Below are 72089 nucleotides of genomic sequence, written 5' to 3'. Positions count from 1 at the left end.
CGTAATCTGTATGTGGCATGTTCACACAGAAAATGGAGAGCATATGGCTGAAATCCTATTAATGACGCCATAATGACTTGACCATACATGAGGCAAACCCATGACGTTGATATAGCATCAGATGACGATCTGGATACAAATCTTTCCGGGCCAGGACGTGTTCGATACCGACTGGTACCTTGGCTACTGTTATAATAGAACAAACCAAATCTGAAAATGACTGTAAATAGTTACATGTTCATCTTCTGCTGCAAGTTTTAAATGACTGTTACTGTCTAAAAGTTCACAAACCCTACCAAGGATCCAATGTTTTGCACAAGTTTCACAAGTTTCCTTAAAGAACTGTGAATCATGAACTGTGCATGATCAAGACTTTGCTTGTAAATAGTTTGCACCTTCTTAAAGGTGCTTCCTACTGGTTTTACAAATGAAGCTTTTAAAGACAAGAGACTGCTTCTAACATTGTGAGAACTGCTTTGTTTTCCAGAGACCTGAAGAAAAACCCTTCTGGCCTGGCAGGATTCCAGGCCTGGATACATGCCTTGTAGCCCGCCCAAGACAACGTTGAGGGTTAATGACAGGTCCCTCGCTTCGTTGCTGCTGTTTTAGAGTTAATGATTGACTTGAGCATTATTGCACTACCTCATTGAAAGACTTGAATACTGTTTGAACCCCTAAAGGGAATGTTTACTTGTTGCACCTTGCCAGTTAGAATTGTATGATGCAAGATAGACGGTTAATGTATTAGAGTTAATATGGTAAATATTAATAAAATTGAGAGTTGAAGTTAAATAGTATTATATGAAAGAAATAGATGATGCACATTTGATAAAATGGAGAAAATAAAGTAACCCGCGGGGGTTGGACGAAGACTTTGCACTTAAGAGACAGTATACCCTTGAGGGTCATAGCACTTCATAGCTAGTTAGTTGTTGCACTGTTTTATTAAATTGCTCTTAAAAGTAGGCCTACAATGTAAATATGTTTTGCAACATTCAAGTGTCCTCACCTCCCATAAAGGGAAGCACCAGTTCATATTAACTTGTTTTATAGCATGTTAAAAATTGTATGTCTTTTTGCTAACATGTATTGTTCTTCGGGGGGGGGGGAGGGTCGGGGGAGGTAGTGCGGCGCTCCAGGGTCCTGGTCATCACAGTGGTATTGCTTTCCTCTCAGGGAGAGTGATGCTACGTTTAGAGGCAAGGAAGGATAACTGCATCCAGGTATCACAAATATGCAACACATTCATACTCCAGGCCACCAAGGGGAGCTTTTGATCCTATTTACTAGGTGACTCCCCATATATATGTAACTGGTAGTCTGTAGGGAAAGTTAGTTAGTTCCAGACAGTAGTCTCAGGAGGACAGAGGGTCCACGGAGCTGTGCATGCCCACAGAGCTGCAGCTCCCAGAAAGAGACATTTGAAGGCTGAATTGTTTGCAGCGAGCATGCAAGAGAGGAAGTACAGGAGAGGATATCAGAAGGGGACCAGCACTGAGCAGGCTGCCTCCTTCTGAGGAGCAGAGACCGGTAGCCGGAACACCAAGGTCGTAAGGACCTCTTTGGCTTACATCAGAGACCGACAGGACAGCTGAACTCTACGTTACCTGTCCGACCTAACACCCAGGAAGCACGGTGACTACCTTAGAGGCTGGGGCATGCTAGAGTCCCTATAAACCGCCTCAAGTCACCAGTCATACGGGTATGTCCTATCCAATCCGGGGGACAGAGAAAGATAACATCTGTGAGTACCTTATGAGAAGCTTAGCAGTAAGGGACTACACTACTACGGCATAAGAGGAAAGGCTTTTATTCTCCACCTGGACAAGGGGAATCTAGACTTGCCTCTAAACCAGCCGGACTCTGCCTGCCCTGTGGTCTGGTGCTCTGGACTGTGGATGCTGAAGTCTTCAGTAAAGGTAAAGAGACTGCAAACCTGTGTCCTCGTTCTTCTCTACGCCACTCTCCGTTCACCATCTACAAACCGGGAAGCCCTGGGGATACAGTTCACCTGTGGGAAGGTATAACATCTAGCTGCCATAACATCACCTCAGCGGACCCCTTAAAACAGCGTTGGTCACCCTGACCGAATACCACAGGTGGCGTCATGAACATAAACTTTATCCCTTTAAAGACCTTTCCCTTTTATACGGACGTCCCATGGCCACAGACCGGGTCAGCCACAGTGACATTCCCCCTGTGAACCGCAGGACCCGGTACCGAGTACCCCACAGCCTTGACGGAGCTCTCCATGTGCACGCAGCCTTAGTCCTGTCCTGTGCCCCCCACTCATTATAAATCCTGAACGTGTGCACACAGCCTTAGTCCTGTCCTGTGCCCCCCACTCATTATAAATCCTGAACGTGTGCACACAGCCTTAGTGCTGTCCTGCGCCCACCACTCATTATAAATCCTGAATGTGTGCACATAGCCTTAGTCCTGTCCTGTGCCCCCCCAATCATTATAAATCCTGACCGTGTGCACACAGCCTTAGTCCTGTCCTGTGCCCCCACTCATTATAAATCCTGAACGTGTGCACTCAGCCTTAGTCCTGTCCTGTGCCCCCACTCATTATAATTCCTGAACGTGTGCACACAGCCTTAGTCCTGTCCTGTGCCCCCACTCATTATAATTCCTGAACGTGTGCACACAGCCTTAGTCCTGTCCTGTGCCCCCACTCATTATAAATCCTAAATGTGTGCACACAGCCTTAGTCCTGTCCTGTGCCCCCCACTCATTATAAATCCTGAACGTGTGCACACAGCCTTAGTCTTGTCCTGTGTCCCCCCCACTCATAAGTCCTGAACATGTGCACACAGCCTTAGTCCTGTCCTGTGCCCCCACTCATAATTCTTGAACGTGTGCACACAGCCTTAGTCCTGTCCTGTTCCCCCACTCATAAATTCTGAACGTGTGCACACAGCCTTAGTCCTGTCCTGTGCCCTCACTCATTATAAGTCCTGAATGTGTGCACACAGCCTTAGTCCTGTCCTGTGTCCCCCCACTCATAAGTCCTGAACGTGTGCACACAGCCTTAGTCCTGTCCTGTGCCCCCACTCATTATAAGTCCTGAATGTGTGCACACAGCCTTAGTCCTGTCCTGTACCCTCCACTCATAAGTCCTGAACGTGTGCCCTCCCACTCATTACAAGTCCTTGATAGCATCATAATGAATTAGGGGGTAGAATACGCTATCAGGTACTGAGCATCCTCCGCCACCTCCCAGTTCATGACAAGTCCCTGACAGCATCTTCTCCCACCTTTCAGTTCATTATAAGGGGTCCTATGCCCCTTACCACCTTCTCTTCCACTCACCAATAAATTTTAAGTCCCCATTAGCATCACACATCCTTCTTTATTAATTCAAAACACTCTTTTTCGGTGATTCCTTGGCATCTCCGTTCATACTGCACCCACACACTCAAATGATACACCATTTGAAAGGTAAACTTGCCCCCTTCAGCAAGAAAATAGCAAAACAAACCACACATCCACGATATGATCACAAAATACATTTTAAACATTAATTTTCATAAAACTGCAGTAGCGAAAAATGACCTGCAGGTGGCACCACACTACCCCAAAACATAATACCACAAAGCTGAAGCGAACTCCTTGCCCAGCCAATTTCAGGCAGGTACATATGAAATATTTGCTACATATGTGGAATTAGAATAAAAGTAAAACTTTACCTGTTTTAAGACTTCAGCTTTAAAACTGAAGATATAAATGAATGCAGCCTAAAAGGGACCGGACAGATTCTGAACCATCAGATTTTCCTTATTATTGGACAGTCATTGAAAAGTCTATCTTCCTTCTAAGGTTGCAGCTTATTGGTGACCTGGAGTCACCTCCAGTTCCAAGTAAAAAACTGCATCATTGACATATCTCAGACTGTACATTGTTTCCTGATGGGAGAGATTGGAGGAAACATCTTTGCAAAAATTGAAAAAATAAATCCAACCGTAGGGAAAAAGAGGTAAAAATAATCTGCAGATATCACTTTTTTTTAAAAGGATATTCCCAATTATTATACAATGGTGTAAATACGCTCAGTTATGGGGTCAATTCTCCTTCATCATTTTTACTGTGAAAGTGGCACTGCAGTACAGGGAGCTGCTCCGTTCACATACATAGGGCTGTGTTGCACTTCCTTATGCTGCAGATAGATGGCAGTGCTGCTGTGGAGGGGAAAAATGCTGCCCTGTAATTTTGCAAGATCCTCACACTCAGACCCCTTCTGATCAGTAAGTAAAATACCATTATGTTTAATGTTGGGAGATCTCCTTTAGGCTGGAGTCACACACAACGTGTATATATATATATACCTGTATATATATATATATATATAGAGAGCAATACAAAAAAAGGAAAAAAACCACCGCACCGCTGCTATCTAGTTAGATTCTAAAAATGCAACAACCCAAACTGATCAGAGAGCCAAATACCTTACGGGGTGCAGCTTCCAAAGTGCAACATAATAGTCCAACAAAAGAAAAAATGAAGTGCACTTACCCGTATATGCTGGTCACAATACTTTATTCGGACATGGTACAAAAAGTGCAGGGAGGGATGTGAAAAAAGCGGACAACGATCGTTTCGTGCCTCAGCACTTCAACGGGTCCAAATCCTGGTCAACCCTAGTGCTAACAAATACCGTAATCTGTATGTGGCATGTTCACACAGAAAATGGAGAGCATATGGCTGAAAGCCTATTAATGACGCCATAATGACTTGACCATACATGAGGCAAACCCATGACGTTGATATAGCATCAGATGACGATCTGGATACAAATCTTTCCGGGCCAGGACGTGTTCGATACCGACTGGTACCTTGGCTACTGTTATAATAGAACAAACCAAATCTGAAAATGACTGTAAATAGTTACATGTTCATCTTCTGCTGCAAGTTTTAAATGACTGTTACTGTCTAAAAGTTCACAAACCCTACCAAGGATCCAATGTTTTGCACAAGTTTCACAAGTTTCCTTAAAGAACTGTGAATCATGAACTGTGCATGATCAAGACTTTGCTTGTAAATAGTTTGCACCTTCTTAAAGGTGCTTCCTATTGGTTTTACAAATGAAGCTTTTAAAGACAAGTGACTGCTTCTAACATTGTGAGAACTGTTTTGTTTTCCAGAGACCTGAAGAAAAACCCTTCTGGCCTGGCAGGATTCCAGGCCTGGATACATGCCTTGTAGCCCGCCCAAGACAACGTTGAGGGTTAATGACAGGTCCCTCGCTTCGTTGCTGCTGTTTTAGAGTTAATGATTGACTTGAGCATTATTGCACTACCTCATTGAAAGACTTGAATACTGTTTGAACCCCTAAAGGGAATGTTTACTTGTTGCACCTTGCCAGTTAGAATTGTATGATGCAAGATAGACGGTTAATGTATTAGAGTTAATATGGTAAATATTAATAAAATTGAGAGTTGAAGTTAAATAGTATTATATGAAAGAAATAGATGATGCACATTTGATAAAATGGAGAAAATAAAGTAACCCGCGGGGGTTGGACGAAGACTTTGCACTTAAGAGACAGTATACCCTTGAGGGTCATAGCACTTCATAGCTAGTTAGTTGTTGCACTGTTTTATTAAATTGCTCTTAAAAGTAGGCCTACAATGTAAATATGTTTTGCAACATTCAAGTGTCCTCACCTCCCATAAAGGGAAGCACCAGTTCATATTAACTTGTTTTATAGCATGTTAAAAATTGTATGTCTTTTTGCTAACATGTATTGTTCTTCGGGGGGGGGGAGGGTCGGGGGAGGTAGTGCGGCGCTCCAGGGTCCTGGTCATCACAGTGGTATTGCTTTCCTCTCAGGGAGAGTGATGCTACGTTTAGAGGCAAGGAAGGATAACTGCATCCAGGTATCACAAATATGCAACACATTCATACTCCAGGCCACCAAGGGGAGCTTTTGATCCTATTTACTAGGTGACTCCCCATATATATGTAACTGGTAGTCTGTAGGGAAAGTTAGTTAGTTCCAGACAGTAGTCTCAGGAGGACAGAGGGTCCACGGAGCTGTGCATGCCCACAGAGCTGCAGCTCCCAGAAAGAGACATTTGAAGGCTGAATTGTTTGCAGCGAACATGCAAGAGAGGCAGTACAGGAATGGATATCAGAAGGGGACCAGCACTGAGCAGGCTGCCTCCTTCTGAGGAGCAGAGACCGGTAGCCGGAACACCAAGGTCGTAAGGACCTCTTTGGCTTACATCAGAGACCGACAGGACAGCTGAACTCTACGTTACCTGTCCGACCTAACACCCAGGAAGCACGGTGACTACCTTAGAGGCTGGGGCATGCTAGAGTCCCTATAAACCGCCTCAAGTCACCAGTCATACGGGTATGTCCTATCCAATCCGGGGGACAGAGAAAGATAACATCTGTGAGTACCTTATGAGAAGCTTAGCAGTAAGGGACTACACTACTACGGCACTAGAGGAAAGGCTTTTATTCTCCACCTGGACAAGGGGAATCTAGACTTGCCTCTAAACCAGCCGGACTCTGCCTGCCCTGTGGTCTGGTGCTCTGGACTGTGGATGCTGAAGTCTTCAGTAAAGGTAAAGAGACTGCAAACCTGTGTCCTCGTTCTTCTCTACGCCACTCTCCATTCACCATCTACAAACCGGGAAGCCCTGGGGATACAGTTCACCTGTGGGAAGGTATACCATCTAGCTGCCATAACATCACCTCAGCGGACCCCTTAAAACAGCGTTGGTCACCCTGACCGAATACCACAGGTGGCGTGATGAACATAAACTTTATCCCTTTAAAGACCTTTCCCTTTTATACGGACGTCCCATGGCCACAGACCGGGTCAGCCACAGTGACATTCCCCCTGTGAACCGCAGGACCCGGTACCGAGTACCCCACAGCCTTGACGGAGCTCTCCATGTGCACGCAGCCTTAGTCCTGTCCTGTGCCCCCCACTCATTATAAGTCCTGAACGTGTGCACACAGCCTTAGTCCTGTCCTGTGCCCCCCACTCATTATAAATCCTGAACGTGTGCACACAGCCTTAGTGCTGTCCTGCGCCCACCACTCATTATAAATCCTGAATGTGTGCACATAGCCTTAGTCCTGTCCTGTGCCCCCCCAATCATTATAAATCCTGACTGTGTGCACACAGCCTTAGTCCTGTCCTGTGCCCCCACTCATTATAAATCCTGAACGTGTGCACACAGCCTTAGTCCTGTCCTGTGCCCCCACTCATTATAATTCCTGAACGTGTGCACACAGCCTTAGTCCTGTCCTGTGCCCCCACTCATTATAAATCCTAAATGTGTGCACACAGCCTTAGTCCTGTCCTGTGCCCCCCACTCATTATAAATCCTGAACGTGTGCACACAGCCTTAGTCTTGTCCTGTGTCCCCCCCACTCATAAGTCCTGAACATGTGCACACAGCCTTAGTCCTGTCCTGTGCCCCCACTCATAATTCTTGAACGTGTGCACACAGCCTTAGTCCTGTCCTGTTCCCCCACTCATAAATTCTGAACGTGTGCACACAGCCTTAGTCCTGTCCTGTGCCCTCACTCATTATAAGTCCTGAATGTGTGCACACAGCCTTAGTCCTGTCCTGTGTCCCCCCACTCATAAGTCCTGAACGTGTGCACACAGCCTTAGTCCTGTCCTGTGCCCCCACTCATTATAAGTCCTGAATGTGTGCACACAGCCTTAGTCCTGTCCTGTACCCTCCACTCATAAGTCCTGAACGTGTGCCCTCCCACTCATTACAAGTCCTTGATAGCATCATAATGAATTAGGGGGTAGAATACGCTATCAGGTACTGAGCATCCTCCGCCACCTCCCAGTTCATGACAAGTCCCTGACAGCATCTTCTCCCACCTTTCAGTTCATTATAAGGGGTCCTATGCCCCTTACCACCTTCTCTTCCACTCACCAATAAATTTTAAGTCCCCATTAGCATCACACATCCTTCTTTATTAATTCAAAACACTCTTTTTCGGTGATTCCTTGGCATCTCCGTTCATACTGCACCCACACACTCAAATGATACACCATTTGAAAGGTAAACTTGCCCCCTTCAGCAAGAAAATAGCAAAACAAACCACACATCCACGATATGATCACAAAATACATTTTAAACATTAATTTTCATAAAACTGCAGTAGCGAAAAATGACCTGCAGGTGGCACCACACTACCCCAAAACATAATACCACAAAGCTGAAGCGAACTCCTTGCCCAGCCAATTTCAGGCAGGTACATATGAAATATTTGCTACATATGTGGAATTAGAATAAAAGTAAAACTTTACATGTTTTAAGACTTCAGCTTTAAAACTGAAGATATAAATGAATGCAGCCTAAAAGGGACCGGACAGATTCTGAACCATCAGATCTCCTTATTATTGGACAGTCATTGAAAAGTCTATCTTCCTTCTAAGGTTGCAGCTTATTGGTGACCTGGAGTCACCTCCAGTTCCAAGTAAAAAACTGCATCATTGACATATCTCAGACTGCACATTGTTTCCTGATGGGAGAGATTGGAGGAAACATCTTTGCAAAAATTGAAAAAATAAATCCAACCGTAGGGAAAAAGAGGTAAAAATAATCTGCAGATATCACTTTTTTTTAAAAGGATATTCCCAATTATTATACAATGGTGTAAATACGCTGTTATGGGGTCAATTCTCCTTCATCATTTTTACTGTGAAAGTGGCACTGCAGTACAGGGAGCTGCTCCGTTCACATACATAGGGCTGTGTTGCACTTCCTTATGCTGCAGATAGATGGCAGTGCTGCTGTGGAGGGGGAAAATGCTGCCCTGTAATTTTGCAAGATCCTCACACTCAGACCCCTTCTGATCAGTAAGTAAAATACCATTATGTTTAATGTTGGGAGATCTCCTTTAGGCTGGAGTCACACACAACGTGTATATATATATATATATATATATATATATATATATATATAGAGCAATACAAAAAAAGAAAAAAAACCACCGCACCGCTGCTATCTAGTTAGATTCTAAAAATGCAACAACCCAAACTGATCAGAGAGCCAAATACCTTACGGGGTGCAGCTTCCAAAGTGCAACATAATAGTCCAACAAAAGAAAAAAATGAAGTGCACTTACCCGTATATGCTGGTCACAATACTTTATTCGGACATGGTACAAAAAGTGCAGGGAGGGATGTGAAAAAAGCGGACAACGATCGTTTCGTGCCTCAGCACTTCAACGGGTCCAAATCCTGGTCAACCCTAGTGCTAACAAATACCGTAATCTGTATGTGGCATGTTCACACAGAAAATGGAGAGCATATGGCTGAAAGTCTATTAATGACGCCATAATGACTTGACCATACATGAGGCAAACCCATGACGTTGATATAGCATCAGATGACGATCTGGATACAAATCTTTCCGGGCCAGGACGTGTTCGATACCGACTGGTACCTTGGCTACTGTTATAATAGAACAAACCAAATCTGAAAATGACTGTAAATAGTTACATGTTCATCTTCTGCTGCAAGTTTTAAATGACTGTTACTGTCTAAAAGTTCACAAACCCTACCAGGGATCCAATGTTTTGCACAAGTTTCACAAGTTTCCTTAAAGAACTGTGAATCATGAACTGTGCATGATCAAGACTTTGCTTGTAAATAGTTTGCACCTTCTTAAAGGTGCTTCCTACTGGTTTTACAAATGAAGCTTTTAAAGACAAGAGACTGCTTCTAACATTGTGAGAACTGCTTTGTTTTCCAGAGACCTGAAGAAAAACCCTTCTGGCCTGGCAGGATTCCAGGCCTGGATACATGCCTTGTAGCCCGCCCAAGACAACGTTGAGGGTTAATGACAGGTCCCTCGCTTCGTTGCTGCTGTTTTAGAGTTAATGATTGACTTGAGCATTTTTGCACTACCTTATTGAAAGACTTGAATACTGTTTGAACCCCTAAAGGGAATGTTTACTTGTTGCACCTTGCCAGTTAGAATTGTATGATGCAAGATAGACGGTTATTGTATTAGAGTTAATATGGTAAATATTAATAAAATTGAGAGTTGAAGTTAAATAGTATTATATGAAAGAAATAGATGATGCACATTTGATAAAATGGAGAAAATAAAGTAACCCGTGGGGGTTGGACGAAGACTTTGCACTTAAGAGACAGTATACCCCTGAGGGTCATAGCACTTCATAGCTAGTTAGTTGTTGCTGCACTGTTTTATTAAATTGCTCTTAAAAGTAGGCCTACAATGTAAATATGTTTTGCAACATTCAAGTGTCCTCACCTCCCATAAAGGGAAGCACCAGTTCATATTAACTTGTTTTATAGCATGTTAAAAATTGTATGTCTTTTTGCTAACATGTATTGTTCTTCGGGGGGGAGGGTCGGGGGAGGTAGTGCGGCGCTCCAGGGTCCTGGTCATCACAGTGGTATTGCTTTCCTCTCAGGGAGAGTGATGCTACGTTTAGAGGCAAGGAAGGATAACTGCATCCAGGTATCACAAATATGCAACACATTCATACTCCAGGCCACCAAGGGGAGCTTTTGATCCTATTTACTAGGTGACTCCCCATATATATGTAACTGGTAGTCTGTAGGGAAAGTTAGTTAGTTCCAGACAGTAGTCTCAGGAGGACAGAGGGTCCACGGAGCTGTGCATGCCCACAGAGCTGCAGCTCCCAGAAAGAGACATTTGAAGGCTGAATTGTTTGCAGCGAGCATGCAAGAGAGGAAGTACAGGAGAGGATATCAGAAGGGGACCAGCACTAAGCAGACTGCCTCCTTCTGAGGAGCAGAGACCGGTAGCCGGAACACCAAGGTCTTAAGGACCTCTTTGGCTTACATCAGAGACCGACAGGACAGCTGAACTCTACGTTACCTGTCCGACCTAACACCCAGGAAGCACGGTGACTACCTTAGAGGCTGGGGCATGCTAGAGTCCCTATAAACCGCCTCAAGTCACCAGTCATACGGGTATGTCCTATCCAATCCGGGGGACAGAGAAAGATAACATCTGTGAGTACCTTATGAGAAGCTTAGCAGTAAGGGACTACACTACTACGGCACTAGAGGAAAGGCTTTTATTCTCCACCTGGACAAGGGGAATCTAGACTTGCCTCTAAACCAGCCGGACTCTGCCTGCCCTGTGGTCTGGTGCTCTGGACTGTGGATGCTGAAGTCTTCAGTAAAGGTAAAGAGACTGCAAACCTGTGTCCTCGTTCTTCTCTACGCCACTCTCCATTCACCATCTACAAACCGGGAAGCCCTGGGGATACAGTTCACCTGTGGGAAGGTATACCATCCAGCTGCCATAACATCACCTCAGCGGACCCCTTAAAACAGCGTTGGTCACCCTGACCGAATACCACAGGTGGCGTCATGAACATAAACTTTATCCCTTTAAAGATCTTTCCCATGGCCACAGACCGGGTCAGCCACAGTGACATTCCCCCTGTGAACCGCAGGACCCGGTACCGAGTACCCCACAGCCTTGACGGAGCTCTCCATGTGCACACAGCCTTAGTCCTGTCCTGTGCCCCCCACTCATTATAAATTCTGAACGTGTGCACACAGTCTTAGTCCTGTCCTGTGCCCCCCACTCATTATAAATCCTGAACGTGTGCACACAGCCTTAGTGCTGTCCTGCGCCCACCACTCATTATAAATCCTGAATGTGTGCACATAGCCTTAGTCATGTCCTGTGCCCCCCCAATCATTATAAATCCTGACCGTGTGCACACAGCCTTAGTCCTGTCCTGTGCCCCCACTCATTATAAATCCTGAACGTGTGCACACAGCCTTAGTCCTGTCCTGTGCCCCCACTCATTATAATTCCTGAACGTGTGCACACAGCCTTAGTCCTGTCCTGTGCCCCCACTCATTATAAATCCTGAATGTGTGCACACAGCCTTAGTCCTGTCCTGTGCCCCCCACTCATTATAAATCCTGAACGTGTGCACACAGCCTTAGTCTTGTCCTGTGTCCCCCCCACTCATAATTCCTGAACGTGTGCACACAGCCTTAGTCCTGTCCTGTGCCCCCACTCATAAATCCTGAACGTGTGCACACAGCCTTAGTCCTGTCCTGTGCCCTCACTCATTATAAGTCCTGAATGTGTGCACACAGCCTTAGTCCTGTCCTGTGCCCTCACTCATTATAAGTCCTGAATGTGTGCACACAGCCTTAGTCCTGTCCTGTGTCCCCCCACTCATAAGTCCTGAACGTGTGCACACAGCCTTAGTCCTGTCCTGTGCCCCCACTCATTATAAGTCCTGAATGTGTGCACACAGCCTTAGTCCTGTCCTGTACCCTCCACTCATAAGTCCTGAACGTGTGCCCTCCCACTCATTACAAGTCCTTGATAGCATCATAATGAATTAGGGGGTAGAATACGCTATCAGGTACTGAGCATCCTCCGCCACCTCCCAGTTCATGACAAGTCCCTGACAGCATCTTCTCCCACCTTTCAGTTCATTATAAGGGGTCCTATGCCCCTTACCACCTTCTCTTCCACTCACCAATAAATTTTAAGTCCCCATTAGCATCACACATCCTTCTTTATTAATTCAAAACACTCTTTTTCGGTGATTCCTTGGCATCTCCGTTCATACTGCACCCACACACTCAAATGATACACCATTTGAAAGGTAAACTTGCCCCCTTCAGCAAGAAAATAGCAAAACAAACCACACATCCACGATATGATCACAAAATACATTTTAAACATTAATTTTCATAAAACTGCAGTAGCGAAAAATGACCTGCAGGTGGCACCACACTACCCCAAAACATAATACCACAAAGCTGAAGCGAACTCCTTGCCCAGCCAATTTCAGGCAGGTACATATGAAATATTTGCTACATATGTGGAATTAGAATAAAAGTAAAACTTTACCTGTTTTAAGACTTCAGCTTTAAAACTGAAGATATAAATGAATGCAGCCTAAAAGGGACCGGACAGATTCTGAACCATCAGATTTTCCTTATTATTGGACAGTCATTGAAAAGTCTATCTTCCTTCTAAGGTTGCAGCTTATTGGTGACCTGGAGTCACCTCCAGTTCCAAGTAAAAAACTGCATCATTGACATATCTCAGACTGTACATTGTTTCCTGATGGGAGAGATTGGAGGAAACATCTTTGCAAAAATTGAAAAAATAAATCCAACCGTAGGGAAAAAGAGGTAAAAATAATCTGCAGATATCACTTTTTTTTTAAAAGAATATTCCCAATTATTATACAATGGTGTAAATACGCTCAGTTATGGGGTCAATTCTCCTTCATCATTTTTACTGTGAAAGTGGCACTGCAGTACAGGGAGCTGCTCCGTTCACATACATAGGGCTGTGTTGCACTTCCTTATGCTGCAGATAGATGGCAGTGCTGCTGTGGAGGGGAAAAATGCTGCCCTGTAATTTTGCAAGATCCTCACACTCAGACCCCTTCTGATCAGTAAGTAAAATACCATTATGTTTAATGTTGGGAGATCTCCTATAGGCTGGAGTCACACACAACGTGTATATATATATATATATATATATATATATATATATATATATATATATACATATATATATATATACATATATATAGAGAGAGAGAGAGAGAGCAATACAAAAAAAAAAAAGAAAAAAAACCACCGCACCGCTGCTATCTAGTTAGATTCTAAAAATGCAACAACCCAAACTGATCAGAGAGCCAAATACCTTACGGGGTGCAGCTTCCAAAGTGCAACATAATAGTCCAACAAAAGAAAAAATGAAGTGCACTTACCCGTATATGCTGGTCACAATACTTTATTCGGACATGGTACAAAAAGTGCAGGGAGGAATGTGAAAAAAGCGGACAACGATCGTTTCGTGCCTCAGCACTTCAACGGGTCCAAATCCTGGTTTGGACCCGTTGAAGTGCTGAGGCACGAAACGATCGTTGTCCGCTTTTTTCACATCCCTCCCTGCAAGTTTTGTACCATGTCCGAATAAAGTATTGTGACCAGCATATACGGGTAAGTGCACTTCATTTTTTCCTTTTTTTCTTTTGTTGATATATATATATTAGCTATTGAACCCGTTCTTCACCCGGGTGGCGAGCATTTGTAGTGGTAAAAGGTTCTACATTCTGGTATGTGCTGCTTCCATCCTGTGTCCTAACTTTATGTGCTGCTACCATCTTGCACCTCTATCCTGTCATATGCTGCTATTATCCTGCGCCCATTTCCTGTCATGTGCAGCCCCTAGGCTGTGCTCTTGTCCTGTTTTATGCATCTGCATGTTGTCATTCTGTCATGTGTTGCTGCTATCCTGCGCCATCATCCTGTCATATGCTGCTCCCATCCCGCGCTCCCATCCTGTCATGTGTTGCTCCCAACCTGCGCCCCCTTCTGTCATGTGCTGCTCCCATCCTGCGCCCCCATTCTGTCATGTGCTCCCATCAGGTGCCCCGTTCTGTCATGTGCTGCTCCCATCCTGTGCCCAGGTTCTGTCATGTGCTCCCATCCTGCACCCCCGTTCTGTCATGTGCTGCTCCCATCCTGTCATGTGCTCCTCCCATCCTACGCCCCCGTTCTGACATGTGCTCCCATCCTGCGCCGTCGTTCTGTCATGTGCTGCTCCCATCCTGTGCCCCCATTGTGTCATGTGTTGCTCCCATCCTGCGCTCCCATCCTGTCATGTGTTGCTCCCATCCTGCGCCCCTATTCTGTCATGTGCTGCTCCCATCCTGCGCCCCCGTTCTGTCATGTGCTCTCATCCTGTGCCCCCGTTCTGTCATGTGTTGCTCCCATTAGGCGCCCCGTTCTGTCATGTACTGCTCCCATCCTGCGCCACCATTCTGTCATGTACTCTCATCCTGCGCTCCCATTCTGTCATGTGCTCCCATCCTGCACCCCCGTTCTGTCATGTGCTGCTCCCATCCTGTCATGTGCTGCTCCCATCCTACGCCCCCGTTTTGACATGTGCTCCCATCCTGCGCCATCGTTCTGTCATGTGCTGCTCCCATCCTGTGCCCCCATTGTGTCATGTGTTGCTCCCATCCTGCGCTCCCATCCTGTCATGTGTTGCTCCCATCCTGCGCCCCTATTCTGTCATGTGCTCCCATCCTGCACCCCCGTTCTGTCATGTGCTTCTCCCATCCTGTCATGTGCTGCTCCTATCCTGCGCCCCCATCCTGTCATGTGTTGCTCCCATCCTGCGCACCCATTCTGTTATGTGCTCCCATCAGGCGCCCCGTTCTGTCATGTGCTGCTCCCATCCTGCGCCCCCATTCTGTCATGTGCTCTTATCCTGCGCCCCCGTTCTGTCATGTGCTCCCATCAGGCGCCCCGTTCTGTCATGTGCTGCTCCCATCCTGCGCCCCCATTCTGTCATGTACTCTCATCCTGCGCTCCCATTCTGTCATGTGCTCCCATCCTGCACCCCCGTTCTGTCATGTGCTGCTCCCATCCTGTCATGTGCTGCTCCCATCCTGTGCCCCCATCCTGTCATGTGGTGCTCCCTTCCTGCTCCCCCATTCTGTCATGTGCTGCTCCAGTCCTGCGCCCCGTTCTGTCATGTGCTGCTCCCATCCTGCACCCCCATCCTGTCATGTGCTGCTCCCATCCTGCGCCGCCATTCTGTCAGGTGCTCCTCCCATCCTGCACCCCCGTTCTGTCATGTGCTCCCATCCTGCGCCCCATTCTGTCATGTGCTCCCATCCTGCGCCCCTATTCTGTAATGTGCTGCTTGCAACTAATGCCCTGTAGGCTGCTCTGTAAAGGTTGATGGCCCCCATAAGATGCTCCATAGTGTTATATGCGCAGTATGCTGCTGCGCTAAAAAAAGACATACTCACCAATCATCTCTGGGCACGAGTGCCGCAGTGTCTCTTCACGAAAATGGCGCCAGAAAGCACGGACTGCGCAGGCGCTGATTGCCGTAGAGTCTCTTCAAGAAAATGGCGCCGGAAAGCGCAGATTCCAGGAGCAGTAGGACATTCAGCGGAATCAGGGAGCGTGGGGACACTGTGGCGGTGGACTTCATCATTAGGTGAGATCATGACGCCGACATCGGTACCAGTGCAGTCAGTGCTTTCCGGTGCCAGTTTTTCTTTAAGACGGACACTGTGGCTATAATATAACGTGGGAGCAGCTGCGCAGGCACTTGCTCAGTATATAAAGTGGTGGGACAGTGACGCTCCCAGTGTTATATTATAGATATATAATCAGTGAGACACATACCTCTTTGTGTTCATCATCTCATTACATACATTTACATTTATACAAAAAAACCCTGTTTGGGAGAGAAGAACAGACAAATCGCGGCGCCCTAAGTGCGTAAACACAATATTATAGTCTTTAAAGGGTGCACAATTTTATGCACTCACCTGATAAAAGACTAAAATGGCTTTAGATCGTGTATCCTCCAAATTCCCTCTGAGATATTTTTCAATATACAGGGCTTGCAGCTTGCCTCGGGTGGATCCAAGTGAGAGAGCCAGAGTAAGGCTCACACAGGATGAGTAGTTCAAGAAAAGCACATCCAGCCCATGAATGGCAGCGCTTCCCAGGACTCACATTCAAAGATGATATTTCATATTTTTTTATTTCATAACTTAAAATAGAAGAGATATTCATGGGCTGGATGTGCTTTTCTTGAAATACATTTACATTTGACCAGCTTAATTTTCCTGAAATTGCCTGCACCCCCGACACCCAATGTACGAAAGTTTCGCGCGGGCCAACTAAATATATATCTACACACACACACGGTGGAACAAAAGTAGGTGGACAGAAAATAACATTTACCGTATATAATTGAGTATAAGCCGAGATTTTCAACCCATTTTTTTAGGCTGAAAGTTCCCCTCTCGGCTTATACTCGAGTCATTGTCGGCGGGGGGAGGGGAGCGGCGGCTGTCATATACTCACCTGCTCATTAAAGTAATGAATATGGACTCCACTCCGATAGGGGTGGAGTCGCATATTCATTACTGTAATGAGCGGTACCAGTGACCGCTGAACACAGGAAGAGCTGCGGGCGTCCGGAGACCATCGGACATGCAGGGACCGCATTGGGAGCAGATGAGTATAATGGGGGAGGGTGACATTTCATATTCACCTTTCCACCGCCGGGCGCCGCTCCGTCTTCTGCCTGTGACTGTTCAGGTCAGAGGGCGTGATGACGTGTTAGTGTGCGCGCTGCCCTCTGCCTGAACAGTCACTGCTGAAGAGCAGCGGGCAGCGATGAGAGGTATGTCATTTTTTTTATTGCAGCAGCATTACATGTGGCACATTTTTATATGGAGCATCTTATGGGGCCATAATGAACTTTAATGCAGCATTATATGGGGCATATTTTAATATGGAGCATCTTATGGCGCCATCATGAACTGTATGGAGCATTATATGGGGCTCCTGATTCAATATGGATATTCAAAAACACTTAACCTACTGATGTCTCAATTAATTTTACTTTTATTGGTATCTATTTTTACTTTTGACATTTACTGGTAGCTGCTGCATTTTCCACCCTAGGCTTATACTCAAGTCATTAAATTTTCCCAGTTTTTTTGTGGCAAAATGAGGGTCTCAGCTTATACTCGGGTCGGCGTATACTCGAGTATATACGGTAGTTTGAGGTCTGGGATCTGCCAATATGTGGCTGGTTTTCTGACTGTTTCGGATAACATGATACATGATTTTAGTTTTTTTTTTTGTCTAGTCTCGCTTGAATATAGGTCAATATTAAATAGTCTTCCGATGAGTCGCTTTGGTGAGGACGATGAAAACCGTAGAAATGAGAGGTTTGGAGAGTGAGTGTGTATACGTCACCTCACCCTATGTACTGAATTGTGGGGTACATGTTTATTTTTATCCTTTTGTCAGCAAACATGAGGAATGACAAGAGACAACCTGTTTAAGAAGATTTCATTTTGGTTACAAGTATTCCAAGTTTATGAACATAAAAAAGTCTACTCCCCTATGTGACATCTGTCATGTTTATTAACAGTTGATTTACAAGTAAAATATTTCCCACATTAAGAAAATGAAAAAGACTTCTCTGTGTGACAGCTCTGATGTCTAACAAGAAGTGCTTTCTGGTTAAAACATTTCCCACATTCTGAACAGGAAAAAGGCTTCTCCCCTGTGTGAGTTCTATTGTGTCTAACAAGATGCTCTTTATAGGTAAAATATTTCCCACATTGTGAATATGAAAAAGGCTTCTCTCCTGTGTGAGTTATTTGGTGTGTAACAAGATTCCCTTTATGGTTAAAACATTTCCCACATTCTGATCAGGAAAAAGGCTTCTTGCCCATGTGAGTTCTATGATGATTAACCAAATCTGATTTCTTGTTAAAACATTTCCTACATTCTGAACATGAAAAAGGCTTCTCCCCTGTGTGAGTTCTGTGGTGACTAACAAGATTCCCTCTATAGTTAAAACATTTCCCACATTCTGAACATGAAAAAGGCTTCTCCCCTGTGTGAGTTCTATGGTGAATAACAAGCAGTGATTTATGTGCAAAACATTTCCCACATTCTGAACAGGAAAAAGGCTTCTCCCCTGTGTGAGTTCTCTGGTGACTAACAAGATTCACTCTATAGTTAAAACATTTCCCACATTCTGAACAGGAAAAAGGCTTCTCCACTGTATGAGTTCTAAGGTGTTTAACCACATCTGATTTCAGGTTAAAATATTTCCCACATTCTGAACATGAAAAAGGCTTCTCCCCTGTGTGAGTCCTCTGGTGATTAACAAGACTCCCTTTAAGGCTAAAACATTTCCCACAATCTGAACATGAAAAAGGCTTCTCCCCTGTGTGAGTCATCTGGTGAGTAACAAGATTCCCTTTAAGGCTAAAACATTTCCCACATTCTGAACATGAAAAAGGCTTCTCCCCTGTGTGAGTTCTCTGGTGCCTAACAAGATTCCGTTTCTGGTTAAAACATTTCCCACATTCTGAACATGAAAAAGTCTTCTCCCCTGTGTGAGTTCTCTGGTGATTAACAAGATGCCATTTCTTTGTAAAACATTTCCCACATTCTGAACATGAAAAGGACTTCTTTGCTTTAGGAGCTGTTTGCTTTTTAATGCCTCTTTTGTGACTTTGATTCTTCTTAGTAGTCAGTAATGAATCAGAAGATGGGACCTGTTTCATAGGATCAGATGATAGATCTTTGCTGTGAATGGATGATGATCTATCTGGAGTAACAGCAATCACTTCAGTTGTATCTTGTAGGATCTCAAGATCATCAGATTTTAAAATTGAAGATGTCAGCTGTCCCTCTGATCTCCTGGTACAGTCATCTGCTAAGATACAAAACAATTTTTTTTAAATAAAATGTCCTCGAGCTTTATATTTTTGAACATTTCTACTTAAACTGTCCATAAAAATGGCAAGCTACGTAAAAAAACTTTAATTATTTACCAAGACAATGACAGTTCACAGTCTAATAGAAAACCTTGTTGGATGAACCAGTAGTGCGTGGTGTTCAATTGTTTGTTCATTCTGCCTCCCAAATATAGAATAAAAAGAAACCAATCAATGCTATGTAGACAACAATAATACCAATTCTCATCTCACAAAAAACAAGTCACCACTCAGGTCCATCATCTGTCAATGGAAAAACAGAGGTTCCCACACTATTAGTGGCTCAAAGGCTGATGAAAAGCAACAGAGTTTCTATAAACCAATCCAGCAAAATCCGCTCTCACTTCTGAGTCTTGCAGTGTGCTCAAACATATAGGATCCCTGTATTTAGCAATATTATATAGTGAGAAGAATCCACTTAATTTGTGGTGTGTGTCTCCTGGAGCACAATCTGGGCACTATGTGCTGGGTAATAAAATGGCAAATGTCTAATTTGACTGTGGAGTCAAAATATTCACACCTCCTACACATGTGGTCAAAATTGTTGGTATCCCTCATTTAATGACAGAAAAACCCACAATGGTCACAGAAATAACTTGAATCTGACAAAAGTAATAAATCAAAAATGTATGAAAATGAACAAATGAAAGTCAAACATTGCTTTTCATCCATGCTTCCACAGAATAAAAAAAAAACAACTCATGAAATAGGTCTGGAAAGAAATGATGGGACCCTTAACTGCTTTGTGACCGCCAACGGTAGATAAACGTAGGCGCTAGCAGGGCTTTGTGCAGCGCCGACGTTTGTCTACGGTCGGTGGTTTTGTGATCATCAGGACCCCACGTACCTTATAACGAGGGGATTCTGGTGCACAACGCATCCTGTGACCCCCGACCTCATCGAGACCTGATTGGTTCAGGTCCTGATGATGTCAGCATCACACCAGCCAATGAGCCAAATCACTAGGAAAGTGTATGGTAGCAACAAGCTTTCCCGGGCGATCTGCCTCATAAAAACGCCGTTTCTCCTCAGATCTCCTGTCAGTGAGAGATTAGAGGACAAACAGTGTTACAAGTGCTGCTGGCAACAGCTGTGTCAGTCAGTGATTTTGTTAAAAAGAAGAAGAAAAAACAGATAAAGCAGGATAGGGTTAGTGCTATAGTTAGGGTTAGTGTTGGGGCTAAAGTTAGGGTTACTGTTAGGCTAAAGTTAGGGTTAGGATTTATTCTAAAGTTAGGGATAGGCTAAAGAATTAGGCTTTTCTCATTTATCTCGCCAATAATTTGGTCACGTCAGAGTTTTCTATTAGCTTGCTAGAGCATATTTTCCTACAAACAAATTTATATACGTCCCAATTTATCAGTCAGAATCCATGATCCTATCATGCTAGGTCAATTTTATGGACACCAACTAATGTCCTAGAAATGAAAACATTTTTAGGACTTACATTCGCTATGGGGCTTGTTAAAAAAACAAGCATTCGGTCCTATTGGTCCAACCGCCCTGTTCAAGCCACCCCAATGTTTTCTGCAGTTCTTCCTAGGACCCGTTATGAAATGCTCATGTGATTTTGGCGTTTTAACAACAATAGTCAATGCCTGCCCAGAAATGCCCCAGGACATGACAGAAAATTCAAAATCAGACCCATCATCGAAGACTTGACAGAAAAGTACTTAAAGCTCTACACCCCAACAGAAAACATTTCCATTGATGAGTCCCTTGTAAAATTCAAAATAAGACTGCACCTCAAGCAATTTATTCCTTCTAAGAGGGCAAGGTTCGGAATAAAGCTCTCTAAAATGTGCGACAGTTCAACCGGATACACATCAGCTTTTCACATTTATGAAGGAAAGATAGCCAACTAAACGCACCAGGATGCCTTACTTATCTGGGGACATCTGGAAAAATCGTTTGGAGCGGATAACTACATTTTTACAAAAAGGCTACAAACTGTATGCTGACAACTACTACACCAGCATTCCCCCATTTAAAAGTCTGGTTGAACGTAACATGGGGGCTTGTGGGACCATTCGCAAAAACTGTCAGGGGTTTCCACAATTATTGGTCAATGCAAAGATCCGAAAGGGGCAGTCAGGGGCTTTACGCAATGGAGAACTGCTTGCCCTTAAGTATAAGGATAAACAAAGATATTTTTATCCGGAGCTTGATCCACACAGATGCCACCAGGGCCACTGCAGACCAACAGGGATCCACTACTCCAAAACCTGTGTCTGTCATTGACTACAACAAATATATGGGGGGTGTGGACCTTGCAGATCACGTTCTACAGCCATACCAGGTATCAAGAAAATCATACACCTGGTATAAAAAGTTAGTCATTTGTTTGTTTCATGTGGCCACATATAATTCTTTTGTGTTATACAAAAAAGCCGGAAATGCAGATACTTTCCTTGATTACCAGGAAAAGGTCATTGAAAATCTTGTTTTTGGAAATTTTGTCCCCGCCAATCCTTTATAATCTGAAGATGTCAGAAGACTCACTGAGGGACATTTTATTGTACTCATTCTAGCAACTGAAACAAGAAAGAACCCCCAGAGAAGATGTCGTGTATGTTCCAAGAGAGGAATGATGCATGATACCCGCTATTATTGCCCACAATTGCCGGCCTTAAGGTACCGTCACATTCCGGTAAACAGGGTAAACCAGGAATGGGCCGCAGGGCCGCGCTTAGTAACCCGATGTTTACCCTGGTTACCAGCGTAAACGTAAAAAAAAAAAAACACTACATACTTACATTTCGGTATCCTCTCCGGCGCTCTGCTTCTCTGCACTAAGCGCCGGCCGGAAAGCAGAGCACAGCGGTGACGTCACCGCTGTGCTTTCCGGCTGGCGCTTACACAGTGCAGAGAAGCAGAGCGCCGGGGGACAGAGAACGGAATGTAAGTATGTAATGTTTGTTTTTTTTACGTTTACGCTGATAACCAGGGTAAACATCGGGTTACTAAGCGCGGCCCTGCACTTAGTAACCCTATGTTTACCCTGGTTACCAGTGAAGACATCGCTGAATTGGCGTCACACACGCCAATTCAGCGATGTCTGTGGGCGGTCCAGCGACAAAATAAAGTTCTGGACTTTCTGCTCCGACCAACGATGTCACAGCAGGATCCTGATCGCTGCTGTGTGTCAAACTGAATGATATCGCTAGCCAGGACGCTGCAACGTCACGGATCGCTAGCGATATCGTTCAGTGTGAAGGTACCTTTATGCCTCCATGACTGATTTATAATCTTCCACTCAGAACCACATTTTTAAACGGTTTTGACATTCAAGCATTTGGTTTATTTAGTGACAGACACATCTGAGTAGAGCTGATAACAATTTCCGGGGGTAGGTGGGGGGATGTCTCCAGAGACACAAGCTGGGCACAATATATTAGGCACTACAATGACATTTTTTCTCTAAAACTTCCACTATGTGTTTCTGGAAATCATCCGTATAGTGAAAATGGTCACTATATCCATAGATGAATTCCCAGAGGGGTGTCATTTTCAAAATGGGGTCACTTCAGGAGGGATTCTGTGCAAAGTGCCATAACAGCAAAATCCCCCCTGAAGTGACCCCATTTTGGAAATGATACCCCTCTGGGAATTCAAAATGACACCCCTCTGCGAATTCATCTATGGGTGTAGTGACCATTTACCTATCTACCTATTTTCCAATGTAAAATTTGGGGTTAAACAACATTTTAGTGGTAAAAATGTAATTAATTTTTCTTCACTGCCCAATGGTATAATTTTCTATGGAACAGCTGTGGTGTCAGTATGCTCACTGCACCACTAGAAGAATTCATTCAGGGAAGTATTTTGTAAAATGCAGTCACTTTTGGGGGCTTATGCTGTTCTGGCACCTCAGGGGCTCTGACAATGTGACATGTCACCCGCAAACAATTCCAGCAAAATCTGCTTCCCAATATGGCGCCCCTTCCCTTCCGAGCTCTGCCATGTGCCCAAACAGTGGTTTACCCCCGCACATGGGATGTCGGCATAATCAGGGCAAATTGCACAACTTTCGGGGTCCAATTTCTGCTATTACCCTTTGAAAAATAATTAGGGTGAAAAGATCATTTTTTTGTGCAAAAAGTATGATTTTTTATTTTCACAGCTCTATGTAATTAACTTCTGTGAAGCCCTTGAGGGTTAAAAAAGCCCACCACACATCTACATAAGTTGCTTGGGGGGGTCTAGTTTCCAAAATGGGGTCACTTGTTGGGGGTTTCCACTGTTTAGACAAGGGCTAGCCAAACGTGACATGTCAACCGCTAATTATTTCAGCAAAATCTGCTCTCCAATATGGCGCTCCTTCCCTTCCGAGCTCTGTCATGCACCCAAACAGTAGTATTCCCCCACATACGGGGTATCGGTGTGCTCAGGAGAAATTGGAAAGCAAAAGGTATTGTCCATTTTCTCCTGTAAAACTTGCGAAAGTAAAAAAATTAGGTCTAAATGACAATTTTTGTGTAAGAAAAGTACATTTTTATTTTTTCCTTCCACATTCCATTCATTCCTGTGAAGCACCTGAAGGGTTAATAAACTTCCTGAATGTGGTTTTGAACACCTTGAGGGATGCAGGTTTTAGAATGGTGTCACTTTTGGGTATTTTCTGTCATATTGACCCCCCAAACTGTCTTCAAATGTGACGTCCCTAAAAAATGGTTTTGTAAATTTTGTTGTAAAAATGAGAAATGGCTGGTCAACTTTTAACCTTTATAACTTCCTAACAAAAAATGTGTTTCCAAAATTGTGCTGATGTAAAGTAGACATGTGAGAAATGTTATTTATTAACTATTTTGTGTGATATGACTGATTTAAGAGCACAAAAATACAAATTTTGAAGATTGCTAAATTTTCAAATTTTTCGCCAAATTTCCATTTTTTTAACAAATAAACACAATTTATATCAGAGAAATTTTACCACTATCATAAAGAAAAATATGTCAAAAGAAAACATTCTCAGAATCACCAGGATTCGTTGAAGCGTTTTAGAGTTATAACCTCATAAATAAACACTGGCCAGAATTGAAAAAATTGGCCCGGTCACGAAGGCAAAAACAGGTTCTTTCGCGAAAGGGTTAATATTTTGTTGCACAACCTTTTGAGGCAATCACTTCAATCAAACGATTCCTGGAACTGTCAATGAGACTTCTGCACCTCTCGACAGGTATTTTGGCCGCACTTCAAGAGCAAACTGCTCCAGTTGTCTTCTGTCTGAAGTTTGCCTTTTCCAGACGGCATGTTTCAGCTCTTTCCAAAGATGCTCAATAGGATTTAGGTCAGGGCTCATAGAAGGCCACTTCAGAATAGTCCAATGTTTCCCTCTTCGCCATTCTTGGGTGTTTTTAGCTGTGTGTTTTGGGTCATTATCCTGTTGCAAGACCCATGAGCTGCGACTGAGACCAAGCTTTCTGACACTGGGCAGCACATTTCTCTCTAGAATCCCTTGATAGTCTTGAGATTTCATTGTACCCTGCACAGATTATTGACACCGTGTGCCAGATGCAGCAAAGCAGCCCCAGAACATAACAGAGCCTCCTCCATGTTTCACAGTAGGGACAGTGTTCTTTACTTGATATGCTTCATTTTTCCCTCTGTGAACATAGAGCTGATGTGTCTTGCTAAAAAGTTCAATTTTTGCCTCATCTGTCCATAGGACATTCTCCCAGAAGCTTTATGGCTTGTCAACATGTAGTTTGGCAAATTCAAGTCTGGCTTTTTATGACTTTGTTCAACAATGGTGTCCTCCTTGGTCGTCACCCATGAAGTCCACATAAAACAACGGATGGTGCGATCTGACATTGATGTTCCTTGAGCTTGAATTTCACCTTTAATCTGTTTAGAAGTTTTTCTGGGCTCTTTTGTTACTATTCTTATTATCCATCTCTTTGATTTGTCATCAACTTTCCTCCTGCTGCCACGTCCAGGGAGGTTGGCTACAGTCCCATGGATCTTACATTTCTAAATAAATATATGCAAATGTAGTCACAGGAACATCAAGCTGCTTGGAGACGGTCTTAGAACTTTTACCTTTAACCTGTTTGTCTATAATTTTCTTTCTAATCTCCTGAGACAACTCTTTCCTTCGCTTCCTCTGGTCCATGTTGAGTGTGATACACAACACAAAAACAAAGTAATTTCTGAGGTGGAGTGAATCCATGAAACCAGGGCTGGAGCCAACACATCTCCTGCAGGCGGGAATAAATGTATATTACAGCCACGCACAGCTCAGAGATATATCATGGCACCGGTGTGATGGGTTTATGTAGATTATCACAATCCTCCTGGAAGTTAGTCGGTTTTAATACAAATTGAAAACTCAGGATAAAGGGAAACTCTGTTATTGTGCAGAAATTCAAACTTGGCCTCACTGCACATTTAATGTTGTCGATCATAAAAGTGAAGTTTGGCCAGAAAGACTGGACCTGGTCTTGTAGGGACCATATGATCACATTCAGCAGCACAGAAGGGAGAGAAGGGAGATTCATCCGATAAGATCTCAGGGTTCTAGGAAGCCAACAGCATCATTACCCTCCGCTTTCTCATCATCATAATATTTTTCTTCAAGTGACTTTCTATCTTGTCAGCACATTATACGTACGCTGTCATTTGGCTTTATAGTTCACAGATCTGGGCAGGTAACAGTGTCTCCTAAACCCAGGGGGGAGGTGGATCTACCAGGCTGTGAGTTCTATAGAAAAACGCTTTCAATGACCAAAGTCATTAGAACAGTTTTGGGCGGAGGAGAATGTTGTGGTCTAGAGGCAAAATGGTGATCATGGTAATACGGGCGGACTACACCACCGATAAAGCAGCCACAGCCGGTGATGAGAAGAATCTGTGACTTCTCTGCATTTAGTGGTCACTACTCACCTGGGTAGTCATATGTGGGAATCTCCTCTTGACACCGCTCATCCCCCCTCACATATGTCTCTGTAGTATTAATATGGGTCAGATCTTCACCCTGAAACAAATATTATAAAAGTCACCGACAGATGGAGAAGTCCCATCTATGACCAGCTCTAATCCTGACATCTCCACCGTTCTCATTACACAAGTATAAAACATATAATACTGGTGGATATAACAAGACTGAGCACAAGACCTTCACCGATGTCTACACATCATAGGGGAGATCTCCTGACACCTTCTCTCCATCTACCTGATGATCCTGAGGAGCATTGGGATCTTCTTGCTTGCAGTCCTGTGGAAGAAGAGGACGGGGACATCTCTCTATTGTTGTCCTCTTACTGGATAGATCTGGAGGAAACACATACAGGGAGTGAATTCATTCTTTACATACAGATAATTATAGGCCGTGTGTATTTAGTCCTGTCTATTACCTGGAGATGTGAGGGGCTGGGGAACCTCCATTATGACGTTCTTGTACAGATCTCTGTGTCCTTCTAAATACTCCCACTCCTCCATGGAGAAATAGACAACGACATCCTGACACCTTATAGGAACCTGACACATACAATGATACCGTCATCCCCCCGATCCCTTCATAGCTTTACTGTATAATGTCCCAGCATTCCCAGCAGTGTCACCTCTCCAGTCAGCAGCTCAATCATCTTGTAGGTGAGTTCTAGGATCTTCTGGTCATTGATGTCCTCATGGATCAGGGGGTGAGGTGGAGGCCCCGTGATTGGGCTCAGGGGTCTTCCCCATCCCTCAGACACAGGGTCCTGACAGCGATCACCAGAGGTCTTCTTCACCACTGTGTAATCCTGGTAATGGAGAGACACATTAATACATCTCACTACAGACATTTCCAGAGTCCTCACCTCTCCAGTTCTGTCCATCTGTTATTCCCATAGATAAGAATGATGTACTGTGACGTCATCAGAATCTCTCACCTCTCCAGTAAGCCGGAAGAGGATCTCTAGGGTGAGGTGTAATATCCTCTCCACCATCTTGTCTCTGTCCATATCCATCACTGATGGGTAAATCAGGAAAATGTTCTTTTGTAGAAGATCTTCACTGAGAGGATCCGATATTGTAGAGACCTGAATCAGAAGATGAGCCGATGTAACATCATAAGAATCCTGTGTAATAATACAATTACTGGAGATAATAAGGGAAACATATGAGATTTATTATTTTACAGTATTTAGTTTCCTTCTTTACATTTACTAATAAATCCTATATATTTAGGCCACAGACAATAAGCAGTTTCCTCCTCGGAGTCGGCAGCTGAATACGTTTCTCATAGACTCATCTTCCATAACGCTAATTCTCGTCTCATTTACCGACACTGGAATCGGCATTATCAATACTGCAGGAGATATTCATTACGCGGGACATGAGAAATAACTACTTCATGATGAGGACGACATCTTCATCTTCTACTTCGGCTCTAGAGACAGATTTGGCCAGAGTCGGTCACTGACTCCATCACCACCGGCCTCTATATGAAGGTTTCCCATCTTCCCCGCACTGTAATCTTCTATCACGTTAGATCTCAGGTCTGACAGAGTTTGGCTGAATGCCCCCCGCCCCCAAGTACTCGATAGTATGGGGCGGCCTAGTTATTACGATACTTACATGCCTAATAATGGGGTCTGGGCTGCAATGTATGAAGGTCTATTAGGCCAGAGGCAGCGTCCAATAAGTTACCTTTTACCGCCCCCATACACATTAGACTAAAGTTCCATTAAATCACTGATTTCGGGGGTTTAGCGACTATATAATGTATTTGGGGCCTCCCGACAGATGATGTCAGGGCAGAGAAGGATCTGACATCCTGAATTTCAGAGGATAATCCGTTTGTTCTTCCTGTAGATAATCCTCCGCTAGAGGAGTCTGGAGGCGACTCTCTCACACAGACCCCAAGAAAGCTGGAATATTTGTGTGTATGGGGGAGTCGGGAGAGATGGCCGTCTGCCAAATGACCGTTCAGCCAACTCTTACCTCATGTGTATGGGGCCGTTAGTATTACACTGACAGCAGTGATGATACACGGCACTACAGTAGTACAGGGCATCACCGGAGCCATCAGAGGCTTGTATGTTGGATGATCGCACTGATCAGAGGGCTTTAACAAAAGGGTTAAAGTGAAAAACATCATAGTTTCATCAACAAGAAATATTCAACACTATATGGAAAGCAGAGTCACTGCACAATGTTAGTTAAGTCTCGTCCATAATTACTTTATTATACTCTATTATCCTGTACACAGTGGAGGAGATAGAAATCACAGGTCCGACAGCAATAGCTGGAATCGGGCCCTCCAATGTAAATGAGTCACCCGCCAGGGTTGTTGGGTACTCGGTACCGGGTCTGGTCAGCTTAAAGGGGGATGTCACGGTGGTGGCAATTCGGTCCTTGGCCCTGGGCGCCCATGTTAAAGGGACGGTCTTTAAAGGGGTTTGGTGAATAAAGTTTGTTCATGACGCCACCTGTGGTATTCGGTCAATAGGGACCGACTCTCCTTAAGGGGGTCCTCTGAGGTGATGTTATGGCAGCTAGATGGTATAACTTCCCACAGATGAAATAGGTCCACAGGCTCCCATGTGTAGATGGAGATGGCGAGTGGCGCAGTAAAGAACGGAGGACACAGGTTTGCAGTCTCTTTACCTGGTTTACTGTAGCTTCAGGCAACAGCAGTCCAGGGCACCAGATCACAGGTACAGGCAGGGTCCGGCCGGCTTGGAAGCGAATCCAGAGTCCCCTTTACCAGGTGGAGATGAAAGCCTTCCTCAAAGCTCGGTGGTGTTGTAGTCCCTGCCTATGGCTTCTGATAAGGTCCTCACAGTTGCTCTCTGTCCTACATGAAGGTGGGACACAAAACCCGTATGACAGGTGGCTCGAGCTTTTTTATAGGGTCTCTATCACGACCCAGGCTGTATGTGCCACTGTGCCTCCTGGGTAATAAAGTGGACAGGTAACTTGCAGTTCAGCTGTCCTGCCAGTTTCTGCGGTGCCTCCTAGAGTCTGACCCAACCTCGGTCTTCGAGCGACCGGAATCTGCGCTCTGCCAGGGAGGTAGCTCAGTAACAGCTGTCCTCCCCAGGTGTCTCTCTCCTGCTCACTTTCAACAAACTGCCCTTTCCTTCTTAGTTCTTTCTCCAGGAGCTGCAGCAACTCTGGCTACATGCACCTTCAGTCTTTCTGACACTCAAGGTCTGATTGCACTCTTCTCTGTCCTCTGACAGACTGCTCCCTCCTCCACTGCCTGCTCCAGACTGCTCACTTACTTCCCCTCCAGCCAGAATATATATCAAGAGCAGCTCCCCGGAAAGCCAGGTTCAGAGTTCCCCCTTCTGGCCTGGAGCCTGATAGAAGAGATCTTTCATCGCTTCCAAGCGTGACATCACTCTCCCCGTGAGGAAAGCAATGCCACTGTGACGACCAGGACCCTGGGGCATCACATAAAGAAAAAAAAATCTACATATATATATATATATATATATATAAAGCTGAGTGTGTGTGTGTATGTGTGTGTGTGTGTGTGTCAAGCCACGTCCACTCCACAGAGCAACCAATCACTAAGCATCTTTCATTTCACCAGAGGTGTTTAAAAGAAGCCGAGCTGTGATTGGTTGCTGTGAGCAACAGTTTTCCCACTCCACAACACCTCAGCAGACACTGACCGGGTGGGAGAAATCTAGCATCCCTGGGAACATAAGCTCCAGCCATTGTCTGCCCCCCAGAAAGGAGCAGAGAGCACATGACAGAAATGAATCCCCCTCCTCTATTACTGCCGCGCTCTATTGTTACCGGCGTAGAAAATCGCATCATCAGCGGCCGCACACAGAGCCGCACTGCCAGGTTACATAACAGCACATCTCCAGGAACTCCCTGCTCAGCCCCACCCAGCTCGGGACTATGGGATGGAGGATGTGTGATGGGTATATGGGCACAGGACTATGGGATGATGTGTGATGGGTATATGGGCACGGGACTATGGGATGGAGGATGTGTGATGGGTATATTATGGGCACTGGACTATGGGATGGAGAATGTGTGATGGGTATATGGGCACGGGACTATGGGATGGAGGATGTGTGATGGGTATATGGGCACGGGACTATGGGATGGAGGATGTGTGATGGGTATATGGGCACGGGACTATGGGATGGAGGATGTATGATGGGTATATGGGCACGGGACTATGGGATGGAGGATGTGTGATGGGTATATAGGCACTGGGCTATGGAATGGAGGATGTGTGATGGTATATGGGCACAGGACTATGGGATGGAGGATGTGTGATGGGTATATGGCACGGGACTATGGGATGGAGGATGTGTGATGGGTATATGTTGTGAATTCTGTTGTCAAGCTCCCTCCTGTGGTCATGAATGGTACTTCGGCTGGTTCTGTCCATGGGCTTCCTCTGGTGGTTGTGAGTGGGGCTGCGGCTTCTGAGTTTCCTTCCACAGGTGACAAGGTTAATTCGTTAGCTGGCTGCTCTATTTAACTCCACTTAGATCGTTGCTCCATGCCACCTGTCAATGTTCCAGTATTGGCCTAGTTCACTCCTGGATCGTTCCTGTGACCTGTCTGCTCCAGCAGAAGCTAAGTTCCTGCTTGTTTTTCTCTTGTTTGCTATTTTTCTGTCCAGCTTGCTATTTTGATTTTTGTCTTGCTTGCTGGAAGCTCTGGGATGCAGAGGGGCGCCTCCGCACCGTGAGTCGGTGCGGAGGGTCTTTTTGCGCCCTCTGCGTGGTTTTCTTGTAGTTTTTGTGCTGACCGCAAAGTTACCTTTCCTATCCTCTGTCTGTTCAGTAAGTCGGGCCTCTCTTTGCTAAATCTATTTCATCTCTGTGTTTGTGATTTTCATCTTAACTCACAGTCATTATATGTGGGGGGCTGCCTTTTCCTTTGGGGAATTTCTCTGAGGCAAGGTAGGCTTATTTTTCTATCTTTAGGGCTAGCTAGTTCCTTAGGCTGTGACGAGTTGCATAGGGAGCGTTAGGAGCAATCCACGGCTATTTCTAGTGTGTGTGATAGGATTAGGGATTGCGGTCAGCAGAGTTCCCACGTCCCAGAGCTTGTCCTGTATTATTAATAACTATCAGGTCTTTCCGTGTGCTCTTAACCACCAGGTCCATTATTGTCCTAACCACCAGGTCATAACAGGTATATGGGCACTGGACTATGGGATGGAGGATATGTATGATGGGTATACGGGCACGGGACTATGGGATGGAGGATGTGTGATGGGTATATGGGCACGGGACTATGGGGTGGAGGATGTGATGGGTATATGGGCATGGGACTATGGGATGGAAGATGTGTGATGGGTATATGGGCACAGGACTATGGGATGGAGGATGTGTGATGGGTATATGGGCACTGGACTATGGGATGGAGGATGTGTGATGGGTATATGGGCACGGGACTATGGGATGGAGGATGTGTGATGGGTATATGGACACGGGACTATGGGATGGAGGATATGTATGATGGGTATATGAGCACTGGGCTATGGGATGGAGGATGTGTGATGGTATATGAGCACTGGACTATGGGATGGAGGATGTGTGATGGGTATATGGGCACTGGACTATGCGATGGAGGATGTGTATGATGGTATATGGGCACTGGACTATGGGATGGAGGATGTGTGATGGGTATATGGGCACGGGACTATGGGATGGAGGATGTGTGATGGGTATATGGGCACGGGACTATGGGATGGAGGATATGTATGATTGGTATATGGGCTCGGGACTATGGGATGGAGGATGTGTGATGGGCATATGGGCACGGGACTATGGGATGGAGGATATGTATGATGGGTATATGAGCACAGGACTATGGGATGGAGGATGTATGATGGGTATATGGGCACTGGACTATGGGATGGAGGAAGTGTGATTGGTATATGGGCACGGGACTATGGGATGGAGGATGTGTATGATGGGTATATGGGCACAGGACTATGGGATGGAGGATGTGTGATGGGTATATGGGCACAGAACTATGGGATGGAGGATATTTATGATGGGTATATGGGCACTGGACTATGGGATGGAGGATATGTATGATGGGTATATGGGCACTGGACTATGGGATGGAGGATGTGTGATGGGTATATGGGCACAGGACTCTGGGATGGAGGATATGTATGATGGGTATATGGGCACTGGGCTATGGGATGGAGGATATGTATGATAGGTATATGGGCACTGGACTATGGGATGGAGGATGTGTGATGGGTATATGGGCACGGGACTATGGGATGGAGGATGTGTGATGGGTATATGGGCACTGGACTATGGGATGAAGGATGTGTGATGGGTATATGGGCACTGGACTATGGGATGGAGGATATGTGTGATGGGCATGGGACTATGGGATGGAGGATGTATGATGGGTATATGGGCACTGGACTATGGGATGGTGGATGTGCATGATGGGTATATGGGCACTGGATTATGGGATGGAGGATGTGTGATGGGTATATGGGCACGGGACTATGGGATGGAGGATGTATGATGGGTATATGGGCCCTGGACTATGGGATGGAGGATATCTATGATGGGTATATGGGCACTGGACTATGGGATGAAGGATGTGTGATGAGTGTATGGGCACGGAACTATGGGATGGAGGATGTGTGATGGGTATATGGGCACGGGACTATGGGATGGAGGATGTGTGATGGGTACATGGGCACTGTACTATGGGATGGAGGATGTGTGATGGGTATATGGGCACTGTACTAGGGGATGGAGGATATGTATGATGGGTATATGGGCACTGGACTATGGGATGGAGGATATTCATTATAATGTTATAACTAACTACAATATATATATATATATATATATATATATATATATATATATATATATACACACAAACAGTACAGACCAAAAGTTTGGACACCTTCTTATTCAACGATTTTTCTGTATTTTCATGACTATGTGGAATTATATACTTAATAAAAAAAGTGTGAAACAACTGAAAATATATCTTATATTCTAGGTTCTTCAAAGTAGCCACCTTTTGCTTTGATGACTGCTTTGCACATTCTTGGCATTCTCTTGATGAGCTTCAAGAGGTAGTCACCAGGAATGGTTGTCACTTCACAGGTGTGCCATGTCAGGTTTAATAAGTGGGATTTAATGCCATATAAATGGGGTGGGGACCATCAGTTGTGTTGAGCAGAAGTCTGGTGGATACACAGCTGATAGTCCTACTGAATAGACTGTTATCATTTGTATTATGGCAAGAAAAAGCAGCTAAGCAAAGAAAAACGATTGGCCATCATTACTTTAAGAAATGAAGGTCAGTCAGTCCGAAAAATTGGGAAAACTTTGAAAGTGTCCCCAAGTGCAGTTGCAAAAATCATCAAGCGCTACAAAGAAACTGGCTCACATGAGGACCGCCCCAGGAAAGGAAGACCAAGAGTCACCTCTGCTTCTGAGGAGAAGTGTATCCGAGTCACCAGCCTTGTTTGGGCTAAAGAGCACAAGGAATGGACATTAGACCAGTGGAAATCTGTGCTTTGGTCTGATGAGTCCAAATTTGAGATCTTTGGTTCCAACCACCGTGTCTTTGTGCGACACAGAAAAGGTGAACGGATGGACTCTACATGCCTGGTTCCCACCATGAAGCACGGAGGAGGAGGTGTGATGGTGTGGGGGGCTTTGCTGGTGACACTGTTGGGGATTTATTCAAAATTGAAGGCATACTGAACCAGCATGGCTACCACAGCATCTTTCAGCGGCGTGCTGTGCAATCCGGGTTGCGTTTAGTTGGACCATCATTTATTTTTCAACAGGACAATGACCCCAATGGGATGAAGGTACTGTGAGAAAATTATACGGTGTGTGGTGGGATGGAGGTACTGTAGAAACATTATACTGTGTGGGGGTATGGCGGTACTATGAGAACATTATAGAGTGTGTGGGGGTATGGCGGTACTGTGAAAATCCCTTTTTTTTACGAGAGATGCCAGTACTGTGGAAACATTATACTGTGTGTGGGAGTATGGCGGTACTATGAGAACATTATACTGTGTGGGGGTATGGTGGTACTATGAGAACATTATACTGTGTGTGGGGGTATGGCGGTACTATGAGAACATTATACTGTGTGTGGGGGTTTGGCGGTACTGTGAGGACATCTATAATATAACGCTGGGAGCGTCACTCTGTCTGCAGTCTGGACCCCACAGAGTGACCCCTCCCAGGAGATCGCGGTATGTGTAAGCACTGAACGCACACCGCGATCTCCAACGGAGAAGCAGGGACGTGCCAGGAGGGTGAGTATGCTATATTCACCTGTCCCATTCCAGCGCTGCCTGCGCTCTGTCCTCCGGGTCCTCTGCCTGTGACGTTCACAGTTCAGAGGGCGCGATGACGCACTTAATGCGCGCTGTTGTGAATTCTGTGGCAGAGCTCCCTCCTGTGGTCACAAGTGGTACTTCGGCTGGTTCTCTCTGTGAGCTTCCGTTGGTGGAGGAAAGTGGTACTGCGGCTTCTGAGTTTCCTTCCTCAGGTGATGTGGTGAAGTCGTTAGGTGCTGCTCTATTTAACTCCACCTAGTGCTTTTATCCTGGCCTCCAGTCAATGTTCTAGTATTGGACCTGTTTCCTCCTGGATCGTTCCTGTGGCCTGCTGCTCTGCATAGCTAAGTTCCTCTTTGCTATTTGTTTGCTGTTTTTTTCTGTCCAGCTTGTCAATTTGTTTTTTCCTGCTTGCTGGAAGCTCTGGGACGCAGAGGGTGTACCTCCGTGCCGTTATTTCGGTACGGAGGGTCTTCTTGCCCCCTTTGCGTGGTTTTTGTAGGGTTTTGTGTTGACCGCAAAGTTACCTTTCCTATCCTCGCTCTGTTCAGAAAGTTGGGCCTCACTTTGCTAAATCTATTTCATCTCTACGTTTGTCTTTTCATCTTAACTCACAGTCATTATATGTGGGGGCTGCCTTTTCCTTTGGGGTATTTCTCTGAGGCAAGGTAGGCTTATTTTCTATCTTCAGGCTAGCTAGTTTCTCAGGCCGTGCCGAGTTGCATAGGGAGCGTTAGGAGCAATCCACGGCTGCCTTTAGTGTGGTTGGAGAGGATTAGGGATTGCGGTCAACAGAGTTCCCACGTCTCAGAGCTCATTCTTGTTTTTTGGGTTGTTGCCAGGTCGCTGTGTGTGCGCTGACCTCTATGTCCATTGTGGTACTGAATTACCTTTCATAACAGTACTGGAGGCCCAAAGTACTAATGATTCCCAATCGAGGGAAAAAAGAAGTTCTGATACCATTTTTTTTTCTTTGCACTGTGTTTTGCCTTTTTTTTTCCCCTAGACATTTGGGTGGTTTAGGACACAGGTGTAGCAATGGACATTAAAGGTCTGTCTTCATGTGTGGATCAGCTCACGGCAAGAGTACAAAGTATTCAAGACTTTGTGGTTCAGAATTCTATGTTAGAACCGAGAATTCCTATTCCTGATTTGTTTTTTGGAGATAGAACAAAATTTCTGAGTTTCAAAAATAATTGTAAACTATTTCTGGCTTTGAAACCTCGCTCCTCTGGTGACCCAGTTCAACAAGTTAGGATCGTTATTTCTTTTTTGCATGGCGACCCTCAGGACTGGGCATTTTCTCTTGCGTCAGGAGATCCTGCATTAAGTAATATCAATGCATTTTTCCTGTCGCTCGGATTGCTGTACGATGAGCCTAATTCTGTGGATCAGGCAGAGAAGATTTTGCTGGCTCTGTGTCAGGGTCAGGATGAAATAGAGGTATATTGTCAGAAATTTAGAAAGTGGTCCGTACTCACTCAGTGGAATGAAGGTGCGCTCGCAGCTATTTTCAGAAAAGGTCTCTCTGAAGCCCTTAAGGATGTCATGGTGGGATTTCCTATGCCTGCTGGTCTGAATGAGTCTATGTCTTTGGCCATTTAGATCGGTCGACGCTTGCGCGAGCGTAAATCTGTGCACCATTTGGCGGTATTACCTGAGCTTAAACCTGAGCCTATGCAGTGCGATAGGACTTTGACCAGAGTTGAACGGCAAGAACACAGACGTCAGAATGGTTGTGTTTCTACTGTGGTGATTCCACTCATGCTATCTCTGATTGTCCTAAGTGCACTAAGCGGTTCGCTAGGTCTGCCACCATTGGTACGGTACAGTCAAAATTTCTTCTGTCTGTTACCTTGATCTGCTCTTTGTCATCGTATTCTGTCATGGCATTTGTGGACTCAGGCGCTGCTCTGAATTTGATGGACTTGGAGTATGCTAGGCGTTGTGGGTTTTACTTGGAGCCCTTGCAGTGTCCTATTCTATTGAGAGGAATTGATGCTACGCCTTTGGCCAAGAATAAGCCTCAGTACTGGACCCAGCTGACCATGTGCATGGCTCCTGCACATCAGGAGGTTATTCGCTTTCTGGTGTTGCATAATCTGCATGATGTGGTCGTGTTGGGGTTGCCATGGCTACAAGTCCATAATCCAGTATTAGATTGGAAATCCATGTCTGTGTCCAGCTGGGGTTGTCAGGGGGTACATGGTGATGTCCCATTTCTGACTATTTCGTCATCCACCCCTTCTGAGGTTCCTGAGTTCTTGTCTGATTACCGGGATTTATTTGATGAGCCCAAGTCCGATACCCTACCTCCGCATAGGGATTGTGATTGTGGTATCGATTTGATTCCTGGTAGTAAATTCCCAAAAGGTCGACTGTTTAATTTATCTGTGCCTGAGCACGCCGCTATGCGGAGTTATGTGAAGGAGTCTTTGGAGAAGGGGCATATTCGCCCGTCATCGTCGCCATTAGGAGCAGGGTTCTTTTTTGTAGCCAAGAAGGATGGTTCACTGAGACCTTGTATTGATTACCGCCTTCTAAATAAGATCACGGTTAAATTTCAGTACCCCTTGCCATTGTTATCTGATTTGTTTGCTCGGATTAAGGGGGCTAGTTGGTTCACCAAGATACATCTTCGTGGTGCGCATAATCTTGTGCGTATTAAGCGAGGCGATGAGTGGAAAACTGCATTTAATACGCCCGAGGGCCATTTTGAGTATCTAGTAATGCCATTCGGACTTGCCAATGCTCCATCAGTGTTTCAGTCCTTTATGCATGACATCTTCCGAGAGTACCTGGATAAATTCCTGATTGTGTACTTAGATGACATTTTGATCTTCTCGGATGATTGGGAGTCTCATATGAAGCAGGTCAGAACGGTGTTTCAGGTCCTGCGTGCTAATTCTTTGTTTGTGAAGGGATCAAAGTGTCTCTTTGGTGTTCAGAAGGTTTCATTTTTGGAGTTCATCTTTTCCCCTTCTACTATCGAGATGGACCCTGTTAAGGTCCAAGCCATCCATAATTGGACTCAGCCGACATCTCTGAAAAGTCTGCAAAAGTTCCTGGGCTTTGCTAATTTTTATCGTCGCTTCATCTGCAATTTTTCTAGTATTGCTAAACCATTGACCGATTTGACCAAGAAAGGTGCTGATTTGGTCAATTGGTCTTCTGCTGCAGTGGAAGCTTTTCAAGAGTTGAAGCGTCGTTTTTCTTCTGCCCCTGTGTTGTGTCAACCAGATGTTTCGCTTCCGTTCCAGGTCGAGGTTGATGCTTCTGAGATTGGAGCAGGGGCTGTTTTGTCGCAGAGAAGTTCTGATTGCTCGGTAATGAAACCATGTGCCTTCTTTTCCAGGAAGTTTTCGCCTGCTGAGCGAAATTATGATGTGGGCAATCGAGAGTTGCTGGCCATGAAGTGGGCATTCGAGGAGTGGCGTCATTGGCTTGAAGGAGCTAAGCATCGCGTGGTGGTCTTGACTGATCATAAGAACTTGACTTATCTCGAGTCCGCCAAGCGGTTGAATCCTAGACAAGCTCGTTGGTCGTTGTTTTTTGCCTGTTTTGACTTTGTGATTTCATACCTTCCGGACTCTAAAAATGTGAAGGCGGATGCTCTGTCTAGGAGTTTTGTGCCCGACTCTCCGGGTGTATCTGAGCCGGCGGGTATCCTCAAAGAGGGAGTAATTGTGTCTGCCATCTCCCCTGATTTGCAGCGGGTGCTGCAAAAATGTCAGGCTAATAAACCTGATCGTTGCCCAGCGGAGAAACTGTTTGTCCCTGATAGGTGGACGAATAAAGTTGTCTCTGAGGTTCATTGTTCGGTGTTGGCTGGTCATCCTGGAATCTTTGGTACCAGAGAGTTAGTGGCTAGATCCTTTTGGTGGCCATCTCTGTCGCGGGATGTGTGTACTTTTGTGCAGTCCTGTGGGATTTGTGCTCGGGCTAAGCCCTGCTGTTCTCGTGCCAGTGGGTTGCTTTTGCCCTTGCCGGTCCCGAAGAGGCCTTGGACACATATCTCTATGGATTTTATTTCAGATCTTCCCGTCTCTCAAAAGATGTCAGTCATTTGGGTGGTCTGTGATCGCTTCTCTAAGATGGTCCATTTGGTACCCTTGTCTAAATTGCCTTCCTCCACTGATTTGGTGCCATTGTTTTTCCAGCATGTGGTTCGTTTACATGGCATTCCAGAAAATATCGTTTCTGACAGAGGTTCCCAGTTTGTTTCGAGGTTTTGGCGAGCCTTTTGTGGTAGGATGGGCATTGACTTGTCTTTTTCCTCGGCTTTCCATCCTCAGACTAATGGCCAGACCGAACGAACCAATCAGACCTTGGAAACATATCTGAGATGCTTTGTTTCTGCTGATCAGGATGACTGGGTGTCATTTTTGCCTTTGGCTGAGTTCGCCCTTAATAATCGGGCCAGCTCGGCTACCTTGGTTTCACCGTTTTTCTGCAACTCTGGGTTCCATCCTCGTTTCTCTTCAGGGCAGGTTGAGTCTTCGGACTGTCCTGGTGTGGATACTGTGGTGGACAGGTTGCAGCAGATTTGGACTCATGTAGTGGACAATTTGACTTTGTCCCAGGAGAAGGCTCAATGTTTCGCTAATCGCAGACGCTGTGTGGGTCCCCGACTTCGGGTTGGGGACTTGGTTTGGTTATCTTCTCGTCATATTCCTATGAAGGTTTCCTCTCCTAAGTTTAAACCTCGTTTTATTGGTCCGTATAGGATTTCTGAGGTTCTTAATCCTGTGTCTTTTCGTCTGACCCTTCCAGATTCTTTTTCCATACATAATGTATTCCATAGGTCATTGTTGCGGAGATACGTGGCACCTATGGTTCCATCTGTTGATCCTCCTGCCCCGGTTTTGGTGGAGGGGGAGTTGGAGTATATTGTGGAGAAGATTTTGGATTCTCGTGTTTCAAGGCGGAAACTCCAGTATCTGGTTAAGTGGAAGGGTTATGCTCAGGAAGATAATTCCTGGGTCTTTGCCTCTGATGTCCATGCTCCCGATCTTGTTCGTGCCTTTCATATGGCTCATCCTGGTCGTCCTGGGAACTCTGGTGAGGGTTCGGTGACCCCTCCTCAAAGGGGGGGGGGTACTGTTGTGAATTCTGTGGCAGAGCTCCCTCCTGTGGTCACAAGTGGTACTTCGGCTGGTTCTCTCTGTGAGCTTCCGTTGGTGGAGGAAAGTGCGGCTTCTGAGTTTCCTTCCTCAGGTGATGTGGTGAAGTCGTTAGGTGCTGCTCTATTTAACTCCACCTAGTGCTTTTATCCTGGCCTCCAGTCAATGTTCTAGTATTGGACCTGTTTCCTCCTGGATCGTTCCTGTGGCCTGCTGCTCTGCATAGCTAAGTTCCTCTTTGCTATTTGTTTGCTGTTTTTTTCTGTCCAGCTTGTCAATTTGTTTTTTACTGCTTGCTGGAAGCTCTGGGACGCAGAGGGTGTACCTCCGTGCCGTTATTTCGGTACGGAGGGTCTTTTTGCCCCCTTTGTGTGGTTTTTGTAGGGTTTTGTGTTGACCGCAAAGTTACCTTTCCTATCCTCGCTCTGTTCAGAAAGTTGGGCCTCACTTTGCTAAATCTATTTCATCTCTACGTTTGTCTTTTCATCTTAACTCACAGTCATTATATGTGGGGGCTGCCTTTTCCTTTGGGGTATTTATCTGAGGCAAGGTAGGCTTATTTTCTATCTTCAGGCTAGCTAGTTTCTCAGGCCGTGCCGAGTTGCATAGGGAGCGTTAGGCGCAATCCACGGCTGCCTTTAGTGTGGTTGGAGAGGATTAGGGATTGCGGTCAACAGAGTTCCCACGTCTCAGAGCTCGTTCTTGTTTTTTGGGTTGTTGCCAGGTCGCTGTGTGTGCGCTGACCTCTATGTCCATTGTGGTACTGAATTACCTTTCATAACAGCGCGCCGCCCTCTGACTGAACAGTCACAGCCAGAGGACCCGCAAGAAGTGGCACGCAGCGCTGGATCAGGGCCAGGTGAATATAGCAAGTGTCAGGGGCCTGAACTAGCGGCGACTCCGGCACCTGACCCCCACAGTGCGCCGGTGTCCCCGCCTGCTCAGGCTCCCCAGCACTCGGCGCCCAGCGACGATAGGTGAGTATGTTTTTTTTTTTATATATATCGCAGCGGCATACAGGGCATATAATACTATGGAGCATCTTATGGGGGCCATCAACATTTATGGAACAGTATACGGGGCATACAATACAATGGAGCATCTTATGGGGGCCATCAACATTTATGGAGCAGTATACGGGGCATACAATACAATGGAGCATCTTATGGGGGCCATCAACATTTATGGAGCAGTATACGGGGCATACAATACAATGGAGCATCTTATGGGGCCATCAACATTTATGGAGCAGTATACGGGGCATACAATACAATGGAGCATCTTATGGGGCCATCAACATTTATGGAGCAGTGTACGGGGCATACAATACAATGGAGCATCTTATGGGGGCCATCAACCATAATGGAGCATTGTACGGGGGCATATACTATGGAGCATCTTATGGGGGCCATCAACATTTATGGAGCAGTATACGGGGCATATACTATGGAGCATCTTATGGGGGCCATCAACATTTATGGAGCACTATACGGGGCATACAATACAATGGAGCATCTTATGAGGCCATCAACATTTATGGAGCAGTGTACGGGGCATACAATACAATGGAGCATCTTATGGGGCCATCAACCATAATGGAGCAGTGTACGGGCATACAATACAATGGAGCATCTTATGGGGCCATCAACATTTATGGAGCAGTATACGGGGCATACAATACTATGGAGCAACTTATGGGGGCCATCAACATTTATGGAGCAGTATACGGGGCATATACTATGGAGCATCTTATGGGGGCCATCAACATTTATGGAGCAGTATACGGGGCATACAATACTATGGAGCATCTTATGGGGCCATCAACATTTATGGAGCAGTATACGGGGCATACAATACAATGGAGCATCTTATGGGGGCCATCAACATTTATGGAGCAGTAAACGGGGCATACAATACAATGGAGCATCTTATGGGGGCCATCAACATTTATGGAGCAGTATACGGGGCATACAATATAATGGAGCATCTTATGGGGCCATCAACATTTATGGAGCAGTATACAGGGCATACAATACAATGGAGCATCTTATGGGGGCCATCAACATTTATGGAGCAGTATTTGGGGCATACAATACAATGGAGCATCTTATGGGGCCATCAACATTTATGGAGCAGTATACGGGGCATATACTATGGAGCATCTTATGGGGGCCATCAACCATAATGGTGCAGCATACGGGGCATATACTATGGAGCATCTTATGGGGGCCATCAACTATAATGGTGCAGCATATGGGGCATATACTATGGAGCATCTTATGGGGGCCATCAACCATAATGGAGCAGCATACGGGGCATATACTATGGAGCATCTTATGGGGGCCATCAACATTTATGGAGCAGTGTACGGGGCATATACTATGGAGCATCTTATGGGGGCCATCAACCTTTATGGAGCAGCATACGGGTCATATACTATGGAGCATGTTATGGGCCCATCAACCATAATGGAGCAGCATACGGGGCATATACTATCAAGCATCTTATGGGGGCCATCAACCATAATGGAGCAGCACACAGGGTATATACTATGGAGCATCTTATGGGGGCCATCAACATTTATGGAGCAGTATACGGGGCATATACTATGGAGCATCTTATGGAGGCCATCAACCATAATGGAGCAGCACACAGGGTATATACTATGGAGCATCTTATGGGGGCCATCAACCATAATGGAGCAGCACACGGGGCATATACTATGGAGCATCTTATGGGGGCTATCAATATTTATGGAGCAGTGTACGGGGCATATACTATGGAGCATCTTATGGGGGCCATCAACATTTATGGAGCAGCATACGGGGCATATACTATGGAGCATGTTATGGGCCCATCAACCATAATGGAGCAGCATACGGGGCATATACTATCAAGCATCTTATGGGGGCCAACAACCATAATGGAGCAGCACACAGGGTATATACTATGGAGCATCTTATGGGGGCCATCAACCATAATGGAGCAGCATACGGGGCATATACTATGGAGCATGTTATGGGCCCATCAACCATAATGGAGCAGCATACGGGGCATATACTATCAAGCATCTTATGGGGGCCATCAACCATAATGGAGCAGCACACAGGGTATATACTATGGAACATCTTATGGGGCCCATCAACCATAATGGAGCAGCATACGGGGCATATACTATGGAGCATCTTATAGGGCCATCAACCTTTATGGAGCAGCATATGAGGCATGTACTATGGAGCATCTTATGGGGGCCATCAACAATAATGGAGCAGCATATGAGGCATATACTATGGAGCATCTTATGGGGGCCATCAACAATAATGGAGCAGCATACGGGGCATATACTATGGAGCATCTTATGGGGGCCATCAACCATAATGGAGCAGCATATGAGGCATGTACTATGGAGCATCTTATGGGGGCCATCAACCTTTATGGAGCAGCATATGAGGCATATACTATGGAGCATCTTATGGGGGCCATCAACCTTTATGGAGCAGCGTATGGGGCATATGGATGGGAGCAGCAAATTACAGAACGGTGGCGCAGGATGGGAGCAGCAAATGACAGGATGGGGGCGCAAGATGGTAGCAGCACATGACAAGATTAGGGCGCAGGATGGAAGCAACACATACCAGGATGGAGACCATATACCAATAAAAATGCTCGCCACCCGGGCACAGAACGGGTTCAATAGCTAGTTCTACTGTGTGGGGGTATGGCGGTACTGTGAGAACATTATACTGTGTGTGGGGGTATGGCGGTACTGTAGGAACATTATACTGTGTGTGGGGGTATGGCGGTACTGTAGGAACATTATGCTGTGTGTGGGGGTATGGCGGTACTGTGAGAACATTATACTGTGTGTGGGGGTATGGCGGTACTGTGAGAACATTATACTGTGTGTGGGGATATGGCGGTACTATGAGAACATTATATCGTGTGTGGGGGTATGGCGGTACTGTAGGAACATTATACTGTGTGTGGGGGTATGGCGGTACTATGAGAACATTATACTGTGTGTGGGGGTATGGCGGTACTATGAGAACATTATACTGTGTGTGGGGGTATAGCGGTACTATGAGAACATTATACTGTGTGGGGGTATGGCGGTAATGTGAAAATACCTTTTTTACGAGAGAAGCCAGTACTGTAGGAACATTATACTGTGTGAGCGGCATCATATATATTACATAAGGGGTGTAAAAAGGAGAGTCATAAAAAAGACTTCTCTGGGCTGTGCTGCATTTGTACAGACTGCTATCTGCTGTCCAGACGGGACCATGTGACATCAATGGGAAGAGGGAGGGTTTCCGGAGGGAAGAGTCTAGAGGGTGCACCTGGTAAAGTGCCCGAGGCAGCTGGGTGTGGGGCAGAACCCTGCTTACAGGGCATAATGGGGGCATTACACTGTGTGGGGCCAAGAAAGGGGCCCTGTACTAGGAGAACAATCCGCTCCCTCACTTCCTGTCCTCCATAGTTGGCTCGTATGTATCTATTACAGGAAACAGAACAACAACGTTATGGTTCTTATAAAGTGGCAACAACAACCCCAAAAGAGTCTCAGTGCAGAAGGGGTTAATGTCCCCGCACTCAGTAATGGGGAATCTCCACATACCTCCACCTGCAGAGCCGCACTCCACATATATGGCTGCTCTGTGCGCACAGGACCTGTGATGAGGTCACAGGGGGAGGAGTCAGGGGTCACGTGATCCGCAGTGAAGACGCTACATGGAGACTTCTCCTCAGTCAGTGACATTTCCGCCATTATTCGCCCTCACTACTGGCACAATTACCTTGCGCCGCCTTTTCTACACAATGTTATGTGTGGAATGTAACGTGTGATTTCCCTGGAGACAAATAGACCCCACACATGATGGGATTATTACCGGTTACCGGACGTCTAGTATATGGCGGCATATGATTGTGCTATCGACTCCACACCAGGCGCACGCAAACACACACAGATGCACATGCACAAAAGCACACAGGCGGACACAAACACACAGACGTGCACACACACAGACGCACGCAAAAATGGCAGTACCCACACTGGCTGGCAGGACTCTAGCTGGAAGCTTGTAGAAAAGCCGCGCAGACACCATCACGTGTTTCTCAATGCAAGCAATAAATAGGTCTTTCACCGGGAAGGAACAACCACGGGAAGGGAAGCATCGAAAAAGGAAAACCACCTATTCCAAAACATGGTATCCATCCTCAGACAGCTGTTTCGGGGTATTTGCCCCTCACACAGAAAGAATGGCGCACCTGACCTGGCGCGCACGGCAACAGTGGCGGTCAGCCATGTACCAATATGAAAGCAAAAGAGGGGAGAATCCATTCTTTCTGTGTTTCTGTGAATGATAGGCTGCTGTACACACATGCAGCAGCCCTGCCCTGCCCTAGGCTCTGTTTAATTATGCACCTGTGTCTCAGCATGTCTCACCCTTTATCTGTGTTGCCGGCTGGGCAGTGTGGAGGTTTGACCTGAAATGTCTATGCCTGCACCTGGTCAACCTTTATCCTCGCTTGCCACTCTGGCGCCATGGGAGTGATTCAGAAATGCTCCAGGTACAGTTTGCATTTAATGTGGTCTTGCTTTTAATTAGTTTAGGGGGCCTTTATGGCACAGCGAATATAAAAAAACATAGAGTAGAACTGCCCTATTATGAGAATGCCATGACGTGGCGGGGTAGCTCAAAGAATTGATCAATTGTTTGCTAAATGTCACATTTTTTAAATACAGTTAGAAATCAATATGTGCATTTGCACTTTATGTATTGCGTTCTGACCATAGGCGGCGCTGGCTTCTCCCCTCTACCGCTCCTAATAGCCAGTTTCCTACTCCACCCTGATGAGGGGCAAATACCCCAAAACAGCTGTCTGTGGATGATACCATGTTTTGGCATAGGTGGTTTTCCTTTTGGATGCTGCCCTTCCCGTGGTTGTTCCTTCCTGGTGAAAGACCTGGCTATTTATTGCTTGCGTTGAGAAACACGTGATGATGTCTCCGCGGCTTTTCTACATGCATTTGCTTATTTCCCATAAGGGATGGGGGCAGTGTTCTGGATCACTGCGTTGAGAAACACGTGATAGTGGCAGAAAAATGGGCTGCATGGTCGAGTCGACACAAGAAACCTATTACTGACAAAGTATCTCACCTACAATGCACAAAACAGCACAGAGACAAGCCTCAAAACTTCTGGAACAAGGCAATTTGGAGTGATGAGACCAAAATTAAACCTTTTGGCCACAACCGAAAAACGTTACATTTGGAGACAGGTCAATAAGGCCTATGATGAAAGGAACACCATTCCTACTGTAAAGCACGGAGGTGGATCGCTGATGTTTTGGGGATGTGTGAGCTACAAAGGCACAGGAAACTTGGTCAAAGTTAAAAGAAAGATAAATGCAGCACATTATTAGCAAATACTGGAGAAAAACCATCTGTATGGAAGTTGCGCATGGGATGTACTTGGATGTTCCAACATGACAAAGATCCAAAACAAAAGACCAAGTTGACCTGTCATTGGCTACAGAAGAACAAAGTGAAGGTTCTGGAGTGGCCACCTCAGTCTCTTGACCTCAATATCATTGAATCATTGAGCCGCTCTGGGAAGATCTCAAGCGTGCAGTTCATGCTAGACAGCCCAGGAATAAATTTACAGGAACTGGAGGCTTTTTGCCAAGAAGAGTGGACAGCTTTACCATCTGAGAAAATAAAGAACCTCATCCACAACTACCACAAAAGACTTCAAGCTGTCATTGATACCAGAGGGGAAAATACATGGTATTAAGAAATGGGGTATGTGAACTTTTCATCAGGGTCATTTGTACTGCAGAGGTCGCTTCCCTCCCATTGATGTAGGCCCTGGCGCTGAGCCCACATCTTTCCTGGGACATGTCAGCTGTTTTGAACAGCTGACATGTGCCCAGAATAGCCGTGGGTGGAATCGCGATCCCTAGCAAGTAATTCTACTGGATAGAGGCAATCTGATCATCGCCTCTATATAGCAGAGCTGATCAGGCTATGGCAGCTTCTATTCTCCCATGGAGACAATTGAAGCATGCCAAAAGTAAAAAAAAGTAATGTTTTTAAAAATATAAAAAATAAAAGTTTTGCAAGGACTTTGAAGAGTTAGGGAAGAAAGTAAAGGAACTGGATGCACAGGTAGTTTTTTCTTCTATCCTTCCAGTAGACGGGCATGGCACCAGGAGATGGAACAGGATCCTTGATGCAAACAACTGGCTAAGACGATGGTGCAGACAACAAGGATTTGGATTCCTGGACCACGGTGTGAATTACTGGTATGATGGACTCCTCGCCAGAGACGGACTACACCTCAACAAACCTGGGAAACACACATTCGCCAGAAGACTCGCTACACTCATCAGGAGGGTGTTAAACTAGAAGAAGAGGGGACGGGAAGAAAAACATTAGACTCGAACAAAGACGACCCAGGAAAACATACTCAGAAGGGAGGTAAGAACATTTCTAAAACAATCCACAGTGAGGAGATTGGAACAAAACAAAATCCTCTAAACTGCATGCTCGCAAACGCCAGAAGCCTGACAAACAAGATGGAAGAACTAGAAGCAGAAATATCTACAGGTAACTTTGACATAGTGGGAATAACCGAGACATGGTTAGATGAAAGCTATGACTGGGCAGTTAACTTACAGGGTTACAGTCTGTTTAGAAAGGATCGTAAAAATCAGAGAGGAGGAGGGGTTTGTCTCTATGTAAAGTCTTGTCTAAAGTCCACTTTAAGGGAGGATATTAGCGAAGGGAATGAGGATGTCGAGTCCATATGGGTTGAAATTCATGGAGGGAAAAATGGTAACAAAATTCTCATTGGGGTCTGTTACAAACCCCCAAATATAACAGAAAGCATGGAAAGTCTACTTCTAAAGCAGATAGATGAAGCTGCAACCCATAATGAGGTCCTGGTTATGGGGGACTTTAACTACCCGGATATTAACTGGGAAACAGAAACCTGTGAAACCCATAAAGGCAACAGGTTTCTGCTAATAACCAAGAAAAATTATCTTTCACAATTGGTGCAGAATCCAACCAGAGGAGCAGCACTTTTAGACCTAATACTATCTAATAGACCTGACAGAATAACAAATCTGCAGGTGGTTGGGCATTTAGGAAATAGCGACCACAATATTGTGCAGTTTCACCTGTCTTTCACTAGGGGGACTTGTCAGGGAGTCACAAAAACATTGAACTTTAGGAAGGCAAAGTTTGAACAGCTTAGAGATGCCCTTAATCTGGTAGACTGGGACAATATCCTCAGAAATGAGAATACAGATAATAAATGGGAAATGTTTAAGAACATCCTAAATAGGCAGTGTAAGCGGTTTATACCTTGTGGGAATAAAAGGACTAGAAATAGGAAAAACCCAATGTGGCTAAACAAAGAAGTAAGACAGGCAATTAACAGTAAAAAGAAAGCATTTGCACTACTAAAGCAGGATGGCACCATTGAAGCTCTAAAAAACTGTAGGGAGAAAAATACTTTATCTAAAAAACTAATTAAAGCTGCCAAAAAGGAAACAGAGAAGCACATTGCTAAGGAGAGTAAAACTAATCCCAAACTGTTCTTCAACTATATCAATAGTAAAAGAATAAAAACTGAAAATGTAGGCCCCTTAAAAAATAGTGAGGAAAGAATGGTTGTAGATGACGAGGAAAAAGCTAACATATTAAACACCTTCTTCTCCACGGTATTCACGGTGGAAAATGAAATGCTAGGTGAAATCCCAAGAAACAATGAAAACCCTATATTAAGGGTCACCAATCTAACCCAAGAAGAGGTGCGAAACCGGCTAAATAAGATTAAAATAGATAAATCTCCGGGTCCGGATGGCATACACCCACGAGTACTAAGAGAACTAAGTAATGTAATAGATAAACCATTATTTCTTATTTTTAGTGACTCTATAGCGACAGGGTCTGTTCCGCAGGACTGGCGCATAGCAAATGTGGTGCCAATATTCAAAAAGGGCTCTAAAAGTGAACCTGGAAATTATAGGCCAGTAAGTCTAACCTCTATTGTTGGTAAAATATTTGAAGGGTTTCTGAGGGATGTTATTCTGGATTATCTCAATGAGAATAACTGTTTAACTCCATATCAGCATGGGTTTATGAGAAATCGCTCCTGTCAAACCAATCTAATCAGTTTTTATGAAGAGGTAAGCTATAGACTGGACCACGGTGAATCATTGGACGTGGTATATCTCGATTTTTCCAAAGCGTTTGATACCGTGCCGCACAAGAGGTTGGTACACAAAATGAGAATGCTTGGTCTGGGGGAAAATGTGTGTAAATGGGTTAGTAACTGGCTTAGTGATAGAAAGCAGTGGGTGGTTATAAATGGTATAGTCTCTAACTGGGTCGCTGTGACCAGTGGGGTACCGCAGGGGTCAGTATTGGGACCTGTTCTCTTCAACATATTCATTAATGATCTGGTAGAAGGTTTACACAGTAAAATATCGATATTTGCAGATGATACAAAACTATGTAAAGCAGTTAATACAAGAGAAGATAGTATTCTGCTACAGATGGATCTGGATAAGTTGGAAACTTGGGCTGAAAGGTGGCAGATGAGGTTTAACAATGATAAATGTAAGGTTATACACATGGGAAGAGGGAATCAATATCACCATTACACACTGAACGGGAAACCACTGGGTAAATCTGACAGGGAGAAGGACTTGGGGATCCTAGTTAATGATAAACTTACCTGGAGCAGCCAGTGCCAGGCAGCAGCTGCCAAGGCAAACAGGATCATGGGGTGCATTAAAAGAGGTCTGGATACACATGATGAGAGCATTATACTGCCTCTGTACAAATCCCTAGTTAGACCGCACATGGAGTACTGTGTCCAGTTTTGGGCACCGGTGCTCAGGAAGGATATAATGGAACTAGAGAGAGTACAAAGGAGGGCAACAAAATTAATAAAGGGGATGGGAGAACTACAATACCCAGATAGATTAGCGAAATTAGGATTATTTAGTCTAGAAAAAAGACGACTGAGGGGCGATCTAATAACCATGTATAAGTATATAAGGGGACAATACAAATATCTCGCTGAGGATCTGTTTATACCAAGGAAGGTGACGGGCACAAGGGGGCATTCTTTGCGTCTGGAGGAGAGAAGGTTTTTCCACCAACATAGAAGAGGATTCTTTACTGTTAGGGCAGTGAGAATCTGGAATTGCTTGCCTGAGGAGGTGGTGATGGCGAACTCAGTCGAGGGGTTCAAGAGAGGCCTGGATGTCTTCCTGGAGCAGAACAATATTGTATCATACAATTATTAGGTTCTGTAGAAGGACGTAGATCTGGGGATTTATTATGATGGAATATAGGCTGAACTGGATGGACAAATGTCTTTTTTCGGCCTTACTAACTATGTTACTATGTTACTATGTATGTAAATCACCCCCTTTCGCCTCATTCACAAAACACACACATATTTGGTATCGCCGCATTCAGAATCACCCGATCAATTTAAAAAAAAGGATTAACCTGATCGCTATACAGCGTAGCAAGAAAAAAGTCAAAACGTCAGAATTACGCTTTTTGGTCGCCGCAACATTGCATTAAAATGCAATAACGAGCGATCAAGACATTGTATCTGCACCAAAACTGTATCAATAAAAATATCAGCTCGGCTCACGAAAAATAAGCTCTCGCCCAACCCGAGATCATGAAAAATGGAGACGCTAGAGGTCTCGGAATCTGGGGCAATTTTTATTTTTTTTATCAAACTCTGGATTTTTTTTTCACTACTTAAATAAAAAAGAACTGTCACGATATGGTATGAAATATCATAAGTAGTTCTCTTGCTAGCCTGCGTGGGCTAAGCACCCCTTCTTGGAGTGATACTGCAACAGCTTGTAGCTTCAAATTCCTGGCTTTCCTTCTCAGAGAGTGTGGGGGTTTTAGGAGAGCCAAAGGTATTTACGACCGGCATTTCCTGTGCAAGCTCTTGTCCAGCTATAAGTGAAGTAGAAACTTCGAGGATCCATGAAAGATTCTTTGTTTAGTTTTTGTAAGATATTAGGCAAACGATTTAAGCTAGAAATAGGAAAAATATATATTCCTTAACGTCACTCGGTGGAGCTGTCAACCGCTGTAACATGAACTTCTAACTCCATCTGGTAAAGAAGTAGGGATTTCTCTGTAAATATGTATCCCAGATAGGACATATTTACATAGTAACATAGTAACATAGTTAGTAAGGCCGAAAAAAGACATTTGTCCATCCAGTTCAGCCTATATTCCATCATAATCCCCAGATCTACGTCCTTCTACAGAACCTAATTGTATGATACAATATTGTTCTGCTCCAGGAAGACATCCAGGCCTCTCTTGAACCCCTCGACTGAGTTCGCCATCACCACCTCCTCAGGCAAGCAATTCCAGATTCTCACTGCCCTAACAGTAAAGAATCCTCTTCTATGTTGGTGGAAAAACCTTCTCTCCTCCAGACGCAAAGAATGCCCCCTTGTGCCCGTCACCTTCCTTGGTATAAACAGATCCTCAGCGAGATATTTGTATTGTCCCCTTATATACTTATACATGGTTATTAGATCGCCCCTCAGTCGTCTTTTTTCTAGACTAAATAATCCTAATTTCGCTAATCTATCTGGGTATTGTAGTTCTCCCATCCCCTTTAATAATTTTGTTGCCCTCCTTTGTACTCTCTCTAGTTCCATTATATCCTTCCTGAGCACCGGTGCCCAAAACTGGACACAGTACTCCATGTGCGGTCTAACTAGGGATTTGTACAGAGGCAGTATAATGCTCTCATCATGTATATCCAGACCTCTTTTAATGCACCCCATGATCCTGTTTGCCTTGGCAGCTGCTGCCTGGCACTGGCTGCTCCAGGTAAGTTTATCATTAACTAGGATCCCCAAGTCCTTCTCCCTGTCAGATTTACCCAGTGGTTTCCCATTCAGTGTGTAATGGTGACATTGATTCCTTCTTCCCATGTGTATAACCTTACATTTATCATTGTTAAACCTCATCTGCCACCTTTCAGCCCAAGTTTCCAACTTATCCAGATCCATCTGTAGCAGAATACTATCTTCTCTTGTATTAACTGCTTTACATAGTTTTGTATCATCTGCAAATATCGATATTTTACTGTGTAAACCTTCTACCAGATCATTAATGAATATGTTGAAGAGAACAGGTCCCAATACTGACCCCTGCGGTACCCCACTGGTCACAGCGACCCAGTTAGAGACTATACCATTTATAACCACCCTCTGCTTTCTATCACTAAGCCAGTTACTAACCCATTTACACACAATTTCCCCCAGACCAAGCATTCTCATTTTGTGTACCAACCTCTTGTGCGGCACGGTATCAAACGCTTTGGAAAAATCGAGATATACCACGTCCAATGACTCACCATGGTCCAGCCTATAGCTTACCTCTTCATAAAAACTGATTAGATTGGTTTGACAGGAGCGATTTCTCATAAACCCATGCTGATATGGAGTTAAACAGTTATTCTCATTGAGATAATCCAGAATAACATCCCTCAGAAACCCTTCAAATATTTTACCAACAATAGAGGTTAGACTTACTGGCCTATAATTTCCAGGTTCACTTTTAGAGCCCTTTTTGAATATTGCCACCACATTTGCTATGCGCCAATCCTGCGGAACAGACCCTGTCGCTATAGAGTCCCTAAAAATAAGAAATAATGGTTTATCTATTACATTACTTAGTTTTCTTAGTACTCGTGGGTGTATGCCATCCGGACCCGGAGATTTATCTATTTTAATCTTATTTAGCCGGTTTCGCACCTCTTCTTGGGTTAGATTGGTGACCCTTAATATAGGGTTTTCATTGTTTCTTGGGATTTCACCTAGCATTTCATTTTCCACCGTGAATACCGTGGAGAAGAAGGTGTTTAATATGTTAGCTTTTTCCTCGTCATCTACAACCATTCTTTCCTCACTATTTTTTAAGGGGCCTACATTTTCAGTTTTTATTCTTTTACTATTGATATAGTTGAAGAACAGTTTGGGATTAGTTTTACTCTCCTTAGCAATGTGCTTCTCTGTTTCCTTTTTGGCAGCTTTAATTAGTTTTTTAGATAAAGTATTTTTCTCCCTATAGTTTTTTAGAGCTTCAATGGTGCCATCCTGCTTTAGTAGTGCAAATGCTTTCTTTTTACTGTTAATTGCCTGTCTTACTTCTTTGTTTAGCCACATTGGGTTTTTCCTATTTCTAGTCCTTTTATTCCCACAAGGTATAAACCGCTTACACTGCCTATTTAGGATGTTCTTAAACATTTCCCATTTATTATCTGTATTATTAGTTCTGAGGATATTGTCCCAGTCTACCAGATTAAGGGCATCTCTAAGCTGGTCAAACTTTGCCTTCCTAAAGTTCAGTGTTTTTGTGACTCCCTGACAAGTCCCCCTAGTGAAAGACAGGTGAAACTGTACAATATTGTGGTCGCTATTTCCTAGATGCCCGACCACCTGCAGATTTGTTATTCTGTCAGGTCTATTAGATAGTATTAGGTCTAAAAGTGCTGCTCCTCTGGTTGGATTCTGCACCAATTGTGAAAGATAATTTTTCTTGGTTATTAGCAGAAACCTGTTGCCTTTATGGGTTTCACAGGTTTCTGTTTCCCAGTTAATATCCGGGTAGTTAAAGTCCCCCATAACCAGGACCTCATTATGGGTTGCAGCTTCATCTATCTGCTTTAGAAGTAGACTTTCCATGGTTTCTGTTATATTTGGGGGTTTGTAACAGACCCCAATGAGAATTTTGTTACCATTTTTCCCTCCATGAATTTCGACCCATATGGACTCGACATCCTCATTTCCTTCGCTAATATCCTCCCTTAAAGTGGACTTTAGACAAGACTTTACATAGAGACAAACCCCTCCTCCTCTCCGATTTTTACGATCCTTTCTAAACAGACTGTAACCCTGTAAGTTAACTGCCCAGTCATAGCTTTCATCTAACCATGTCTCGGTTATTCCCACTATGTCAAAGTTACCTGTAGATATATCTGCTTCTAGTTCTTCCATCTTGTTTGTCAGGCTTCTGGCGTTTGCAAGCATGCAGTTTAGAGGATTTTGTTTTGTTCCAATCTCCTCGCTGTGGATTGTTTTAGAAATGTTCTTACCTCCCTTCTGAGTATGTTTTCCTGGATCTTCTTTGTTTAAGTCTAATGTTTTTCTTCCCGTCCCCTCTTCTTCTAGTTTAACGCCCTCCTGATGAGTGTAGCGAGTCTTCTGGCGAATGTGTGTTTCCCAGGTTTGTTGAGGTGTAGTCCGTCTCTGGCGAGGAGTCCATCGTACAAGTAATTCACACCGTGGTCCAGGAATCCGAATCCTTGTTGTCTGCACCATCGTCTTAGCCAGTTGTTTGCATCAAGGATCCTGTTCCATCTCCTGGTGCCATGCCCGTCTACTGGAAGGATAGAAGAAAAAACTACCTGTGCATCCAGTTCCTTTACTTTCTTCCCCAACTCTTCAAAGTCTTTGCAGATTGTCGGTAGGTCCTTCCTTGCCGTGTCATTGGTGCCAACATGTATCAGAAGAAATGGGTGGACGTCCTTGGAGTTGAAGAGCTTTGGTATCCTATCGGTCACATCCTTGATCATCGCACCTGGAAGGCAGCATACTTCTCTTGCAGTTATGTCCGGTCTGCAGATGGCTGCTTCTGTGCCTCTCAGTAGTGAGTCTCCCACCACCACCACTCTTCGTTGCTTCTTGGCTGTACTTTTTGCTGTCACTTGTTGCTGTGTGCCCTTTTCTTTTTTGCTTGCTGGTATTGCTTCATCCTTAGGTGTGCCATCTTCATCCTCTACAAAGATTTGATATCGGTTCTTCAGTTGTGTGGTTGGTGATTTCTCCATGGTCTTCTTGCTTCTTTTGGTCACATGCTTCCACTCATCTGCTTTTGGAGGTTCTCTGACACTTTTTTCACCTTCTGTGACCAGTAGAGATGCTTCTGTTCTGTCTAGAAAGTCTTCATTCTCTTTGATGAGTTTCAAGGTTGCTATTCTTTCTTCCAGACCCCGCACCTTTTCTTCTAAAAGGGCCACTAGTCTACACTTCTGACAGGTGAAATTTAATTCTTCTTCTGGTCGATCTGTGAACATGTAGCACATGCTGCAGCTCACCATGTAGGTTGTCACATCTGCCATGTTGCTCCTAGATCCTGCTGACTTCCTGTGTGTTTTCCTTCTTGTGTAATCTACTCAGCCAAGCTCTCTTGCAATAATGTCCTACAGGCAAAAATTTGCGCGCCGTAAGGCTTCGCTTTCCCAGAAGGCACCTGGAATATGCAAATTAGCCTCCTCAAGCTTGAATCCCTGGTATGGTGATTCTTTCCAAGCAGCTGGTCCCGGCTGTACCCAACGATCTTCTAGCTTAGGGAGACTCTTCGCTTTCCCAGAAAGCACCTGGAATATGCAAATTAGCCTCCTCAAGCTTGAATCCCTGGTTTGGTGATTCTTTCCAAGCAGCTGGTCCCGGCTGTACCCAACGATCTTCTAGCTTAGGGAGACTCTTCGCTTTCCCAGAAGGCACCTGGAATATGCAAATTAGCCTCCTCAAGCTTGAATCCCTGGTTTGGTGATTCTTTCCAAGCAGCTGGTCCCGGCTGTACCCAACGATCTTCTAGCTTAGGGAGACTCTTCGCTTTCCCAGAAGGCACCTGGAATATGCAAATTAGCCTCCTCAAGCTTGAATCCCTGGTTTGATGATTCTTTCCAAGCAGCTGGTCCCGGCTGTACCCAACGATCTTCTAGCTTAGGGAGACTCTTCGCTTTCCCAGAAGGCACCTGGAATATGCAAATTAGCCTCCTCAAGCTTGAATCCCTGGTTTGGTGATTCTTTCCAAGCAGCTGGTCCCGGCTGTACCCAACGATCTTCTAGCTTAGGGAGACTCTTCGCTTTCCCAGAAGGCACCTGGAATATGCAAATTAGCCTCCTCAAGCTTGAATCCCTGGTTTGATGATTCTTTCCAAGCAGCTGGTCCCGGCTGTACCCAACGATCTTTTAGCTTAGGGAGACTCTTCGCTTTCCCAGAAGGCACCTGGAATATGCAAATTAGCCTCCTCAAGCTTGAATCCCTGGTATGGTGATTCTTTCCAAGCAGCTGGTCCCGGCTGTACCCAACGATCTTCTAGCTTAGGGAGACTCTTCGCTTTCCCAGAAGGCACCTGGAATATGCAAATTAGCCTCCTCAAGCTTGAATCCCTGGTTTGGTGATTCTTTCCAAGCAGCTGGTCCCGGCTGTACCCAACGATCTTCTAGCTTAGGGAGACTCTTCGCTTTCCCAGAAGGCACCTGGAATATGCAAATTAGCCTCCTCAAGCTTGAATCCCTGGTTTGATGATTCTTTCCAAGCAGCTGGTCCCGGCTGTACCCAACGATCTTCTAGCTTAGGGAGACTCTTCGCTTTCCCAGAAGGCACCTGGAATATGCAAATTAGCCTCCTCAAGCTTGAATCCCTGGTTTGGTGATTCTTTCCAAGCAGCGGGTCCCGGCTGTACCCAACGATCTTCTAGCTTAGGGAGACTCTTCGCTTTCCCAGAAGGCACCTGGAATATGCAAATTAGCCTCCTCAAGCTTGAATCCCTGGTTTGATGATTCTTTCCAAGCAGCTGGTCCCAGCTGTACCCAACCATCTTCTAGCTTAGGGAGACTCTTCGCTTTCCCAGAAGGCACCTGGAATATGCAAATTAGCCTCCTCAAGCTTGAATCCCTGGTTTGGTGATTCTTTCCAAGCAGCTGGTCCCGGCTGTACCCAACGATCTTCTAGCTTAGGGAGACTCTTCGCTTTCCCAGAAGGCACCTGGAATATGCAAATTAGCCTCCTCAAGCTTGAATCCCTGGTTTGATGATTCTTTCCAAGCAGCTGGTCCCGGCTGTACCCAACGATCTTCTAGCTTAGGGAGACTCTTCGCTTTCCCAGAAGGCACCTGGAATATGCAAATTAGCCTCCTCAAGCTTGAATCCCTGGTTTGGTGATTCTTTCCAAGCAGCTGGTCCCGGCTGTACCCAATGATCTTCTAGCTTAGGGAGACTCTTCGCTTTCCCAGAAGGCACCTGGAATATGCAAATTAGCCTCCTCAAGCTTGAATCCCTGGTTTGATGATTCTTTCCAAGCAGCTGGTCCCGGCTGTACCCAACGATCTTCTAGCTTAGGGAGACTCTTCGCTTTCCCAGAAGGCACCTGGAATATGCAAATTAGCCTTCTCAAGCTTGAATCCCTGGTTTGATGATTCTTTCCAAGCAGCTGGTCAGGCTGTACCCAACGATCTTCTAGCTTAGGGAGACTCTTCGCTTTCCCAGAAGGCACCTGGAATATGCAAATTAGCCTCCTCAAGCTTGAATCCCTGGTTTGGTGATTCTTTCCAAGCAGCTGGTCCCGGCTGTACCCAACGATCTTCTAGCTTAGGGAGACTCTTCGCTTTCCCAGAAAGCACCTGGAATATGCAAATTAGCCTCCTCAAGCTTGAATCCCTGGTTTGGTGATTCTTTCCAAGCAGCTGGTCCCGGCTGTACCCAACGATCTTCTAGCTTAGGGAGACTCTTCGCTTTCCCAGAAGGCACCTGGAATATGCAAATTAGCCTCCTCAAGCTTGAATCCCTGGTTTGATGATTCTTTCCAAGCAGCTGGTCCCGGCTGTACCCAACGATCTTCTAGCTTAGGGAGACTCTTCGCTTTCCCAGAAGGCACCTGGAATATGCAAATTAGCCTCCTCAAGCTTGAATCCCTGGTTTGGTGATTCTTTCCAAGCAGCTGGTCCCGGCTGTACCCAACGATCTTCTAGCTTAGGGAGACTCTTCGCTTTCCCAGAAGGCACCTGGAATATGCAAATTAGCCTCCTCAAGCTTGAATCCTTGGTTTGATGATTCTTTCCAAGCAGCTGGTCCCGGCTGTACCCAACGATCTTCTAGCTTAGGGAGACTCTTCGCTTTCCCAGAAGGCACCTGGAATATGCAAATTAGCCTCCTCAAGCTTGAATCCCTGGTTTGGTGATTCTTTCCAAGCAGCTGGTCCCGGCTGTACCCAACGATCTTCTAGCTTAGGGAGACTCTTCGCTTTCCCAGAAGGCACCTGGAATATGCAAATTAGCCTCCTCAAGCTTGAATCCCTGGTTTGATGATTCTTTCCAAGCAGCTGGTCCCGGCTGTACCCAACGATCTTCTAGCTTAGGGAGACTCTTCGCTTTCCCAGAAGGCACCTGGAATATGCAAATTAGCCTCCTCAAGCTTGAATCCCTGGTTTGGTGATTCTTTCCAAGCAGCTGGTCCCGGCTGTACCCAACGATCTTCTAGCTTAGGGAGACTCTTCGCTTTTCCAGAAGGCACCTGGAATATGCAAATTAGCCTCCTCAAGCTTGAATCCCTGGTTTGATGATTCTTTCCAAGCAGCTGGTCCCGGCTGTACCCAACGATCTTCTAGCTTAGGGAGACTCTTCGCTTTCCCAGAAGGCACCTGGAATATGCAAATTAGCCTCCTCAAGCTTGAATCCCTGGTTTGGTGATTCTTTCCAAGCAGCTGGTCCCGGCTGTACCCAACGATCTTCTAGCTTAGGGAGACTCTTCGCTTTCCCAGAAGGCACCTGGAATATGCAAATTAGCCTCCTCAAGCTTGAATCCCTGGTTTGGTGATTCTTTCCAAGCAGCTGGTCCCGGCTGTACCCAACGATCTTCTAGCTTAGGGAGACTCTTCGCTTTCCCAGAAGGCACCTGGAATATGCAAATTAGCCTCCTCAAGCTTGAATCCCTGGTTTGATGATTCTTTCCAAGCAGCTGGTCCCGGCTGTACCCAACGATCTTCTAGCTTAGGGAGACTCTTCGCTTTCCCAGAAGGCACCTGGAATATGCAAATTAGCCTCCTCAAGCTTGAATCCCTGGTTTGGTGATTCTTTCCAAGCAGCGGGTCCCGGCTGTACCCAACGATCTTCTAGCTTAGGGAGACTCTTCGCTTTCCCAGAAGGCACCTGGAATATGCAAATTAGCCTCCTCAAGCTTGAATCCCTGGTTTGATGATTCTTTCCAAGCAGCTGGTCCCGGCTGTACCCAACGATCTTCTAGCTTAGGGAGACTCTTCGCTTTCCCAGAAGGCACCTGGAATATGCAAATTAGCCTCCTCAAGCTTGAATCCCTGGTTTGGTGATTCTTTCCAAGCAGCTGGTCCCGGCTGTACCCAACGATCTTCTAGCTTAGGGAGACTCTTCGCTTTCCCAGAAGGCACCTGGAATATGCAAATTAGCCTCCTCAAGCTTGAATCCCTGGTTTGGTGATTCTTTCCAAGCAGCTGGTCCCGGCTGTACCCAACGATCTTCTAGCTTAGGGAGACTCTTCGCTTTCCCAGAAGGCACCTGGAATATGCAAATTAGCCTCCTCAAGCTTGAATCCCTGGTTTGATGATTCTTTCCAAGCAGCTGGTCCCGGCTGTACCCAACGATCTTCTAGCTTAGGGAGACTCTTCGCTTTCCCAGAAGGCACCTGGAATATGCAAATTAGCCTCCTCAAGCTTGAATCCCTGGTTTGGTGATTCTTTCCAAGCAGCTGGTCCCGGCTGTACCCAACGATCTTCTAGCTTAGGGAGACTCTTCGCTTTCCCAGAAGGCACCTGGAATATGCAAATTAGCCTCCTCAAGCTTGAATCCCTGGTTTGATGATTCTTTCCAAGCAGCTGGTCCCGGCTGTACCCAACGATCTTCTAGCTTAGGGAGACTCTTCGCTTTCCCAGAAGGCACCTGGAATATGCAAATTAGCCTCCTCAAGCTTGAATCCCTGGTTTGGTGATTCTTTCCAAGCAGCTGGTCCCGGCTGTACCCAACGATCTTCTAGCTTAGGGAGACTCTTCGCTTTCCCAGAAGGCACCTGGAATATGCAAATTAGCCTTCTCAAGCTTGAATCCCTGGTTTGATGATTCTTTCCAAGCAGCTGGTCCCGGCTGTACCCAACGATCTTCTAGCTTAGGGAGACTCTTCGCTTTCCCAGAAGGCACCTGGAATATGCAAATTAGCCTCCTCAAGCTTGAATCCCTGGTTTGGTGATTCTTTCCAAGCAGCTGGTCCCGGCTGTACCCAACGATCTTCTAGCTTAGGGAGACTCTTCGCTTTCCCAGAAGGCACCTGGAATATGCAAATTAGCCTCCTCAAGCTTGAATCCCTGGTTTGATGATTCTTTCCAAGCAGCTGGTCCCGGCTGTACCCAACGATCTTCTAGCTTAGGGAGACTCTTCGCTTTCCCAGAAGGCACCTGGAATATGCAAATTAGCCTCCTCAAGCTTGAATCCCTGGTTTGGTGATTCTTTCCAAGCAGCTGGTCCCGGCTGTACCCAACGATCTTCTAGCTTAGGGAGACTCTTCGCTTTCCCAGAAGGCACCTGGAATATGCAAATTAGCCTCCTCAAGCTTGAATCCCTGGTTTGGTGATTCTTTCCAAGCAGCTGGTCCCGGCTGTACCCAACGATCTTCTAGCTTAGGGAGACTCTTCGCTTTCCCAGAAGGCACCTGGAATATGCAAATTAGCCTCCTCAAGCTTGAATCCCTGGTTTGATGATTCTTTCCAAGCATCTGGTCCCGGCTGTACCCAACGATCTTCTAGCTTAGGGAGACTCTTCGCTTTCCCAGAAGGCACCTGGAATATGCAAATTAGCCTCCTCAAGCTTGAATCCCTGGTTTGATGATTCTTTCCAAGCAGCTGGTCCCGGCTGTACCCAACGATCTTCTAGCTTAGGGAGACTCTTCGCTTTCCCAGAAGGCACCTGGAATATGCAAATTAGCCTCCTCAAGCTTGAATCCCTGGTTTGGTGATTCTTTCCAAGCAGCTGGTCCCGGCTGTACCCAACGATCTTCTAGCTTAGGGAGACTCTTCGCTTTCCCAGAAGGCACCTGGAATATGCAAATTAGCCTCCTCAAGCTTGAATCCCTGGTTTGATGATTCTTTCCAAGCAGCTGGTCCCGGCTGTACCCAACGATCTTCTAGCTTAGGGAGACTCTTCGCTTTCCCAGAAGGCACCTGGAATATGCAAATTAGCCTCCTCAAGCTTGAATCCCTGGTTTGGTGATTCTTTCCAAGCAGCTGGTCCCGGCTGTACCCAACGATCTTCTAGCTTAGGGAGACTCTTCGCTTTCCCAGAAGGCACCTGGAATATGCAAATTAGCCTCCTCAAGCTTGAATCCCTGGTTTGATGATTCTTTCCAAGCAGCTGGTCCCGGCTGTACCCAACGATCTTCTAGCTTAGGGAGACTCTTCGCTTTCCCAGAAGGCACCTGGAATATGCAAATTAGCCTCCTCAAGCTTGAATCCCTGGTTTGGTGATTCTTTCCAAGCAGCTGGTCCCGGCTGTACCCAACGATCTTCTAGCTTAGGGAGACTCTTCGCTTTCCCAGAAGGCACCTGGAATATGCAAATTAGCCTCCTCAAGCTTGAATCCCTGGTTTGATGATTCTTTCCAAGCAGCTGGTCCCGGCTGTACCCAACGATCTTCTAGCTTAGGGAGACTCTTCGCTTTCCCAGAAGGAACCTGGAATATGCAAATTAGCCTCCTCAAGCTTGTATCCCTGGTTTGGTGATTCTTTCCAAGCAGCTGGTCCCGGCTGTACCCAACGATCTTCTAGCTTAGGGAGACTCTTCGCTTTCCCAGAAGGCACCTGGAATATGCAAATTAGCCTTCTCAAGCTTGAATCCCTGGTTTGATGATTCTTTCCAAGCAGCTGGTCCCGGCTGTACCCAACGATCTTCTAGCTTAGGGAGACTCTTCGCTTTCCCAGAAGGCACCTGGAATATGCAAATTAGCCTCCTCAAGCTTGAATCCCTGGTTTGGTGATTCTTTCCAAGCAGCTGGTCCCGGCTGTACCCAACGATCTTCTAGCTTAGGGAGACTCTTCGCTTTCCCAGAAAGCACCTGGAATATGCAAATTAGCCTCCTCAAGCTTGAATCCCTGGTTTGATGATTCTTTCCAAGCAGCTGGTCCCGGCTGTACCCAACGATCTTCTAGCTTAGGGAGACTCTTCGCTTTCCCAGAAGGCACCTGGAATATGCAAATTAGCCTCCTCAAGCTTGAATCCCTGGTTTGATGATTCTTTCCAAGCAGCTGGTCCCGGCTGTACCCAACGATCTTCTAGCTTAGAGAGACTCTTCGCTTTCCCAGAAGGCACCTGGAATATGCAAATTAGCCTCCTCAAGCTTGAATCCCTGGTTTGGTGATTCTTTCCAAGCAGCTGGTCCCGGCTGTACCCAACGATCTTCTAGCTTAGGGAGACTCTTCGCTTTCCCAGAAGGCACCTGGAATATGCATATTTGATCTCATTAGAATGCTCACGTTAATCTGAGATGAATGCTGGGTTTGTTATGACTCTGACATGTTCTGTAGTGAAGTTATAGAAATCAGAGAAAATAGTTTAAAGTTTAGTCAGAATGTAGAGAGAGGAGGGTCTGGATAAGCCAGCCTTTCTGTGATGTCACAGCCTTAAAGTTTTAAGTTTGTGGCAGGCTTCCCCAGCTCAGACTTCTTCTTGACTTCTTGTCTTCTCCTGAAGCCAGCAGCACATCCAATGAGCTGGGTCGTATGGAAAAAACTCCACTAGCCTGGTTGCCTGCCATGCTTTGAACATGTGAGTGTTACATTTTCTCATTTAATCCCTGTTTATTTCATAATTACCCTTGTACATATTTGCAATTGTCTCATTTGCAACATCTTTATAAAATATTTTTGATAAAGCACTGTCTAATTTTTTATGGGATATACTATTATATGTTAGTTCATTCTCCATGCTCTAACAACCGTACCCTAAGTCTCTGGAAGAGAATTACGCTACTGTGTTGGGTTAGCTTCGGACCTGTTTAATCGAAGCTGGTGGCAGCGATAGTGTGCAGACTGTTGAGTGATGCTGTAGCGACTGCGGCGTTGATAATTATTATTCCTGCCTGAGTGGGAGTAGTTTTCGCGTCGCTGCAGCGTGCCCAATAACCAGTACATAGCAGGCAGCCTTTCTGGCGACTAATTACCCAGGTGCAGTACCTAATCTGACCTGAGAGTAAGGGGGACGCCAGAGAGCTGCAAGTGTTAAGTGGAACTGTAAGGGGGATATACATAAATCCCTGCAGTTTGTGGTATATTGAATGCAGTGGGATACCTAGAATAAGCCCCTGCTGTAAACTAAGAGGTCAATAGCCTTGTGTGTGTTTTCTCATCACATTGTTAGCAGTGGAGGGATAACTAAAATAAGCCCCCCTGCACATGTGATAGCCGTCTGTTGGCCTAAAGTCACCTCAACCCGTGACGGTCACGGTGTGAATCATGACAAATTGGTGGCAGCGGTCAGGGGATTCCTGACAAATTGGTGGCAGCGGTCAGGGGATTCCTGACAAATTGGTGGCAGCGGTCAGGGGAATCCTGACAAATTGGTGGCAAGGCGGTGGGATATCTTAGAGCATTAATGAATTGGTTTGAGTAATCATTCCTCTCACTAAAAACTTGCAGAAAGTTCTTGCGAGGACTCTGCGCAAATAAGTTTGGAGAACAAACTCAGTGTTTTATTAGTCTTGAGACAATTGCATACTGGTAATTATCCCCTCCCTTTCTCTTCGTTTTTCTATCCTATCTTTTATTTGGCAACCATGGCTACGAAAGGGGAAGCCTGGTACAACCAGCAGAAGAAGGACTTTCTTGCTGGGATTTGCACGTGCCATGGCCTGAACCCCCAGGGTAAGACCAAGACTCAAATGGTCACTGAACTGGTGCAATTTGAAGCAGACCAAGCCAGGCCACCGAGCCCAGAGGCCGCAGAAGACAGCACAAGCGAACATGGTGCTGCAGCAGAGGTCCAACCACTGAATACGGGCCCTACTGGCAACCAGGGGGGTGCAGACCTCCTCCTGCAGCTGGCTCTGCAACAATGCGCCGCAGATGACCTAGAGGGACGTCGGCAACTGATTCAGCAATACCATGAGCGAGCCGAGTGAAAGGCCGAGCGAGCCGAGCGAGAGGCCCAGCGAACCGAGCGACAAGCGGAGCGGGAGTACCAGCTGCAGATAGCCCAACTGCAAATGCAGGGGTCATCCCAGTCCAGCCGTGAGCCCAGCAGCGCTCAGATACCTAAGCCCCGGCCTGATCACTTCCCTGTTATGGAGAAGGACAGAGACTTGGACACGTTTCTGCAGGCCTTTGAGAAAGCCTGCAGACAGTACCGGCTGCCTATAGATGAATGGGCACGATACCTGACACCAGGGCTGAGAGGCAAAGCTCTGGAGGCGTTTGCTGCCCTCCCTCAAGAACAAGATGGTGACTATGAGGCCATCAAGCAGGCTCTGATAGCCAAGTACCAGCTTACACCCGAGGTGTACCGTAGAAAGTTCCGGACCCTCCAACGTGGCCCACACGACAGTTACAGAGATGTGGTGCATGGACTGGGGACCCACTTTGACCAGTGGACTCAAGGACTGTCAGTGACCACCTTTGCACAGCTGCGAGACCTGATGATCAAAGACCAGTTCTTTCATCTTTGCCCAGCTGAGGTGCGGCAGTTCGTGATGGACAGAGAACCCAAAGACGTGACGAAAGCAGCGCAGATTGCCGATGCCTATGAGGCCAACCGTAGATCGGAAGTGCGGAAGCCAGTCACCACCCGCTGGAGAGGGGGTAAGCCTGCAACCAACACCAGTACCCCTGCCAGCCAACACACCAGAGGTCTTGGCCCTGTGGCCAACAACACCAGACCTACCACCGAACCTCGCCAGTGTTACTACTGCAAGCGGCCTGGGCATATCAGTACCTTCTGCCAAGACAGGCCGAAGAACCCCCCAGCCAAGGCCCCAGGGCCTAATGCAGCAGTTCTTTTGGTGGGTGGTGTGGTTGGGAGGGTGTGTGACAACGTACAGCACGTCACTGTGGGAGGCCATGTTGCTACAGGCCTCAAGGACACCGGGCTGAACGAACCCTCATCCGACCCGAACTGGCGGCCCCTGAAGAAATCCGCCCGGGGAAAACCCTAACTGTCACTGGGATTGGGGGCATCAGCAGTCCCTTACCGATGGCCCGGGTTTTTATTGATTGGGGTGCCGGGAGCGGGGTGAAAGAAGTGGGGCTGTCTGATAATTTGCCCACTGATGTTTTGTTGGGGACTGATTTGGGGAGGTTGGTTGCATACTACGTCCCTGACACCCCTCCCCAATCTACTAATAAGTGTAACGTTAACCCTGATGATGATGATGATGGGAAATCGCATGTGTTACCTGACCATGCTTTATCTTGTAATGATGCATCTAATAACCATTTTTTTCCTAGGATTGATGGTGAAAATGTTGTACCTGTGCCAACTGAACCTGATAATGATTTTTCTGCGAAGGTTAATGTGTCCATAGGTACAGGCGTGCCCAGCCACGTCGCTCTGCAGAGTGAGACGGCTGAGGAACCCCTAACAGGGGCAAGTGTCGGTGCTACAGGAAATGGGGAGATGCATGGGAACCGTGAGGAAGGTGATGCCATGAAAGTGACCAGTGCCACCGAGGAAGGTAACTGGCCCATAAGTAGCACTGCCCCTGGAGTGTTGGGGGTGGATGGGGAGGTAGAGCCCATAGCAGCGCCGGCTGATGGGTCTTTAGAAATCCCCGGGGAGACAGCCTACGTAGCTGCTGTCACCCGCAGAGTTTCCGGAACGCAGATAACTGTCAGCCTTCCGGACCCTCCTCAGTCACCACTGTGACTGAACCAGAGGTGGACCCAGAGCAGGTCCAAGAGGGTTCCCGTGGGGAAGGGACCCTGACGTCGCTTCTGGCTTCCCCTAGCCAGGAGTTTCAGGCCGCTCTGCACACAGATGCGAGCCTAGAGAGTTTGAGACAACTCGCCGGGACGCGCTTCTCCGAGAATGATAAGGAGAAGGTGTTCTGGGAACAAGGAAGGTTATACCGGGAGACCATACCTGGAGAATCACAAAAGGAGTGGTTGAGGGAAAGACAGCTGGTCTCCCGCAGCAATTCCGGGGTGAGTTGTTTCGGATTGCCCATGAGATCCCGCTAGCTGGACACTTGGGGATCAGCAAAACTAAGGCCCGGCTGTCTCAACACTTCTATTGGCCTAAGATGGGGACAGATGTGTCAAACTACTGCCGCTCCTGTATCACTTGTCAAAGAGTGGGGAAGGCGGGGCCTGCTCTTAAGGCTACCCTGATCCCTTTGCCAGTGATAGAGGAGCCTTTCCAGAGGATCGCGGTGGACATTGTGGGCCCGCTGGCCGTCCCCAGCAGCTCTGGAAAGCAATACATCCTTACTGTGGTAGACTACGCTACCCGGTACCCAGAGGCAGTAGCTCTGTCGTCAACTAGGGCAGATAAGGTTGCGGATGCCCTGTTGGCCATCTTTTCACGTGTAGGATTTCCCAGGGAAATGCTTACTGATCAAGGGACCCAATTTATGTCTCGCCTAATGGAGGCTCTCTGTAAGAGAATGCAGGTGAAGCACCTGGTATCGAGTGCGTATCACCCACAGACCAATGGCTTGTGTGAACGCTTCAATGGTACCCTCAAACAGATGCTACCCATGCTGGTTGAGACTCAAGGGCGCGACTGGGGGCGGTACCTCCCACACCTGCTGTTCGCTTACTGAGAGGTTCCGCAGGCCTCGACGGGGTTCTCCCCCTTCGAGCTCCTGTACGGCAGGCGAGTCCAGGGACCCCTTGGGTTGGTAAGAGAATCCTGGGAAAAGGAGCCGAACCCTTCTGAAGTGTCCATAGTGGAGTATGTCATGCGCTTCTGTGACAAGATGCAGACCTTGACGCAGTTGGTGCATGACAACATGATGCAGGCTCAGGCTGACCAGAAGCACTGGTACGACCAGAACGCCCGGGAGCGGACCTACCACGTGGGTCAAAAGGTGTGGGTGCTGGTCCCTGTACCAACGGATAAGCTTCAGGCAGCCTGGGAGGGCCCATATGTCGTCCACCAACAGCTCAACCCGGTCACGTACGTGGTCACGCTTGACCACGCTCGGGGTAGGTGAAAGGCCTTTCACGTCAACATGATGAAGGCTCATCACGAACGTGAACCTTTCGTCCTACCGGTCTGCAGCTTGCCCGAAGACGGTGAGGAAGACACCCTCCTGGACATGCTGGCCCAAGCCAAGGCCAATGGGTCCATCGAGGACGTGGAGGTAAGCGCCTCGTTAACTGAACCCCAGCGGTTGCAGTTGCAAACCACACTGGGACCCTTCCGGGTCGTGTTCTCCAACCGACCTGGGAGGACTGAGTTAGCAGTCCACGAGGTGGACACCGGGAATCACGCCCCACTACAGCGAACACCCTATCGAATCTCTGACCAGGTGCAGCAGATTATGCGCCAAGAGATCGATGAGATGTTACAGCTGGGGGTGATTCGACGGTCAAAGAGTGCGTGGGCATCACCTGTAGTTCTCGTGCCAAAGAAGGACCGGACCACCCGGTTCTGCATGGACTACAGGGGGCTCAACGCCATCACAGCCTCTGACGTGCACCCCATGCCGCGCATCGAGGAGCTGCTGGATAAGTTAGCTGGCGCAGATTACCTAACAATAATGGATCTGAGTCGAGGATACTGGCAGATTCCCCTGAGCCCCGAGGCGCAGGAGAAGTCCGCCTTTATCACACCCTTTAGACTGTACGAGTCCACGGTCATGCCCTTCGGCATGAAAAATGCCCCTGCCACTTTCCAGCGGATGGTCAACCTCCTGCTTCAGGGACTGGAGAAGTACGCCGAGGCGTACCTGGATGACATTGCCATCTTCAGTTCCTCCTGGGAGGAACACCTGCAGCATCTCGAGGAGGTGTTCAGGCGAATTCACCAAGCAGGACTGACTATCAAGCCTGGAAAGTGCCAGATGGGCATGAGGGAGGTTCACTACCTGGGGCACCGGGTAGGCGGGAACACCCTGAAGCCAGAGCCGGAGAAAGTGGGCATGATCGTGAACTGGTCCACTCCCATGACCAAGAAACAGGTGATGTCCTTCTTGGGCACTGCAGGGTACTATAGGCGCTTTTTACAGCACTATAGTAGCCTGGCAAAACCTTTGACTGACCTCACCAGGAAGAAGCTACCCCACATTGTCAACTGGACAGATGGCTGTGAGGGGGCCTTCCAGGCATTGAAAACCGCACTGTGCAACGCCCCTGTGCTGAAAGCAGTCGACCGTTCTTGGTGCAGACCGACGCCAGCGAGTTTGGCCTTGGTGCTGTGCTCAGCCAGGTTGACTCGGAGGACCAAGAGCACCCCGTGTTATAACTGAGCCGGAAACTTTTGCCGAGGGAAGTGGCCTACTCCACCATCGAGAAGGAGTGCCTGGCCATAGTCTGGGCCCTGCAGCGCTTGCAGCCCTACTTGTATGGTCGCCCCTTCACTGTGGTGACCGACCACAATCCTCTGCGCTGGCTAAACGCCATGTGTGGAACCAACGGCAGGTTGCTACGTTGGAGCCTTGCCCTTCAGCAGTTTGACTTCACCATTGAACACAAAACGGGCAAAGAGCATGGGAATGCAGATGGACTCTCCTGCCAGGGTGAACCTACTGAGGTGCCCATGGAGGCATACCGTGGGGTACTGCCTCCCTAGCGCACACCAAAAGGGGGAGGCGTCACGATATGGTATGAAATATCATAAGTAGTTCTCTTGCTAGCCTGCGTGGGCTAAGCCCCCCTTCTTGGAGTGATACTGCAACAGTTTGTAGCTTCAAATTCCTGGCTTTCCTTCTCAGAGAGTGTGGGGGTTTTAGGAGAGCCAAAGGTATTTACGACCGGTATTTCCTGTGCAAGCTCTTGTCCAGCTATAAGTGAAGTAGAAACTTCGAGGATCCATGAAAGATTCTTTGTTTAGTTTTTGTAAGGTATTAGGCAAACGATTTAAGCTAGAAATAGGAAAAATATATATTCCTTAACGTCACTCGGTGGAGCTGTCAACCGCTGTAACATGAACTTCTAACTCCATCTGGTAAAGAAGTAGGGATTTCTCTGTAAATATGTATCCCAGATAGGACATATTTGATCTCATTAGAGTGCTCACATTAATCCGAGATGAATGCTGGGTTTGTTATGACTCTGACATGTTTTGTAGTGAAGTTATAGAAATCAGAGAAAATAGTTTAAAGTTTAGTCAGAATGTACAGAGAGGAGGGTCTGGATAAGCCAGCCTTTCTGTGATGCCACAGCCTTAAGGTTTTAAGTTTGTGGCAGGCTTCCCCAGCTCAGACTTCTTCTTGACTTCTTGTCTTCTCCTGAAGCCAGCAGCACGTCCAATGAGCTGGGATGTATGGAAAAAACTCCACTAGCCTGGTTGCCTGCCAATGCTTTGAACATGTGAGTGTTACATTTTCTCATTTAATCCCTGTTTATTTCATAATTACCGTTGTACATATTTGCAATTGTCTCATTTGTAACATCTTTATAAAATATTTTTGATAAAGCACTGCCTAATTTTTTATGGGATATACTATTATATGTTAGTTCATTCTCCATGCTCTAACAACCATACCCTAAGTCTCTGGAAGAGAATTACGCTACTGTGTTGGGTTAGCTTCGGACCCGTTTAATCGAAGCTGGTGGCAGCGATAGTGTGCAGACTGTTGAGTGATGCTGTAGTGACTGCGGAAGTTGATAATTATTGTTCCTGCCTGAGTGGGAGTAGTTATCGCGTCGCTGCAGCGTGCCCAATAGCCAGTACATAGCAGGCAGCCTTTCTGGCGACTAATTACCCAGGGTGCAGTACCTAGTCTGACCTGAGAGTAAGGGGGGCGCCAGAGAGCTGCAATTGTTAAGTGCAACTGTAAGTGGGATATACATAAATCCCTGCAGTTTGTGGTATATTGAAAGCAGTGGGATAACTAGAATAAGCCCCTGCTGTAAACTAAGAGGTCAATAGCTTTGTGTTGTGAATTCTGTTTTCGAACTCCCTCCTGTGGTCATGAATGGTACTTCAACGAGTTCTGTCCATGGACTCCCTCTGGTGGCTGTGAGTGGAGCTGCTGCTTCTGAGGTTCCTTCCACAGGTGACGTAGTTTATTCTTTGACTGGCTATTCTATTTAACTCCACTCAGATCGTTACTCCATGCCAGCTGTCAATGTTCTTGTACTGGTTCAGTTCGCTCTTGGATCTTTCTGGTGACCTGTCTACTCCAGCAGAAGCTAAGTCCCTGCTAGTTAATTATTTGTTCATTGTTTCCTTGTCCAGTTGGCTATCATGATTTTGCCTTGCTAGCTGGAAGCTCTGGGATGCAGAGTGGCACCTCCGCACCGTGAGTCGGTGCGGAGGTCTTTTTGCACACTCTGCGTGGTCTTTTGTAGTTTTTTGTGCTGACCGCAAAGATACCTTTCCTATCCTCAGTCTGTTTAGTAAGTCTGGCCTCCCTTTGCTGAAACCTGTTTCATTTCTGTGTTTGTGACTTTCATCTTAACTCACAGTCAATATATGTGGGGGGCTGCCTTTTCCTTTGGGGAAATTCTCTGAGGCAAGGTAGGCTTTATTTTCTATCTCTAGGGCTAGTTAGCTCTTAGGCTGTGAAGAGGCGTCTAGGTCGTGTTAGGTACGCTCCACGGCTATTTCTAGTTGTGTGATAGGATTAGGGGTTGCGGTCAGCAGAGCTCCCACTTCCCAGAGCTTGTCCTGTGTGGGTTTAACCATCAGGTCGTTCCGGGTGCTCCTAACCACCAGGTCCATAACAGCCTTGTGTGTGTTTTCTCATCACATTGTTAGCAGTGGAGGGATAACTAAGATAAGCCCCCCTGAGCATGTGATAGCCGTCTGTTGGCCTAAAGTCACCCCAACCCGTGACGGTCACGGTGTGAATCGTGACAAATTGGTGGCAGCGGTCAGGGGATTCCTGACAAATCGGTGGCAGCGGTCAGGGGAATCCACCTCTCGTGTCGCCCCTTTTCCTCATAGTTTGTAAGCTTGCGAGCAGGGCCCTTATTCCTCCTGGTATCTGTTTTGAACTGTATTTCTGTTATGCTGTAATGTCTATTGTCTGTACAAGTCCCCTCTATAATTTGTAAAGCGCTGCGGAATATGTTGGCGCTATATAAATAAAAATTATTATTATTATTATCCTGACAAGAACCCAGACATGTTTAGTGTCCCTGAACTAGTAATGACCTGGAGAATAATAATGGCAGGTCAGTTTTAGCATTTGTTGACCATGGTAAAAAACAAAGTTGTGGAATTGAACATTTTTTGCAATTTCACCACACTTTGAATTTTTTTACCATTTTCTAGTACACAACATGGTAAAAACCAATGATGTCGTTCAAAAGTACAACTGGTCACACAAAAGACAAGCCCTCACATGGCCATATTGACTGAAAAATATAAAAGGTATGGCTCTGGGAAGGAGGGGAGCAAAAACTGAAGCGCAAAAACTAAAAAGGCAGGGTCTTGAAGGGGTTAAAATGAGAAAACACAATAGTTTGACAATAAATGTCTTCACTGTTGTGAATTCTGTGGCTGAATTCACTCCTGTGGTCACAAGTGGTACTGCAGCTTCTGGGCTTTCTCCCTCAGGTGTTCTGGTGAGCTCGTTGGCTGCCTTGTTATTTAACTCCACCTGATTCTGTCTTCCTTGCTCCTTGTCAATGTTCCAGTGTTGGACCTGAGCTTCTGGATCTTTCCTGTGGCCTGCTGCTCTGCTTAGATAAGTGTTTCTTTGCTTTTGTTGCTACTTTTTCTGTCCAGCTTGTCTATTCATTTTTGCTGGAAGCTCTGAGACGCAAAGGGTGCACCGCCGTGCCGTTAGTTCGGCACGGTGGGTCTTTTTGCCCCCTTTGCGTGGTTTTTTGCTTTAGGGTTTTTTGTAGACTGCAAAGTTCTCTTTGCTATCCTCGCTCTATCTAGAATATCGGGCCTCACTTTGCTGAATCTATTTCATCCCTACGTTTGTCTTTTCATCTTGCTAACAGTCATTATATGTGGGGGGCTGCCTTTTGCTTTGGGGTATTTCTCTGAGGCAAGTCAGGCTTGTTTTTCTATCTTCAGGCTAGTCAGCTCCTCAGGCTGTGCCGAGTTGCATAGGTAGTGACAGGCGCAATCCACAGCTGCCTTTAGTTGTGTTTAGGATAGGTTCAGGTATTGCGGTCTACAGAGATTCCACGTCTCAGAGCTCGTTCTATTGTTTTTGGGTTATTATCAAATCACTGTATGTGCTCTGATTGCTGGCACACTGTGTCACTGGATTGCCTACATAACAGTACAAGGAGCCAACCTAATGATTCTCAATAGAGGGAAAAAAGAAGTTCTGACATCATTTTTTTTTCTCAGCTCTGTGTTCAGTCTTTTTTTTCCCCTAGACATTTGGGTGTTTCAGGACACAGGTGTGGACATGGATATTCAGGGTCTGTGCT

General features: G+C 46.0%; 1 protein-coding gene across 2 annotated transcripts; it reads right to left on the bottom strand.

Annotated features, from left to right (window-relative positions):
- Positions 1 to 17868: 17868 nt before the first annotated feature.
- Positions 17869 to 44386, bottom strand: LOC138662805 (oocyte zinc finger protein XlCOF22-like). Of its 2 annotated transcripts, XM_069748762.1 has the most exons (8): positions 44330 to 44386; positions 28921 to 29110; positions 27201 to 27350; positions 26892 to 27071; positions 26685 to 26808; positions 26504 to 26601; positions 26215 to 26305; positions 17878 to 19265 (listed from the first exon to the last, which is right to left on the bottom strand). In XM_069748762.1, the coding sequence occupies exons 3-8, from the start codon at positions 27276 to 27278 to the stop codon at positions 18250 to 18252; spliced, it is 1587 nt and encodes a 528-aa protein (XP_069604863.1). In that variant the 5' UTR covers positions 27279 to 27350; positions 28921 to 29110; positions 44330 to 44386; the 3' UTR covers positions 17878 to 18249. The 2 variants fall into 2 exon arrangements, with proteins under 2 accessions (XP_069604862.1, XP_069604863.1); XM_069748761.1 differs by lacking the exon at positions 28921 to 29110 and having other exon boundaries at positions 17869 to 19268; positions 44330 to 44380.
- Positions 44387 to 72089: the final 27703 nt, after the last annotated feature.

This window comes from Ranitomeya imitator, chromosome 2 (assembly GCF_032444005.1).
Source record: "Ranitomeya imitator isolate aRanImi1 chromosome 2, aRanImi1.pri, whole genome shotgun sequence".
NCBI lineage: Eukaryota > Metazoa > Chordata > Amphibia > Anura > Dendrobatidae > Ranitomeya > Ranitomeya imitator.
This window is presented reverse-complemented; position numbering and strand designations above follow the sequence as displayed.

Bases quoted from the DNA above. Each gene is read 5' to 3' on its own strand.
- LOC138662805 (XM_069748761.1), bottom strand. From the start codon at position 44,356: ATGTGGAGTGCGGCTCTGCAGGTGGAG. The intron at 26,602-26,684 runs GTAATAGACAGG...TGTTTCCTCCAG, and splicing joins CCAGCCCCTCACATCTCCAG to ATCTATCCAGTAAGAGGACA. The intron at 26,306-26,503 runs GTAGATGGAGAG...TATTTGTTTCAG, and splicing joins ATGCTCCTCAGGATCATCAG to GGTGAAGATCTGACCCATAT.